A 61,103-nucleotide genomic window follows, 5' to 3' on the forward strand; every position below is an offset into this window, starting at 1 on the left:
GGAAAACGACCATTATTTGGATCCCAGAATTAGAAATCTCATCGTGTTAGATGACCTGATGTCTACGGCCAATAAAGATTCTCGCATCACGGACCTTTTTACAGAAGGGAGTCATCACAGAAACCTCTCCGTGATTGCCATCAATCAGAATCTCTATCAAAGTAAAGACCCGACGCAGAGAAGAAATTGTCATTACCTGGCGCTGTTCAACAATCCCATCGACAAGCAACATGTTCTGACATTGGCACGACAGATGTATCCAGAAAACACTCGTCATTTCATGAAATATTTCGAGGGAGCTACCCATAGGCCCTTTGGACACCTCATGGTGGACCTCAAACCTACCACGCCCGAAATGTTACGCCTTCGGCCTAACGGCCTAGAGACGGGAACCTGTGTGCCTGAACGATATAAAAGCGTAGACGCAACAGCGAACATCCCAGACGACTTGTCACTAGCATCGGGAAAACAGCTCTGCGAGTGCAGCTACTACAGTGGATCCAGAATCATGCAAAACGGTGCATTTAAGAGGAAATTACCAGGCATACCCGCCTACGAAAGTGCTGACGACGAAGACGATGATGTAGAGCCATTTTTGAAAAAGGTCAAGAAACTGCAGTCCTGCGATACGTGTGGGGTCGTCTTTAAAGACGGGAGAAACTTGCAGCGACACCTGCGCTTGAATACATGTGAAAATGACGAGGAGAAAGGAGAGACCTCTAATGATCTCGAAAACGAGGGCATACGTCAGATGATCGATCGTGAATACGATATAAATCGTGACTATTTTGAAGACAAGAAGCAACGTTTTCGAAATAGGAATATGTCTCAAGATGACATCGAAAAACGACTGAAGGCTCTAAAATGGAAATTGTTTAAAGAAACGTACTCTCGAGTTTTGACATACATGTATTACTTTGACAAAGGCATGAACTCGAGAAACATTCTACAGTCGGTGGATCCGAAGACAGATGTTAGACCACAAAATCGTTCCAGATTAAACAAATATCGTTCCTGGATCAGTGAATATCTGGACGAAGCAGACAGTGGCGACGACGATGATGATGAATGAATGAATGAATGAATGAATGTTTAACGACACCCCAGCACGAAAAATACATCGGCTATTGGGTGTCAAACTATGGTAATGCAAATAAATAAAGTGATGATCAACATCAATATAAAAATTCAAGGTTTAAACAAAAACAGTGTAAAGAACTGTGCAAAAATACAAATACAAATATCACAGAATTTTACGGACACCGAATTTTACTCTAAACTTCAATTTGTGCTGTATTGGCCATTCTCAAAGAGAATGTTACACCCCTGCACCACGGTGAGGTTACAGCACGCGCAGGGGATGATGATGATGCTACCAGTGGTGATGAGGACATTGATGATGACAATTATACTAAATAAACAGTAACTGTATTTTGCCGTACGACCTCTGAATGTGACCTTCTGTATATGCGTATTTTATGTCCACTGATTGTGAAATAATAAAATCAAGATATGACTCTTACCTTTCTTTTTATTTTTACTCATCCTCATGTGTGTTTGCTGATCGCCGCCTCCGCCACGACCCGCCCCCTCCGTCCCGCCCGCGCCATTGCGTCGTCCCCCTCCGTGCAGACGCCCCGTCCGTCCCGCCGCGACATCCCATCGGTCTTGCCGCGCGCCGCTTACCGCAGCCATCCCGCCGCGCCGCCGCCCCCGCCGCATACTTACAAACTATGGAGTCAGATTGCATTTGAAATGTTGGTGCCAAACATTGTACTAAGACGTGCTTCATTAACGGAATATATTATACATTTTCATATTACAAGTAATTCCAACTTGTTGGGAAATCATGGGGGAGATGTGTGTCTGTGTGTGTGTGTGTGTGTGTGTGTGTGTGTGTGTGTGAACAATATATTACTTCTGGTTTTTATATCGAAATAACCTGTTAAAACCCATACACTTATATTGTATCATAACAGAAACATACATGGACGTACAATGTAGCACACAGGGTCTTTGTTTTGTTTCGTTTTCTCCCCTTCAGAATTGCTTCTGGTTTTTATCACGTCTAGAGTTCAAACGTAAGTGTGCGTATCCGGTTTCAGTCACACTCTGTAAATCAGTTCTCAAATTCTTTAAGTGGTCAGATATTAGGGCCAGAGCATCAAGCAGTAATGACTATCATAAAACACGATCCATTCAGCTTATACAAACGTTGTATATTAGCACCCCCTCCATTACCGACCCTCTTGGAACGTTAGCACCATAATAATATGATCCCATTCAGAATCGGATGTTTCAATTGCATTTTTCTCTCTGTTAGCATAAGTGTATGCCATGTACTGTGATAAGCAGTGTATTAAGGAGTGGATTAAAAATGCATTACACGGATATACTTAAAGATGTATTGTATCTTCAAAAGTAAGTATATATTATATTAAGAAACAAAAATCATATTTCAAATAAATAAAATATATACGCCAGGGGCACACCGCTCTCACATCCTCCCCCTGCCCTATCCGCCCCCTTCCCCTACATCCAACACTGTGTATATATTTATATACATTATCGCCATCGAGATGTGTTTGTGGGGAGGGGAGTAAACAAAATTCAAGTGGGCACACACCTAGCTTAGATTACCAGGATGCAGATCAACGGAACGATTCACAGCTGACAGATATCACATTTCAATTTGACTCCCAGACTGTGGGGCCTTACATCGTATAAGATTAGTTGCTAAAATCATTCTCACAAGTAAGCATCTGTGTGGATTTTTCCTATGGATATTATTCTAATATAGGTGAGTATAACATTAGCAAGACTTCCGAACGTTCCAGCATTCAGTTCATTCAGGATTGCATCATACTGGTCGGTACCACACCCATTAATCATGTTGTTGTTTTCATTGACCGAGTATGTTACAGTTTTTTTGGAAATACTAAACAAGACGACATAGGAAGGGTTTTTTTCTGATAAATGTGTAATACAAATATCAATGTATCATTTATTAACGTTTCACATCCCAAAATTACTTTTTCTTCTTCTCTGGGATACTGGTATTCAATGTGGGGTGTGATGTCTTTAATAAGCTGCTATATAATAAAAAAAAGGGGTATTAATTAACATATGTCTTTTTTAGTAATCATTGTCTTCAAATACACATTTAGACAAAATACTGTATTGAACATTACATCGTTTCTTAAAATAAAAACTGGAATGTACACAGTAAGAGTGAAAAAATAATGGGTGGGGGATATTAATTAACATACGTCTTTTAAGTATTTGTCTTCAAATACACATTTGGACAAACTACTGTATTGATCATTATATCGGTACTTACAACAAAACCTGGAATGTACACTGTAAGAGCGACGTCAGTATTACACCAATTCTTAAAATAAATGTGCCCACACCCTTCTAGAGGCGGGGCCTAGTGACGTCAGTAAGGCATCATCCCCTTACTACGCAGATTGGCGGCCATCTTGGATGATGCAATAGTGAAATCGATATACCCCATAGTGGGGCCCTTACTACTCCCATAGTTGTGTAACGTGGGTCGACCCTGGCAATTCCCGAAGCTGCAGCAACCGAAGTGCTACCCTACTAGGTCCAATCGGAACACCTCGTCACATTCCGCTATGCTAGATGTAGGCTCGGACACAAGTTGTAGGAATACACCAAAATTTCATGTATTTGGTGACGCGGTTAGGGCGAAGTTCGTAACATAATGTAGTTCGATCAAATATGGCGGCTCCCTGTGAGACATTCAACGATGATTTGAACTTTTCTAAACTGAAATTAGGTATTAATTTTGATTTAAAAGAAAAGCAGTTGGAAGCACTGTTATCTATATATAGCGGTAATGACACCATAGCTTTGTTACCCACTGGATACGGGAAAAGTGTAATTTTTCAAGTTCTCCCGTGGTTGTTGCAAAGAAAATTCCATCAAGAGGAGCCGATGATCGTGATTATTTCAACACCGTTGAATTCATTATGAAAGATCAGGTTCAGTCGCTGTGTAGGAAAGGAGTGCCGGCATGTTTCATTGATGTTTCCTCTTTTAGAGGTGGTACCTACGATGAAGAGTAAGTTGCCTAAATTTATATTAATTTTAACTGGGTAATTTACCCAAAAAACCCCACACAAAAAAACAAACACCCATTACTGCATTAGGCTTAGCCATGAATATTGGGCAAAAATTAAGTATATTGGCCCTACTGCTACGGTTACAGAAGTTTACTGTAGTGCTACAAAATAAAATAATTACTACGACCATATTAATTTTCAGTTGTAGCTAGTGAATTATAAAAATAACTGATCCAATGCAGGGTTCACATGCATCCTGGAAAGTGCTTAAGGAGTCCTGCGATCTCGTTACCCGCATACTAAGGACCATAACATCCCCGCTCATAAACGTGGTATATGGATGGAACATTTAAATTGGTCATTCCGAGCACAGTCGAATGCAGCATAATGCAGAATTAAAGAGAATTAAAAAAACAGAACAATATTTTTTTTTTATCTAGATATTCTTTATTTTGTTTTTGTTGAAGATAAACGGGCAAAGCTCTCCCTGTCTCTTTCAACAAAAACAAACTTGTTCACATAGCACCTGGGGCACACCGACCAATGTACCGGCTCTGTACAGGACGCTCCTACACAGGGCGGTCTAGTATTCTCTATGATATATGGTGGAAAACCATTAACTGTTTCTAGCTAGTATAAATATGAATATACCAGTAACAGCATAAAAAGGTTTTTCTACTGGGTTTTTCATGTCGGGCTGCAAGTTATTAAATTAATTTGATATAAATATTTATTACCCATATGGGCTCAAATATACGGGGTAATATTTTTTCGATCTCTGCACAGTGTTCAGATTGCTTCTACAGTCACTGATTGGCTGGCTTTAAAAAGACAAGATTTGATTGGCAATTACATACTGCCGGGACTACTTTTTGTTCATTCATGATTCCATTCATCGGTCAAACTATTACTACGAACTTCAAATATTTTTTTACGATACGAACATTTACGGAATTAAAAATCAAAATATATGTACAAATGTTTAAAAATGTTTTTATTTTATTATTTTGACTGGTTTTTTTTGGAACTATTCTTTGGTGGATACTGTTGGGTGTGCACCGGTAACGGCGCGTATGAATATATTGTTATGGCTGGTACAGCTTGTTAGTTGTTACAGCAGCGAGAACGTAAACATACTTTTAAAATCGTTAAAGATTGACAATGGGTAATAAAGAGAATAACCAACTCACTACGAGGAATTACGGATTATCTGTCCCTCGTGAATTAATGCTGTAAAACCCTCGCCAGAGGCTCGGGTTTACAACATTAATTCACTCGGGACAGATAATCCGTAATTCCTCGTAGCTCGTTAGTTATTCTCTAAATAGGTATAGGTATAAATAAATTGATGGTGATCTCCATACTGATGTGAGCTTTAATCTAGCAATGTTAGTCAGTTCATTGAAATGTACGATAATACTGATAAATCTGTAGTACAGTAAAAGACATATAAATTGACAAAACACCACCAGTATCAAACATAATGAGCGTACTGGGCAGCGCGGTCCCTGGTAGCACTGACTGCAATGACCCATATACGTCACATGACCTATAGCCTAACACAGACCGTCCTGTGCAGAGCCGGCGCTACACAGGGCTGTAAGCTTTTTGATACGTATCCAATATTTATGCTTGGCTGTGCAGTGTTCTCCAACTTTTATGCGACCAGGTTGGCGGACATGTGGACGAAGTCCATGAGGGGGGGGGGGGGGGGGGGGGAGGGAGCCCCTCTCGCACAGGAAAATTTTGTAAATCTGAAGTCACAAAAGGTGCTTTTTTTCTGGCATTTAATAGTTGATTTAAATAAAGTTAACCATAATCTATCTCATGATCTGCCGCACCGGCACCGGTCACGCTGAAGTAGTAAAATGAATGAATGAATGAATGAATGAATGTTTAACGACACCCCAGCACGAAAAATACATCGGCTATTGGGTGTCAAACTATGGTAATGCAAATAAATAAAGTGATGATCAACATCAATATAAAAATTCAAGGTTTAAACAAAACAGTGTAAAGAACTGTGCAAAAATACAAATACAAATATCACAGAATTTTACGGACACCGAATTTTACTCCAAACTTCAATTTGTGCTGTATTGGCCATTCTCAAAGAGAATGTTACACCCCTGCACCACGGTGAGGTTACAGCACACGCAGGGGCTGAAGTAGTAGGGCCTAGATGATCATAGGCCTAAATGTGTGCGGCCAGTGGGCTAATCTCACCCGAACATTTTTTTAAATAAAAGCTCATATACCGTATAACCGGACATTTTTGTGGTCTCAATTTTTCATGGTTTGGGCCCCTGCGTGTGCTGTAACCTCACCGTAGTGCAGGGGTGTAACATTCTCTTTGAGAATGGCCAATACAGCACAAAATTAAGTTTTGAGTAAAATTCAGTATCCGTAAAATTCTGTGATATTTGTGTTTTTGCACAGTTCTTTACACTGTGTTTGTTTAGGTCTTGAATTTTTATATTGATGTTGATCATCGCTTTATTTATTTACATTACCATGGTTTGACACCCAATAGCCGATGTATTTTTCGTGCTGGGGTGTCGTTAAACATTCATTCATTCATTCATTCATTCATTCGAAAATAAAAGACCTCGAAATGTTTTTATCCCCCCAAACCATGAATGAATGAATGAATGAATGAATGTTTAACGACACCCCAGCACGAAAAATACATCGGCTATTGGGTGTCAAACTATGGTAATGCAAATAAATAAAGTGATGATCAACATCAATATAAAAATTCAAGGTTTAAACAAAAACAGTGTAAAGAACTGTGCAAAAATACAAATACAAATATCACAGAATTTTACGGACACCGAATTTTACTCTAAACTTCAATTTGTGCTGTATTGGCCATTCTCAAAGAGAATGTTACACCCCTGCACCACGGTGAGGTTACAGCACGCGCAGGGGTCATTATGATTTGATTTAATTGATTAGTTACATGTGGATATAGAGCACGATTGCATAAAGTTCAACTTGTATTACACTTACAGTAACTTTGAAGATGACGATCAGAGTGAAGATGACGATCAGAGTGAAGTGCCTGTAGCAACAACTGTGAAGTTGCAGGACATAAGAGATGGGAAGTTTAATTTAATCTACGCACATCCAGAGACATTACTTGACAACAAAGAAGTTGGGAGAATACTTAGGAGTGCACGATTTAAAAAATCTGTTTGTTGTACTTTTGTCGATGAAGTGCACATGATTTCTGAATGGTATGTTTATCTTTCATACAACCTTTTTAGGGTCTAATCTAGAAAAAAAATTATAGGGACCCTTTTGGTATATTGGGAGAAAAATAACCCCTAACATGAGGAAAAGGGGATTTTACCAGCTAACTAAAGCAGTTAAAAGTTTATATAAAATGCCACATTATTAAATTTGATTGCAATGGAGGATCTTTTAAAGAATCCAGTTCTAAGTGATTTTAACAACAGATTTAATTCTGAGCAATTTTGGGAATCTTAATTGGGATGTTGTTAAGACATAATTGGGAAAACATTTGGTAAGAATTGGGTATGAACTTTAACCGGCCCCAAAATACATGGTAGATTATACCCAGTTTTTATAAGTCATCCAAATTCATCTATTAGTATGTACACACAGTCATGCCTCGACCGTAACTGGGTTTTTTAGTGGTAGCCAGCAGGGGTAATAGTTTATAACATCTGGTAGCACTGAGTAAAAATTGGTTGCCATAATTTCAATAAAGCAAAAAAAAAAAAAAGACAACTGAACAAAATCTTAGTTTTTATTAAAACATCACTAACCATCGAATACTAACAGTATACTGTATTAAATAGGGCTATTCCACGGTAGGGGCCATTTCATGGTATTTTTGTGTGACGGATGTTTTCATGGAAACTTTAGTGAATGAATGAATGAATGAATGAATGAATGTTTGTTTAACGACACCCCAGCACAAAAATACATATCGGCTATTGGGTGTAGGAAACTTTAGTATACTTTAAAAAAAAAAAAAAAAAAAAATCTTAATAGAAACCATATAAGTGATGTTTACTTCACCCAAGAAACAAAATATTTTGTACTTATATTTTTGGATGAATTTATATTATTATGTCATGTTCGTCACAAACATTATTTGAATTCATTTTCGGTTTGCCTACATCCAATTTCATAAATATAGAACAATATCATGTGTCAAATTGAGTTCTGGCTTAAATACAGCACCTTCCAAAAATGTGTAAAAAAAACATTGATCCGTAAATTGTTTTGAGTAGTATATATAAATATATGTGTGTGTTCACCTTCTATCATTAAAATGTTGACCAATACACCTACACTGTGCATACACATACACACTATACAGTAATCATGACCTTATTGTTACATGTAATAATATGTATGTTTATTTCTATTTCAGGGGTGTGGATTTCAGAAAATCATTCAACAAACTTTGAGAACTGACATGCATTTATCCTGAAATTCCACATTTAGCTCTGACAGCAACTGCTACAGCTTCTTCTGTTCAGTCACTGTGTACAATTTTACAGTTTCGGAATATCACAAAGATTGCAGAGAATCCTGACAGACCAAATATTTATTTGGAGGTAAGGCAGCGATTACCAAACATCAGAAAATATGAAAAGTATGATGAAATTCTAAAACCTGTGTGTGCTGAATTGAAAGAAAAGTTGCTTGACTTTCCAGTTACAATTGTGTACTGTGACAGTTTAGAATCTGTTGGTTACAGTTACCAGTACATAGATTCAGAATTGGGTGAGCTACAGTATGTGTCAATAGATTCAGAATTGGGTGAGCTACAGTATGTGTCAATAGATTCAGAATTGGGTGAGCTACAGTATGTGTCAATAGAAGAGCAAATACCTGAAAACAGAATCTTTGGCCAGTACCACAAAGATTATACAGATAAAATGAAAAATCTTATAATATCTGAGCTGCAGAAAGTGAATCCTAAACTCTGGCTGATATTTGCAACAGTTGCTTTAGGTATGGGTTTGAATACCCCATCTGTCTCTAGAATTATTCATTTTTGGCCACCAACCACATTAGAAAAGTACCTACAAGAAATCGGAAGAGCTGGAAGAACTGGACAACAAGCAGAAGCAATAATGTACTTCAACAACAGTGATATTGCAGCTAACCGGAAAGGCCTGGATCCTGTAGTTAAAAAGTATGTTAACAATAGCACTTATTGCCTTCGTCTGCATTTAATGAACTATTTTGGCTTCAATGAAGTTGTGTATAGTGGACCAACTGAAAACTGCTGTGCAAACTGAAGAAAAGCTGGAAAGTCTACAATTGAATGCGATGTTGATAACAAAGCTAAATGTCAGTCATTAACATCAAGTGAAGAACACATCTGAAATACATATACTTGTTATTCACCTATGATGCTTACAATCACTGTGACCCTCTTATGTAAGCACTCAGAGACTTGAATCATTTGTTTCATCATTTATACATGCTGTGTCATCGTCACCATCATAATCATCATAATGTTGAGAAACATTCCTTTCCAGTCGGTGTACAATATTTTCAGCATCACTGGTGAAGACTTCCCTCAAGGGAGAAAGTTCTTCAAACACACTTTGTTTGATGTTTTTATAATGATTGAGTGCCCTTCCTGGGCAATATTTGATGGGTTTTATATGGTGAAACTCTACCAACAGTGCTTTCAAGTCCTCTTCATCACTCCTTTTTTTGTGAGATGTGTGAAAATCCTTCAATTCGATTTGTGTATCCAAGCATGATACAACATCATTTATAACTGGAGCAGCATTGCATACATTGATGATGGCATTCTCCGTTTTATTTGCTCCTGGTCCCTTGATAAGATCTTTCAGCTCCTTTACTTGATTTTCTTTCTGGAGATCCATGGGTTTGTTATTACCAATTCCACCCCTGGGATTAACAAGGGAATTGGTTCGTACTTCAAGAGCACTCCTCTGTGGTAACAGCATTTCTGTTTTCAGTATGTAGTCTAGACATTCCACCATATACTTTGACCTCGATGAATGTGCATAGAAGTAAGGTACCATCATCGTAAGTGCTACATTGATGCCAAAGATATCCCCCTCTGCAATTGCATCTTTAAAGAACAGAACAAGGAAATAATGTTACAGAAAATAAGACCAGTAATGATGTAGGTCATCATTCTTGGTCTGTGCAATTGTGATGGGTGAATCCATTCCTGATATATTTACTTCAATAGATTTTCCTTGCTGCAACGTTTTTGCAGGCATTTCCAGGTTGATTCTGTTGTCATCATGTATCACCGCAATGTGTGCTTTTCCCTTACGTATGGGCAAACAAATTACATTCTGCTTGACTGTAAGATACATGTTTGAATCAGCTGCCTGAAAAGAGACGTTAGTATATTATACTGGCATATGGACAAATCTGAGCAACCTGAAATTAGATATTTATTTTGATTTATTTAGATAATAAAAATTATATGTGCCAAAATTAGGTTAATATCTTGAAACTCAATTAAACAAAGTTTATTTAGCATTTATAAAACTCTGAAAGCATCATATATAAAGTACTTCAAATTTATTGTCATTTTGAAACATTTTTAGATTACTGAATAATGTGTAAGAGAAATCCAAAGTTTATCCCCACAAATGAGTTGGTCTGAATATGCAAGGTGTAACTAAGTATATATACTCCTCAAAAATTTTTAAGTATCAGTATTTACTTTGCACATAACATCTGAGCAAAAAAAAAGATAAAATGCTTCAATTTGGTTTCAACTATAGTTGATTATTCATGAATTGTTTTTGCATGTGGTTATCTGTATAAAATACGATTAAACAAACAATTTTGAGAAAAAAAACAGAAAACACGTACAAAATTCATACTGGTTTTCAAAATATGATCCATAACAATTTTTGAGTATAGATGAGTGTACAGACTTTAAGAGATTTATTGTTCTATAATTTTATTTTGCAATGTAACATATTGTATTTGTACTTAACTTTTCACAGTACACTGGCCTTATTAGGGGTACACTATATGAGGTTGCAATATGGAAACAACAGTTTCAATTTGGTTGTCATTTTATATTAGTTACACCATATCCAGGAAGTCATTTCAATTCTTTATTGTATGTAAAGCCATAAGCACATATATTCCATATTTCGGGGCCAGCTGTTCAAACATATAGCCAGATATTTGGAGAAAAAATGTTATAATTTCACATTACATATCATTACATATTCAAAATGTACTTTTCCCAAAAATATCAAGAAATAAATATTTATATAAGCCCAAGTTTGCTTAACTGATTTTTGGACAAATGGTCCCTGATGCAGGTGACAGTGTTTTCAAGTGCATGTACAACAGCATATACATACAACTATGTAAACATGCCATTATAAATCAGATATCTACTGTACACATAATAATTCAATTTAATGTCCCAATAATGCAAGTACCTCTTCTTTACACTTTAATGATTTTGCAATATAAATTCAAAATTAAAAAAAACCTTTGGTAGTCATAAAAGCACCCATTGGACACTTTTTGAAAACTGTTTATTTTCAATATTGGTAGTACTACACCAAATAGCATGTGATCGGGTCAAAGTTGGAGGTGCCCCGAACTTTAAACAGAACAGCAAACACCTCTTATTGGTGATATACATGACAGGACTTAGTGTCACAGAGTGTTGTTTTATGTGGCCAGTAAATTCATGTAATTCATTTGAACTAATACAAATGTACTAAGTCTTGTTATGAGATGGCCACGGTTATCTTGTTACTATTGTCATCTTATGGATTGGATTTGGTGTAGTACACCCTACAAAGTCACTAACTTAACTGTCACAAACTTAACTGTCAAATGCAATGCTTGTTGATTTGTGAAACACATTTTGTACTATACCAGTAATAAACCTGAAATTTTGTTGTCATTACATAATGAAAAGAAACATACTTTTGTTGTTTTTCTTTATTCTGTACATACAAAAACATATTTGTTATTGTGTACCTGTGGAAAATTTTGAGCTTGAATCATTGTTTTCATCATGTCTCCCATTAAAGCATCAAAAGCTGACAGTCTCTGACCTTTGTGCATCTTCCCAATGTTTTCTGGTGGGATATTCTTTTTTGGGACATCATCTAGACTTTCCATTCCAAAATGATCCATCACTGTGTGTAGAAGGTAAGCTCTGCCAGTCAGGAGGACAAAGTCCTCATGTTCCTTGATAAATAAGTATGGGTGACAATGATGTTAAAATGAGGAGTTTATTTTGTTGATATCGATCAATAAAAATTATCTACACATGCTTTCAGTCTGCCATATTTGACGATTTATTCTTGTTCTAGTATATACTTAAGTCATGCCCATGACCATGGAAACCTAAATGCAATAAATCAGGACTGACTTTTATTTAATAGCGATATATTTATAGAGTATCAAAGAAAGTTTTATAATTATGTTGATCATACACAATTGCAAAGACTATGGAACTTTTCAAAAGATAATTTAAAAACGTGTTGGTGTTAAGCAGTCATTTTAAGTTTGTTGATAAGAAATGCATAAGAATTACTAGTATCATATTGTCGTTGAAATTTCAATGTGCATGACTTTTTATTAACAAGACAAAGATTGAGTCTAATATGAACAAGTGAGATGTAGCATTTATCTTAAAGCGACTCTTAACGTTTCCATTCACATCATTTCTTTGAATGATTGTCTTGAGATGTCCTAGTGTCCCTACATCCCTTCCAGAGTTCTTCTTCATGAATCTCTTGATCAATTACTGTATTCATTAATAATTATATTTGTACATGTTTAAATGTTGTGTAAAATAATGACCTTAAAATATTTCTGATAAAAATGCAAATTATGAAGGCATATAATATACAATTTATAGTATGGGTCCTGATAGAGACATGAAACCATTTGTGAGGCCAAAAGGATTTTATTATTCCCTGTGTCAATGTCACAATATGTATTAATATACCAGTCAAACATGAATTGCTTACATATAAATATATATTTATAAAATAAAAGTTACAGTCGGTATGTGTTGGCTAATATTTCCCTAATGATTTCTCAGTTTTGCTGTCATTGATTTAATATGTCAAAATATGGCTGTATAAAAGCTATTAATATTTTGCTTCATGATAAAAGTTTACAATATTTAATTCATTCGTGTGTCAGAAACAAAAAATGTTGGAAACAATTATAGGTGTCTACCTACCTGGTATGTTACTGAAAGTGGCCATTTTCAATTTGGTTACCAAGAAGTACAACTGGTTAGTCAATAATAAGTGCAAACTGATGAATTTCCAGCTGGAAAATGAAATATATTAGTGATAATGCATGTAAAATAACAAAAAACAGTAGTAACAACAAAAAGATTAATTTAAAACATTATTTAGTATAAAACTGGAAAAATTAACTATATTAATCATCTTAAATTAATATAAACTAAAGCAGTAGTAAGAACAAAAGTATTAATTTGAAACATAATCACTGATATAAAAGTGGAAAAAGAAAATAAAGATAATAAAAATAACATGTTAAATAACAAAAACAGTAGTAAGAACAAAAACAAATATTAATTTCAAACATCATCATTGTGAAACATATTGAAAATCAAACATGCATACAACATAAAATTTATTAAATTTATGTATATAAACCTCAATGAAATCCATTAATACATGAAACAGTTCTACAATCATTGGTTGAAGGTTGCTGAATCGTTCAAGTGCAGTGTGGGCACCTAGTCTCAAACGTTTCGCACCTTCAAATCTCACTCTTGTCAGCTGGTCTCCACCCACAGGGACTGCTAATGTTTCTATTTCATCTCCTTTAACAATAATATTAAATGATTATAATGTAGGTTTGAATATAAAATGTTGCTGTAAGACACCAACCCTAGTACATGTACATTGTTTCACATACAACCCTAGTACATGTACATTGTTTCACATACAACCCTAGTACATGTACATTGTTTCACATAAAACCCTAGTACATGTACATTGTTTCACATACAACCCGTGCAATTAAGAAAATGTCTACGGCAAAAAACACATGCCATTGGAAAAAACACATGCCATTGGAAAAAACACATGCCATTGGAAAAAATCTGAATATAGCCAAGACCAAAAAGTGCTGTGGATGAATTAAAAACTCCACAGCATTGTTGATTGCCGTGGGCAATTGCCGGAGTGACACATAACTACATTTTAAACTATGTACTATAAATACATGTTCTACATTGTTTAAATGCAGGTCTTCAAACTGCAGAATAATAATGGATATGATTTTGTGATAATTTTATTTTTAAATTTACAAATGCAATAAGAAGAGAGGGGGACAAACTAGATACATGATCACATACTTTTGGTGTTTGTTAATAAGAAACAAATATATAATAATTAATAATAATAATTTAAATTACATATACCAGGTTTTAATTTGTTTTACTCATACATACCTCTGCCAGCCTTGTGGTACCACTTTGAAATCTGTGACACATAAGCATCAAGTATCTGTATACAGTCCTCATAACTAGCCTCATTCTTCAGAATTATAGGCATCAGGTAAGACACACTTTTACGTGACATTATGCTTGTCAAGTCATGTTCTATGTGTTTAGGTACAACCAAGTCCATCCATTTAAATGTCTTACAACATGTCATCATTTCACATGCAATAAGCACTTTAACAGCAGTCTGGAACCTGAGTACATCACTTTCAGAAGGGAAAACGTTTTGCATGATAACAGTACCATCATGGGGCTGGTTGATATGCTTTTGTAAGACACATTTGAGCTGAAATCTTCTTCAGTCAACCTGAATGGAGTCCAATCACTTGCAAAAAAGTGATAGTCCTTGTCAAGATTATCACCAATCTTTCCTCTTTTCCCAGCAATAACTTCTTTGATGATCTTTTGTTCAATGACACTACCAATTTTTTTTACTCTGTACTGACATAGTAATGTGCACTTTGTTCATCATTTGTAAAAGCTGCAATTTAAATTATGAACTTATAAACTTACAGATTACATGCATTTGAAATACTATACAATATAGGTACAGGAATATAATTATACTGTCGATTGATGAATATATTTCATAGTGAAGGTGACTGTTCTCACAAAAATGGTATGATCTTTTCATCAATATTTTAACTAATCATTTACATATGCTATATTGCAGTGAATGATGTTCATTTTGATATACGTGTCTGGAAAAAGAAAAGGTTAAAAAAAGATTTGTTTTGTTTAACGACACCACTGGAGCACATCGATTAATTAATCATCGGCTGTTGGATGTCAAACATATGGTAATTCTGACTCGTAGTCAACAGAGGAAACCTGCTACATTTTTTCTAATGCAGAAAGGGATCATTTATATGCATTTTCCCACAGACAGGAAAACACATACCACGGCCTTTGTCCAGTTGTGGTGCACTGGTTGGAACGAGAAAAACCTCAATCAGCTTAATGGATCCATCGAGGTGGTTCGATCCTGCGATGCAAGCACCTCAAGCGAGCACTCAACCGACCGAGCTAAATCCCGCTCCTTGGAAAAAGAAAAAGAAAGAAAGAAATGTTTTATTTAACGACGCACTCAACACATTTTATTTACGGTTATATGGCGTCAGACATGGTTAAGGACGACACAGATTTATAGAGGAAACCCGCTGTCGCCACTTCATGGACTTCTCTTTCCGATTAGCAGCAAGGGATCTTTAATTTGCACTTCCCACAGGCAGGATAGCACAAACCATGGCCTTTGTTGAACCAGTTATGGATCACTGGTCTGTGCAAGTGGGTTACACCTACCCATTGAGCCTTGCGGAGCACTCACTCAGGGTTTGGAGTCTGTATCTGGATTAAAAATCCCATGCCTCGACTGGGATCCGAACCCAGTACCTACCAGCCTGTTGACCGATGGCCTAACCACGATGCCACCAAGGCCGATATATATGTGTCTGGAAGGCTAGTATATTAAAATAAAAAAGTAGAACAAATTTCATGAATAGTTAGTAATATTAAATTACACAAGCCCTCTGTAACCTACTTTGTTATCAGCATGAAATTTAATGGCTGCTGCTGTCCAAATCCTCTGACTGGCTGATGCATAATCATGCTGTACATGGTTGCAATAGTGCTGATTTTTGATCCTCTATCCCCAACAACTCCATCGAGAAACTCGTACAGGAATGGTACATTATCCTGTATCTCACCAATTACCACCTTGAACAGTGTGTCATTTGATGATAACTGCTCAGGATCGTTATTGAATAGAATGCTAGATCCTTTTTTCTACAGTTTCGACAGTGATGCCTGAACATTGTTTATGAGCCTCTTGGCATAATCGTTATCATCAAGGGATTTCTTCAGTCTTTCAGCAACATTTTGTTTTGAATGAATGAATGAATGAATGAATATTTAACGACACCCCAGCACGAAAAATACATCGGCTATTGGGTGTCAAACTATAGTAATGCAAATAAATAAAGTGATGATCAACATCAATAATTCAAGGTTTAAACAAAAACAGTGTAAACAACTGTGCAAAAACACAAATATCACAGAATTTTACCGGATACTGAATTTTACTCAAAACTTCAATTTTGTGCTGTATTGGCCATTCTCAAAGAGAATGTTACACCCCTGCACCACGGTGAGGTTACAGCGCGCGCAGGGGTATTAAAGGGAGGGTCAACTCAAATATGAACCTGGTGTGTGGGAAAGATGCAAACCCGGACGACCAACACATACAGACAATTTAAGAAATGACAAACGCGTAATTTTACACTTAATAAAAAAAAAAAACCCCGTGATTATTCCTTCTAACTGGGGGCAGCCATTTTCTTTTGTTTCCGGTGCGTCAGGAATTCTGGCTTGGGGAAAAGTGACGTCAGCTCCATCCAACTCCAGTATGCACAGTGTAAACAAAGGCAGTCATTTACGACTAGGCGCTTCGCTTTATCAACCTGACTTGTAAAATAACATAAATGATTTGATAATATAATGAACTATTTAAGTAAATATATTTCAATTTGCATTAATAAAACGAAATGGGGTTATAGTATTTTTCTCTCTAAAAAAATCCCAAGAAAAATGCATATTATTAGGCCTATTGGTAGGGTACGTTGGAGTAAAAACTACCACTCACGATAATTTTATTTTCTTTGGGACTACGTAATTGGTCAGTTTTATGATTTTAGATGGGAAAGTGTACTTAATCAAGGGTTTTACAGAATTATTTACAGCAATAAAGCAGGATGGCTGATAATGTCCATTATCATTTTAGGGGTGGCCACGCGGCTACCCCACAATACCCTGTGATCTTTATGAAACGTGCTCGTATTTGTTTGTGACTAGACAACTTGACTGGCTGGTGACCATCCAAAATATACACCTGCCAATCAGGAACTACGGGTACTACAGGCCACGGGACCCCCCCCCCCCCCCCCCCCCAATTAACTGAGAAAACACTCCGATTATCAATTCGGTACATAGGTTAATGTAGTGACAAAACATAATACAGTTATTTCGACACTTTGACTATGATGGTTTATTTTGTGTTGAAAAATAATATATACTTATTGCTGGCTTACTGGGATAGATATTATTACAGAACATTGCGATGCATCCGCAAAAATCAGGTACGTTTTGTTTCTTCAGTTCTAAGACTACTTCCTGACGTGACACGCTAAGTATTACGTAACCACCAGCTCGTCAGAGGGCGTATTCACTGGGATGGCACAAAATGGCTGCGCCCGTTATATATATATATAACAGCCGTCACATTTAACCGTTTTATTAATTAACTATACGATTATACTTGTTGATATTAAGCAATAATGTGCATTATATATCGTTCAGTATGCATACCAGGCCAAATGCCTTAATTGTCCCTTCCTTTAACCATACTGTATTTTGTTATTCTAACCAAAATAATGTATACTTAAAAGAACGACTTAGACCGCATTGTGAACAGCCATCGAATTCGTCCTAGCAAAAATGAAAACGTTCCACATGGAAGACCTATGGTATTATATTCAATGCCCGAGGTGTTTTCGGTCAGAAACTACATGAGAGCAGTGAACCAAACAGACGTCGATATTTGCAGAACGGATTGCTTATTCCGAGATGAATTTACTTGTGATCAGGAAATGTTTGAACTACTGTTAATGTATATGTTGCAATATGGACTTGAACCACCAACAAACGCACAAGAATGAATGAATGAATGAATGAATGTTTAACGACACCCCAGCACGAAAAATACATCGGCTATTGGGTGTCAAACTATGGTAAAATGCAAGAAAAGTGTGATGATCATCATCAATATAAAAATTCAACAATTAAATAAAAACACAGTGTAAAGGACTGTGTAAAAGTACAAATATCACAGATAGATATAATTAAAATTTAGAATAAAATTCAGTATCTCGTAAAAATGAATGAATGAATGAATGAATGTTTAACGACTCCCCAGCACGAAAAATACATCGGCTATTGGGTGTCAAACTGTGGTAAAATGAAACAAGTGTGATGAGCATCATCAATATAAAAATCCAACAGTTAAATAAAAACACAGTGTAAAGGACTGTGTAAAAATTGCAAATATCAAGATATATATATATATATATATATATATATATATATAATATATATATATATATATATATATATATATATATATATATAATTAAAATTTTGAATAAAATTCAGTATCACGTAAAAATTGTAAAATAAGTTCTGGATGGAATCGAAAGGATTCCATCACAGTTCGTAGTCCAAATATATCTTTTCGAATTGCTTTCAGATGGGTACATTCCACCAAAATGTGTCGCACAGTCAGAAGACACTGACAGTGCTCACACTGAGGTGGAGGATCTTTCTTTAAGATAAATGAATGGGTTAAATATGTATGCCCGATGCGGGAACGACACAAAACTATTTCATCCTTCCTGCACCGTCTATAGGAGGACTGCCACTCTCCCAAGACTGGCTTGATAGCATGAAGCTTGTTCGCAACCTCACCGTCCCAATCACGTTGCCAAATCGAAAAGATAAATTTGTTAATACCATATTTAAAATCAGTATACGGTACACCAACCCTGGCATGAGGCAAATCCAAAGCAGACTTGGCAGCTAAATCTGCCTTTTCATTACCCCTGATGCCAACATGGCTGGGTACCCAACAAAATACAATGTCTTTATTACCAATAGATAAAAAGACACACTTTCGTATCACCATCCCAATTAAGGGATGGTCCAGCTTCATATTACGTAAAGCTTGGAGACAAGAAAGTGAGTCAGTAAAAATAATAAATTTGGATGCACTAGAATCCTTTATTTCTTCTAAGGCTTTAATGACTGCCCAAACTTCAGCACTAAAGATCGATGCTGAGTCAGGTAGTCGCATGGAAAGTATTGTGTCTGATGGAAAAACTGTAGCACAAGCCACAGAATTCCCATCCCGTGATCCATCTGTATACACAGGAATGTAATCACGGTACTTGTCCTGAATTTCCATGAACAATTGTTTATAAACTACAGCATCTGTACGATCTTTCTTCAGATGCGCCAGATGAAACACAATTTTAGGTGGTGTAATACACCATGGTGGTAAAACAAAATATGAAGGAGTTTCCAAAGTGTCAGTTAAATCAATGTTGGAAAGCGACAAAAAACGCTTAATGCGAAGACCAAATGTACGAATAGCATTTAGCCTTGCATCAAACAACTTCATATATTTGTTGTTAAACACAGCATCATGAGCTGGATGTGTTGGTAAAGATTTAATCTTGGCAGCATACTGCAGAGAAAGCTTTGCACGTCTAGCACCCAAACAAGGTTCATGTGCATCAACGTACAAGCTCTCTACAGGTGATGTTCTAAACGCACCAAGACAAAGCCCAAGTCCCTGACTGTGTATAGGATCTAGCATCTGCAAGTAAGACTTGCGTGCCGACCCATACACAATGCGTCCATAATCAAGTTTAGACCTCACAAGAGATCTATACAGACGGAGCATAACCTTGCGGTCTGCTCCCCATTCCGTATTACCAATAACTTTTAAAATATTGAGAGCTTTTAAGCCCTTCTTTTTAACATATTTAAGATGGGGCACAAAAGATAGCTTCCTGTCAAATATAACCCCCAGAAATTTAGTCTCCTCCACAACTGGAATTGGATTTTTGTCCAAAAACAACTGTGGATCTAAGTGAAGTCCTCTTTTCTGGCAGATATGCATACAAACCGTTTTTGCCTTTGAGAATCTAAAGCCATTGTCAGTTGCCCATTGATGAAGTTTATTCAAACAAAGCTGCAACTTACGTTCAATGATACTCATATTGGACGATCTATAGGAAATCTGAAAATCATCGACATATAACGAGCAATCGACACCAGGTGTTAAACACTGGGTGATGCTGTTAATTTTCACAGAAAATAGAGTTACAGACAGGATACTACCTTGAGGCACACCCATCTCCTGTGGGTGAATGTCGGACAAAGTCGACCCCACCCGGACTTTAAAAGATCTATATCTTAAAAACTGAGATATAAAAACTGGAAGTCGACCTCTTAGGCCCATGCCATGGAGGTCGTTTAAAATCCCATACTTCCACGTGGTGTCGTAAGCTTTCTCCAAATCAAAAAACACTGAAACCAAGTGCTGATTATGGATGAAAGCTTCCCTACAAAACGTTTCAAATCTAACAAGATGATCAACCGTGCTACGTCTAGCTCTGAACCCACATTGCACGTTAGTGAGCAAATTGTGAGATTCAAGATACCAGACAAGTCTACGATTGATCATGCGTTCCATGGTTTTACAAATGCAACTTGTCAAAGCGATAGGGCCATAGCTAGTAGGATTGGTTGGATCCTTACCAGGCTTGGGAATAGGAATGATAATAGCTTTCCTCCAATCAGAAGGAAAGTCAGCAGAAATCCAGATGTTATTAAAAATATTCAAAAGAACCATCAAAGATGATTCAGGTAAATGTTTTAACAACTGATAATGAATTTCATCTGGACCTACTGAAGTATCAAGGGCTATACGAAGAGCATCCTGCAATTCCTCCATAGAGAAACGCCTGTTGTACACTTCAGCATTTTCAGATGAAAAATTAATGGACTGCTTTTCAGCTGTAGTTAGCAATCTCTTGGAAGACACATATGTATTGGAGTTGCACCAGGCATGCTCAGACACGTGATCACAGGATACATTCATTCTTATTGTTAGTCATAGAGATACTATAAATGAAGGACACGAACGGGCATCATTGATGATGTCTATGATCTCAAACACTACGTTGATTATTAAACAAATTAATCAACATACAGATTGTTTGAAAAGAGGACGCTCGTATTAATACACTTTTCTTTTTGACAAAAACACCCTATATTCATCAATTTATTGAATGGTATTAATATTAGTTATGTTGGTGTGTATAGCTATTGTCTGGTCGATACTCTCACAAAATGTGATCTGGTTTGCGCAGTATGGAATTAAAACATGCATATTTAGATGTAATGGAATATATGTTTTTATTAGTGTTTAACCGAAAGGTCTCTGATGTGACATCACCTTCTGATCATATTAAATGCTCATTGGTGCAGATGCAAATTGAAACTCTTGTCTCGTTTAGTAAACAGTATATTTTATTAAATACGTATTCCTGTGGACATATGGAATAGTCATTTGGTGCTCTTTACTCAGACGTTTTCTTTCTCGCAGAAATTGAAGAAGCATCGGAGGAGCTTTCTTAATGATTCTGAAATATCTGAAAATTCAAATTATCCACGTAAAATCATATTTATCGACTTTTCACACCGGCCTCGGTGGCGTCGTGGTTAGGCCATCGGTCTACAGGCTGGTAGGTACTGGGTTCGGATCCCAGTCGAGGCATGGGATTTTTAATCCAGATACCGACTCCAAACCCTGAGTGAGTGCTCCGCAAGGCTCAATGGGTAGGTGTAAACCACTTGCACCGACCAGTGATCCATAACTGGTTCAACAAAGGCCATGGTTTTTGCTATCCTGCCTGTGGGAAGCGCAAATAAAAGATCCCTTGCTGCTAACTGGAAAGAGTAGCCCATGTAGTGGCGACAGCGGGTTTCCTCTCAACCTCTGTGTGGTCCTTATAACGCCATATAACCGTAAATAAAATGTGTTGAGTGCGTCGTTAAATAAAACATTTCTTTCTTTCGACTCTTCACTTGACATACATCGTGGATTGGTGCCACTAAGAAACTACATATTCATAGATACATTTGGATTTTAATTATGTCCAATCCCTTTGAATGAACTAATCAGTATTAAACAGAATGTATGATTAGAACATACAGGACCCTAAGACACCAGAGGCCAATTTCACCAAGTACAACGTTTAAAACGGGTCAAAAGTATGTTAAAGCAGGTCTAACTGTTGAATTAATTTCATCAAAAGTCTAAGTATCTTAAAGTGCGGTCTAAACATGATGAATTAATCATGTAATCTCTACCCACGTCTAAGTTCTCTGTTAAGATCACTTGTGACAAATACCATAGAGGATGCAGATGTGAGTGACATACACATGTCAAATTAACTTATGGTAGATGTTGAAACAAGAAGAATAGACATTTTTAAGAATCCTGGCTGTACAATGATAGAGCATTTTCAAACTGATTCAATTAGCAACATCAGCGCAAACACTATCATGGCTCATGTTTTCGAATAAAAAGAGCATTCACCACAGTTGATGAAACAGAAATCATGCCTAAAATAAAATTATATTTAAGAAGACTCGGTCTAAGCAGTTAGATGTGGTTAGCTTGAAATTAGCTGGTAAAATCGGCCAAAGGTGCTGAATATTACCCAAAACTATTATTTTTTGTCTGTCAAATATGTTCTGCCCTGGTTATCTTCTTTAATCTTCACAATCTTGTTTAACATGAAATATGGAAACTGTTTAAATCAACATTGATTCTAAGTATTATCCTACAAATCCTATCCTCCATCTTAGTGTGTTGGTTCTCCAGCCTTTTAAAAATGACAAAATTGACACTGAGAGGTGCCATGGAAGTGCATGATTTCCATACACACACATTGGGTTTAGCACACCCTTCAGTGTAATTTTCTGTAATTTTCACAAAAGCTACGGGATGATAGGTTCTCTAGTGAAATATGGTAGATATTCACAGTATTCAGTACAAGTTGCAAACTGTAACCACATGCGGAATTCGTTACCGATGGGGCTATAAGAACCTTTTTTGTTTTTAGGTCAGTTGATCAAAGGCCACTACCAGTTAATCATAAACTGCCTGGGTATTAACTTTAAGAAAAGAAATACAAGTGTATACACTTAATTAAGCACTTTATTATAAATGTTCCAAGAAAGACAGTCAATATTTTAGGGTAAAAAATCAAGATCAGAAAAAAATTATTCATGTTTGCACTTGAAAATGTTCAAAATGTACTATCGTTTGATAACTGGTACAGTGCTCCCAATGTGGACATTACTGGGATATATGACTGGAAAATGTTTAGTTCGTGTAGAATTTGCTTAGACATATTTATAAAAGATTTGAACATATGTTAAATGTTATACAGTATGTATAGATCTGTTAAATATTAAAATATCTTCACATACATGTGCCTAGTAAACTAACCCGAACATGGATTTGAAAATTATTAACACGAGCACACTGCTGGCAAAGTAAAACATGTTATTAGCAACATTACAATGTCCATGTGAACTGATAAATATAACTGAATATGACCCAACAAGGCTAAAATGAAACCTGCTGGCAGATTAAAAAAAAGCCCTTGCTGTCTTCAAGGTTAAGATATTAAATGAAAAAGGTTAATCGATGCAACAAATCTGTTACTTTGTTGGTGTATTGAGTACCTTTATGAGGACAGCACTGAACATCCACTTAAAATAAAATAGACATGACTATTATAAAATGACAAACTGAAATACATAATGCTCATGGCAATTTTAAAATGTCCACTTGCCCTGGCAATTAAAACTGAACATGTACTTGGCAATATTAAAATTACCCCTACCTGGTAAACTATTTAACAGTTCTCGAATAAAAAAATAGTATTTCTCCGACAGTAAGTTTCTTTAAATTGCCTACACTTCTGGCAAACTAAAATCAGCATCCACCTGGCATTGTTAAAATCGATCTATTACAACACTTTCAAAAATAACTTAAATATGTTTTAGCAACCTGTAAAAAAAAGCAGAGCAGTCTTGGACATTAAACAATGTCCATCTGCCAATATCTGTTCTTGAGCAATGCAAGGAAATCGGCTTTCAGTGAAACATATGGATCTTGTGCATAACTCTTTGGAATTTCTAAAACGCATCCACATGTGTGTGATGATGGGCAGCGCACATTGGCCGATATATCACTCGAGGTGAACCGGATATGTATAGCCTTGCTGGTCATGATATCAGATCCAGTGCAGAATCTAAGGAAGAGTCCCAAGTACTCTGGGTCATCCATTTCACGTACAAGTTTCTTTATATGTGAACTCAGCACTGTTTCATCTTGGCTCATCTGTTCTGGGAACATGAGTGATTTCAGCACTTTTCTTGGAGTTGGATACAGCTTGCAGTAGAGAAGGGATAAATCCTCCTGGGCTAGACTAGTGCTGTGAAGCACCTTATAGAAGCAGTCAGCAATAAATATTGGTGTTTGCACCAGTTCTTTGTGAGCTATTTCACATACAATGCGTTCAACATTGTCTGCATTTATCAGCTTTTTAGCTCCATGCTGTTCCATTATATCAAGAAGGTCATCCTCATCTACAAATGCAAAGTCCTTCAAAGCAGCTTGAAGAATGGTCTTGTCCATCTCGGGCACAAACTTCAGAAAGGACTCGAGCAAATCAGAAACATTGCATGTACCAAAGATGGCCTGCTGCATAAAAGGAGGTGCAAGTTTGATCGGATAGACTTCTTCCTGCATGAAACCAATCTTGATGACGGTTGCGACAGCCTTCCATTGTACCTCTGTCATATCATGGCGAAGAACTGAAACTTTATATGTGTTACCTTCTGTGAATTGCAGATAGAAGGTGTCCCAGAATTCAGCAAGAGCATCTCGCATGACGCCTCCATTATCCTCAGCCACTTCTGGTGTTCCGTCTTCCTTTAACATTTTGATTTCAAATGTCAAGTGGTTTGATTGGTTCTCTTTCTGTGAGAAGAATGTCGTAAAGTCACAACAGACATGCCCACGGTGCACTGTAATTTCACGCACAACAGGGAGAGTGTCATCCTGGTCTATACCATCCTGTGGTAGTGTGCCAAACTGTATCTCGCCAGAGTCATCAGCATCCACTAACAGATAGTTTTCGGCATCAAACTGTGTTGACACGTTTACAGGTTGTCTGGTACTGCTTGGGTCAGGCTCTGATGCTTTGCATTCCTGCATATTGGGCAGATCAGCAGCATCCTGTGCCAGAACAGGTGTGTATGTATCGAGGTTCATTAGATCTCTTTGGTCTATTGCCAGTGTAAATAATCCAGGAGCGGTCATATCATGAGAGCCATCATACTGCAGTGCTCCATCCACTGAATCATCATGCTTGACAAGGATCAATTCACTCTGGACCATTTGATCATCATGTGCTAATTCCTCATGTGGTTCAACTGCAGAAGCTTCCATGTTGTTACTATCGGAACAGTCATTTGATGTTCAATACTGTAAGACTTGAATGCTGTCCATAGTGTTTGCAATGGATTCAGTTGCCACAAAGTTTTTGGATACTGGTGTCATGGTTGAACCAACACTTTTTCTCTTCCTGTCATCACATTTAATCATTTCAGGTAGATTTTCATCACTGTCAGAATTGTCAAAGTTCCTTTTTTTACCCAAAAGATAACACCTGAGGTGTTTCACATGTAGCCTGTTGATGTCTTCCACTGATTCGCTTGTATGCATCAGCTGCGTCCCATGTACATCGCTGGATATGTCAAAGACAAATTCACTGACAGTGCCATAGCAGTTCTTTCCATCTGGAGAAGAAAGGCAATTTCTTGTGATTCTTCAGGTTGGATAGTGTGCTTTTCTCGTCATCCGAATCTGATGGGTATTTCGACTTGGATGCTAACTTCATGCGACTTCTTAGGTTTTCAATCAGGGATAATTTCCTCTTGTCGTTTTCAGTTTCAGATTGCTGTCTATTGACAAAAGCCTTGAGAGCTACCCTGTCACCCTTGCTAGGAAGGTATTCCTGGAGATCCAAATCACTCATTTCAATGATTACATCTATGTCAATCTGAAAAAAAAGAAATAATGTACCATTTTAACATTGCTAAAAATCATTCATCTGGTTTGCGAGAGGTAATTTTTGTAATCGCAGGAATTAAGAAAGCTCTCAAGAAGAAGAACAAGATTTTCATTTGACTCCAAATATCTCAAATGAAATTACACAATGTTTTATTTAGAAGTATATTGCATACTTTTTAGAAGTATATTATTGCATAACAAACCAGTAAAACAAAAACAGTAACAAATGGGCGAATTATTTACATCTACTATTGCAGTGCTTAGGTTTAAGACAAAATAAATAAAGTAAAGTTGTTGTTTTTAATGACACCACTAGAGCACATTGAATGCTTTTTAATCATCGGCTATTGGACATCAAACATATGGTCATTCTGACATTTTTTTAGAGGAAACTTGCTGCTGCCACATAGGCTACTCTTTCTGATAAGCAGCAAGGGGTCTTTTATATGCACTTTCCCACAGACAGAACAGCACATGTCACGGCCTTTGATGAACCAGTTGTGGACCACAGGTTGGAACGGAAAATAGCCCAAACTGCAAATGAGTCCATTGAAAAAGATTGATCTGACAATCGACCGTTTCACAGGCGGACACGCTACCGCTTGAGCTACATCCCACTCCTGCAGGTATAAAACAACACTGATTATCAAAAACAAGTTTCTATTCAGTAAAGTATGAAGATAACGGAATAATGATCTTTTTTTCTAAGATATTTGATATTGTTGGGATAAGAGAAATAGGATATAACTTTAAAATAATATGGGATCATCTTTCTTAAATATTGTAATTATTACTTTAGAATTTTTTATTTTATCAGGAAAAATCTAAGAATTTACCAGTTGGTTTATTAACAATGTTACTTAGTCAATTACCATTATTTCAGGTTATTTTTATTTTGTTTTTGCAAATTTGATGATACCTTCAAATCTACAACAAAGATTTATGGGTAGATTATGTACTAGTTTCTTCACTGTACATTCCTCTACGTTTACCCTCTGAATACTCGAATGCATGGCATCTTAAAAGGTTGACAAGGCAGAAGAATAATAAATGATGGTTGCCTGTGTATTTGGTTGCCAACATGGTATTACATCGTAGGCTTAGGCCAGTGTTCAAGATTAACGGTATCCCGATATCCCGGGGATACCAGAATTTAATTTTGGATACCAGACTTTAAGAACCCAGTATCCCACCGGGATACAATATAATACTAAATTCTCAGGTGGAATACCAGATTTTGAAATGTTAGTATCCCACTGGGATACTGGCCAAAATTGTTAATCTCAAACACTGCTATTAGGCCTTAGATTCTTCCTCATACGCACCTTATCTGCTTCCATTTTATTAACAGTTTCAGGTGGGATTCCCCTGCTTCTCAGGAAAGTCTGCAGAGACATTCTGGAATGTAAAATTTATAAATCACAGTAAATATAATATAGTAGAGAAAGCAGGATAGTCTTCAAACATCTTTGAGAAATGTGACATTTTATTAATAGACAGATGGATAAACTGACACGATGCACAGATGAAACGTGGACTGATCTTGACCATAAACATTGATTTAATAAAGACAATTAAAAAGTCAGTGTTCTAGCTAACAATAAATATAATGTAATGCGCCAGTCACGTTTTTGGCTACCTTGCCCCAATTTCATGTTACCCTGCCCTGAGGTTGTTCACAGTGTATTTCTCTGACAGCTGTCTATTTGAGGTCTATCACTTATGGGTGTATACTACCAAATCAAATCCCATAGACGACAATAGTAACATATGTGGCTAAAACTCCTACCTGCAGCGTGTCAATCAACATAAACACCATGGATATAAATACTACCACCAATCACACTTAAGTGAATCAGAAAAAATTGGGGGTCAAGCTGCTCGTTTCTGAGATAACGGGTAGTGTCTATGACTACCATAGTTCCACACAAAATTCGAGTACTTTTTTTTACAGGTATCCCATACATGTTTCAAGCACAAGGCTACTTGACACATTGGTACTAGATGAAATAAAATTGCATATATTTTTACCCAGATGAAACTATTATTTTTTACACCCAACACACTCACATTTATACCCAATCACAGGACTTGTGGTGTTCACTTCTCTATCAAAAGTTGGGTGCACCTCCAACTTTGACTCAGGCGGAAGTTATTTGGTTTAGTACTACCTTATGGGGTGCCAAGTATACAAATCAGTTATTTAAAGACGACGTATGCATCCCTTTGGAAAGATATCCTCATTAATTTTGCAATAACTAAACATATATGTATTTATATATGCGTTTGTGTGTTTATGTGTGTTTGTGTGTGTGTGCGGTTATGGTTATATGGCGTCGGGCATATGGTTAAGGACCACACAGATATTAAAAGAGGAAACCGCTGTCGCCACTTCATGGGCTACTCTTTCGATTAGCAGCAAGGGGTCTTTTATATGCACCATCCCACAGACAGGATAGCACATACCATGGCCTTTGATATACCAGTCGTGGTGCACTGGCTGGAACAAGAAATAGCCCAATGGGCCCACCAACGGGGATCGATCCTAGACCGACCGCGCATCAAGCGAACATTTTACCACTGGGCCCCTTCCAAATTAGCTGATTGGGGAGAAAATAAAGGTAACATTTGAAGACAAGTGGCTGCTTGATAAAACGTTTTATGTGAAACAGACACAACTTTTGCCTCACTCGCCCCCGGTTTTATTTCAATAGGGTTTTTTTCATTATTAATATTGTGTTAATTATGTTAGCCAATAACCAAGGATCCGAAAGGTACTAGTTTCGAAAAAAAAAAAAAAGAGTTGACTATAGCCTGAGAAATCAAGTGTTGACCACCTATCTTCCGGTCTCCAAGTGGGACTAGCCTTGTTTTCCAATTTCACAAACCAGGACATGCCGGACCCCCTGATGGAGAAACCTCTGTCTGAGCCGATTGGGGAAACTGTCAAAGTGTAATTGGGAAATCGGCAAATCTTAATTGGTAAAAAGCTCTATTCCTAATTGGGAATCCAGTTTAGGGGAATAGGACCGGTCACCGGCCCCAAATTACATGGTAGCTTAATCCCTGCAATGGGTTTCTCCAACTATTAACATTTCATGGATAATTTGGCAAATTTTTCCACTGACACCCGATATAACATTTTTCCGTTTGTTCGGAGGTGTCATAAAACATTTCATTGATTCATTCATTCCATTGACTTAGAAAGTCTCAGGCATGGCATACTTATATCACACTCTTGACTTAAAACTTACACTGCACAGATAACCTTGGTTTGATTGTGTTCAAAGTAAGCAGAACCATGGGCCTGACTTATCACTCCAGCTCGCAAAACTGAAATAAAAAATGTTTAAAGTCAGACAAATTTAACTGTTTGTAAATGTATGTTTATTAAAGTGACAGTGTCTATTTTCCTATCTTTTATTACCGGTATGTTTTACTAAATTGCAAAATACAAGCAAAACTGCAGTTTTAATAAAAATTAATCGTGTGTTGTTTTCTATCAACGAATATTATTCACTGCCAATATCCAACTCTCAAATCTCGACGACATTTTCTCTACGTTAAATGGCAAAAGTGGTCTGCTATTTACAAAGAGAAAATGGCATCAAAATCTGAGCATTGTGTGTTAACAGTGGACGATATCTGTTGATAGAACAGACACACAAGTTTATTAAAACTGAAGTTTTGCTTGTTTTTTTCATTAGTAAAAGATATTTAAAAATAGAAAAACAGACAATGCACCTTTAACTGTATGTTTATTAAATCGCAATGACCTTGTTTCAATAAAACATACTGTACCATCCAAGCATTTTAATGTACATGTATAAAGTATTGGTGTATGATACGAAACCATAGCTCTGCATAAGAAAGTGTTCAAAAGATGTTTTGATAATGATCTGATGGCATGAGTTCTAAAAATCAAGATATCCTTCTCAAAAAATTAAAAGTTCATTTGATAAAAGTCCAAAATTGGGAATTTAAAAAAAAATGAATTTTGAGAATGTTGTGTGAAGTAAAAGAATGTTTGAAGGAGAGTGGGGCCAATCACAGACCATCAGTGGCATTGCAGATTCATCCATGACTCGTTTAGTCATGGACATAGTAAATGTATTTGGCTAATGCGGTAATGGTTCATCAACTTCCCCCTGCCAAATATAATATGTTGTTACAGCGGGTCGTCCTTATCCCCCGTAACAGATTTTAAACATCTTTCCCAAGTTAAATACAATCTACCTACTGACTGACTGTTGTGTGTTCCCAAGTTGAATATAATCTACCTACTGACTGACTGTTGTGTGTTGTTTAAAAACACAACACATTTCTTTCCTTTAAAGGAAGTGACATTTAAGGCATTTGGCCTGGTATGCATATTCAACGATATATAATGCACATTATTGCTTAATATCAATAAGTATAATCATATTGTTAATTAATAAAATGGTTAAATGTGACGGCTATTATATATAACGGGCGCGGCCATTTTGTACCATCCCAGTGAATATGCCCTCTGGCGAGCTGGTGGTTATGTAATACCTAACGTGTCATGTCAGGAACTGAAGAAACAAACACACCTGATTTTTGCGGATGCATCGCAATGTTCTGTAATAATATCCATCTCAGTAAGCTGACAACAAGTATATATTATTTTTCAATACAAAATAAACCACCATTTTCAAAGTATTGAAATAACTGTATTATGTTTTGTACATAAATTAACCCAAATACTGAAATAATAATCGGAGTGTTTCCTTGGTTAATTGTTCTTTTCTTTCCGTGGCCTGTACCTGTGGTTCCTGATTGGCAGGTGTATACTTAGACGGTCCCCAGACACTATGTCTAGACACACTAAAAAGATGTGCCTCTTTTATTAAGATCACAAAGTTTTGTTTGATAGCCGCGCGGACACCCCTCAAGTCATAATGAACATTATCAGCCGTACTGCTTTATTACTGTAAGTAATTCTGTAAAACCCTTTAAGTAGACTTTCCCATCTAAAATCACAAAACTGACCAATTACGTTGTCCCAAAGAAAAGAAAATTATCACTTGGGTATCGTGAGTGGTCGTTTTTGGTCGAACGTACCCTACCAATAGCCCTAATAATAAACTCTTTTTTGGGGATTTTTTTTAAGGAGAAAAATACTATAACTCCATTTCGTTCTATTGATGCAAATTGAAGTATATGTAGTTAAATAGTTTATTATACTATCAAGTCATTTATGTTGTTTTACAAGTCAGGTTGATAAAAGTGAAGCACCTTGTCGTAAATTTGAGCGTTTGTTTACACTGTGCTTAGAGGATTTGGACGGAGCTGACGTCACTTCGCCCCAAGCTATACCACCAGACGTCACAAAAACGAAACAAAATTGCTGCCCCCAGTTAGCAGGAATAAACATGGTTTTTTATTAACTCTAAAATTACACATTTTTCATTTGTTAAAATGTCAGTATGTATTGGTGGTCTGGGTATGCATCTTTCCAACACATAAGGCTCTTGTTTGAGTTTACCCTCCCTTTAAAGGTTGAATTAGCAGACTACGAAATCGTTAAGAAACCACAAAAACTTACACACTCTTTTTCGACATCAACTTTACAAATGTGTATGGGTTCAGTGTAACTTCTGGACCTGTGATTCGTCTCGTATCAACCTGCATAAATGCTTAGAGTTTACTTAGTAAAAAGAAATAAATTTAACACGTTTTCAACAACGGGTGCAGACATTAATTTTCATCGTTTGTAAATCCCTTCTATTTACAGTGCGCACTGGTAACTGCTATTTTCGTCCAATCCGTAATAAATGATTTACATTGCACTTTTAGTTACAGAGGCCTTAGACCAAATATATGAAGAATCAGCTTGAAGTTGATGACACGTTGTTACTCTTTGGCAATTTTTCTAATATGCATAAATCCAAAATGGCTGCCACTCAATCATTGGATATTTTATTTTTACCATATTTCCACTTTAGATGGAATTTTATGAATGAATGAATGAATGTTTAACGACACCCCAGCACGAAAAATACATCGGCTATTGGGTGTCAAACTATGGTAATGCAAATAAATTGGAATTTTATAGTCTATGTTTTGGCTTTTAATCATGACAAACCCATTAACACAAAATTAGTTTTAATTTGACACACCCTTCAATTTCACTTCAATTTAAATACCTTTAAAAACGTAAAAACCACATAAGATCATTTTAGTTGCCATTTGACACTCCATTCATTTCCATAAATCCAAGATGGCCACTATTTGAAAATTAAAGATTCTATTCTCACTATATTTCCACTTCTAGATGGATGTTTTTATTAGTCTAAAATGCTATTTCAATTGGGTTTTTTTATAAAAATAATTTAGTATAATAAACCTAATTAAACAAATTTAGTTACAAGTTAATTGTTCATTTCCATAAATCCAAGATGGTGGCCCACCAAGCTTTTAACATACCATTTTCTCTATATCTCCACTTTTAGATAAAATTACTGATGTCTAAAATGCCATTTTAATAAGAATAATAAAATTAACTTTAGTTATAATTTGACAAATCCTTCTTGTGCATAATACAAGATCTACTTTTGTAGATTCAATGTATTTGACTAAGTAGATATTAAATACTTGTTTTTAAAACACAGTTTAGGAAATGAATTCCTGACCATTCATAGATGAATGAATGAATGAACGAATGAATGAATGTTTAACGACACCCCAGCACGAAAAATACATCGGCTATTGGGTGTCAAACTATGGTAATGGAAACAAATAAGGTGATGATCAACATCAACAGAAAAATTCAAGATATAGGGCATTTCTTGTGATGCATCATCAAATCGATGAGCGGTGTCTTGGGGTAAAGACCACCGACGAGGTCTTGCCAGTCTGTGCTCGAGATGCAGTTCAGTTTGGCCCAGGCAACACCGCCTCTCGGGATTTGTATGGTACCGACTTGAATGCTGAAAGATGTGTCCAGTGGCAAATCTTCGTTGCTCTGGAGTACTTTCTCGATGTGTCCCAAGATGACGTCAGCATTCAGTTCGGATAGCGGTTGTAGGGGTACGACGATCGGTGAATTCAGGGCATCGTGATGGACGATCACACGTCCAAGGTCGCTGCCTTGTAGATCGATGGTGGCTTGTTCCAAAACGTCCTGAAACATGCCATACAAATCGTGGTGCAAATCTTTAAGCTTTTTTCCTCTCCACTGCTCGTCAAACTTTATGTCGTAGGTCGTGTCGACTGCCGATGTTTTCTTGTGCGTCCTCGTACCTTTCTTTGTAAACGTGTAGGGAGTAGATGGTGTTTCAGTGGTTACTGGAGCGGTAGCAGCAGCAACAGGCCCGATCCCTCCCACTTGATTGATGGTACGCTGGCGTTTCAATGGCGGCTCTGACGATGTAGATGGCAGTGGCGGTGGTGGCGACGATGGTCTCTGTGCACACTGTAGTCTATGCTTCATTAGATCGGGCATTCTTCTGAACGTGGCATTGCAAAATGAACATGGCAGACCTTTTCCCTGTTTAACGTCGTCGGCTTCTTCAGAGGTAACCATAGGTTCTTCTTCTGGTTGCCATTCCCCGTCGTCAATACAAATCCTTGCCAGTTCGTCATAGGATGGATTCCAGTGTTCGTCACACAGTTTGATCAGTTCCTCGTATTCCTCAGGCGTTAAGGGAGACCATAAGTCTTCAACCTCGGGACCCGGAGGAGTCTCCAACGCAGTGGCTTCTTCTGATTGTTCCATCTCCATCGCAGCGGCTTCTTCAGATTGTTTAATTTCCTGACATAGTAGCTCTATGAGCTTTAAATTCACGTATTCGTCGTTTTCCAGCCCATATTGTTTAGCCCAGGCAAGCAAGTCGTCGCTGCTCGTGAAAGAATCCACCGTGGCGTTGATGACAAAGCGATCCATCTAAAAAAAACAAAATACAGGCCTATGGGAGAGGGGGGTACTTTTAGGTCAGTAGTGAGGGGCATTATTGAGCAAAGACCCCAGGAATTATTTTTGTAACATTTAAAAATAACCCATTGGCACCCCTACTGGCTCGTAGTGTGCAGAGATACGTTTTTAGATTAGGGCAAAGGTGTTGTCATACATCAGACCTAGTGTTGTTTCGCATAAAATAGTACATTACATTCATGCTATGAACAAAATGTATGATTGGCGAAAACATGCCAGATATACATGTTTATTTGTGTGACGAGCAATTCCTTTGAAATTTCCGATCACAAGGTTACTATTTATGTACGTGCTTATTTACATTGTCACCTGAACTATACGTGTGTGTTAACGTCATCGACATCAGTAATAATAATTTTAAATATTTCATATATTATACCTTAAAAAAACACTAGTCTTGAGTATATATTTTAAATTGATATTTTAAATTATTAATATTGCTCGTCATTCTTTTATTTCAATATCACAATCTACTGAATGTAAAACATTTTTTTTATATATGAACACTATGAAAGGGGATTGTTTCAATGAACTGTTACAAAGTATAACATGTGACACGCTTAGCACTGATAGCAGTCAGAGACGGATCCCTGGGGTGTGCAACCTGAGGGGTGCTGTCGAAGTACTGTCTCTTTTGGAGGGAGAGGCCCCTGGTCACAGGGACCATGGTTTACTCGAATTTATTATAATATTGTAGGGTATCACAGGAAGTTTTTATTTTATTTATAAATAATTTGTCCCCTCCTAGTTGCTGCTTGGAAAGTGTAATTATGAAGAAAACAATTCTCATTGGGTCAGGGAGATTCAAGGTTTCTAGGTCACTGACCTAGTTCTTCAGTAGGTTACTGGAACAGCGATGGGTATAAATTCAAACACATTTTTTGTTACAACAGATCAAGATGGACACCATCAATAATAATGCGTAAGTTTAAAAATTATTTATGATATATACATTTTGATAAACTAATATATAAAGAAATATTTACTGCTTTGATTCTTTATTTTTGGCAAAATTACAGATAAATCATGTACAATTTATCATTTTAAAATCAGTATTGTTTGGTTCCAAATTATTTTTTACACCAAAAGTTCACTTAAAAAAATCCCATTCACGATAAAACTAATAAATGTCTTTTCTCTTTTTCAGAATCGATCAGTTTGACCTGGAGGGGTTTCTGGACCGGTGGAGTTAAGATTTTTGTTATAGCTCACTATCGTCCTAGTTGATTTTTAAAAACATTCTACACCATGTTTTATGTTCCACACGGCGATGTTCGGTTATTGATACAATATACACGGCTTTCATCAATGCTTGTATTTTTATGTAATCTTTTTATATTTCCAGTGACGAATATTATAATAATGTGGCGGCCACCACCACCACCACCGCCTCCACCACCCTAACTGCCGCCGTCGCCACCACCCCAACTACCTCCACCACCCTCACTGCAGCAGCCACTACATACCCGGTACTGAGAGGTATGTTAAATCCCCCAAAAAACACTGATATGTAAGTATGTCTACTAAAACACACACTACCTTACTGTTCTTGTAAAATCGTGCTGGTTTGTTTTTTGTTGCTTTTTATATAATTAAGAAATTAATATCCAGTGGATGATATTTGTCAAAGGGACGTCCGAATTAATCTGAGTGGGTGAGGGGATGTTCTCTATACCACTACAATGTCTAGACATGATTTTATAAAATGGTATTAAACTGAGTATCGTGCAATTATTACATATACTCTTCAAAAAAAGAAACGCAAAAGGGTACAAATGGGTTATAACTCCGATTTTATGTTTCCTACCGGTTCATGCTTTGTGAATATAAGGTCATTGCATGTCCCAAACACATTCCCACGGTTACATTCGATAAAACGCAGCTACTGTACAATAAAGTTCCAAAATGTGAATATTCGCAAAAACGCAGCCACGTGCAAACCATGTCACCACTGCACGTGCGTTGTCTGCACGTGCAACATGAACACCGACAGTATAAAAGTGCAGGGTGTTCGCTTGCCTGGCCTCTGTATCTGGCCGACAGTTGACAATCCAGGACATGCCACGTCTCAGTGAACCGCAGAGAAACAATGCCATCGGCCGACTAGACGCAGGCGAATCCAGAACGGCCGTTGCCAGGGCATTCCATGTGTCCCCAAGCACCATCTCCAGACTGTGGGACCGTTACCAGCAACATGGATCAACACGTGACCTCCCTAGATCCGGTCGACCATGGGTCACTATCCCCGGGCAGGACCGCTACATCCGGGTACGCCACCTTCGGGAACGATTGACTACTGCCACCTCCACAGCCGCAGCAATACCAGGTTTGCGCAGGATATCCGACCAGACCGTACGGAACCGCCTACGTGAGGTAGGAATTCGTGCCAGACGTCCAGTTCGAGGTGTCATCTTAACACCACAACACCGTCGAATCCGACTGCAGTGGTGCCAGATTCATCGACAATGGCCTCAACTGCGATGGAGACAGGTGTGGTTCAGTGACGAGTCCCGATTTCTGCTCCGACGTCATGATGGAAGATGTCGCGTGTATAGGCGTAGTGGTGAACGTTATGCGGCAAACTGCGTGCAGGAAGTGGACAGATTCGGCGGGGGTAGTGTCATGGTGTGGGCAGCCATCTCACACACTGGCAGAACTGACCTGGTCCACATGCAGGGCAACCTGAATGCACAGGGCTACATTGACCAGATCCTCCGGCCACACATCGTTCCAGTTATGGCCAACGCCAACGCAGTGTTCCAACATGACAACGCCAGGCCTCACACAGCACGTCTCACACGTCTTTCCTACAGAACAACAACATTAATGTCCTTCCTTGGCCATCGATATCACCGGATTTGAACCCAATTGAGCATCTATGGGACGAGTTGGACCGACGCCTCTGTGGTGTTCTATTGTTAAAGGGAGACAACTAGAGTTGTCGGTTCGAGTTGTCTGTTCGTCGCACCAACCATGCCTGAAATACGAGAGTGTACAAGTTGTTCGAATAAATCCGTTGAGGATGAATACCGAGTATGTCATCGATTGCTAATACTACATGCTGATGATAAATAAGTACATACACTCGACTCTACTACTACAATTTGGCGACGAGGATTAACGATTACCATGGGGGACAACGAAAACGGTTCTTTGCAAACTTTTCTCATTTCGGCACCTGCGCCATTTATGCCTGTTCCGGGGAAACAAGTAATTCCGTGGACTCAGTGGAAACGTATGTTTCTGAATTACCTACTCGCTTCAGATGCAGAATCGGCTACACCAGAACGAAAAAAAGCCATATTGTTACATTCGCTCGGAGTTGAAGGCCAGCGTATTTTCTATTCATTACCGGTAACGGCCGAAGACGCCGATAACCCGTACATTCAGGCTATGAAAACATTGGATAAACATTTTTGTCCGAAGGTAAATGTGGTTCCTGAACGATACCGCTTTAGACAACGAGCACAGTTACCCGGTGAATCGGTTGATTCCTACATTTCAGCGCTACGAGAGTTAGCTACGACTTGTGCTTTCCGAGATTTTGAGAATGAAATGTACCGTGACCAGTTGGTTGAAAAAACCAATTCAACGCGAATTCGAGAGCGATTATTGTTGGAGTCTGACTTGGATATTGATAAAGCAATGGAAATCGCAAGACATATCGAGAATGCAGTTAAAGATGCAAAGTCTATGTCTGCACCGACGGGAAATGACAGTTACACATTTAAAGGTGCATGTTCCAAAATTAACACACAGAAGAGACAATACAGTAAACCAAAAACTCGGAACATTCAGTGTTTCAGATGCGGATCCAATCAACATTTGGCGAACAACCCAACATGCAAAGCCAAGAATATGAGATGTTCATCCTGCAAGAAAATGGGACATTTGCAAGTTGTTTGTAAAAGCAAAAGTGCAGTTCGACAGCTTGAGTGTGAACAACCAAGTGATACGAGGGACCCAGCTTCGAAGTGTTGGCAACTGACAAAGCAAGTGCAAACAAGAAAGTAGTTCAGTGTGACATTTCTGTTAATTCTGTGAACTTAAAACTTGTTGTTGATACAGCGTCTGATGTGTCTCTTATGTCACTGAAACTTTTTAAGAAACATTTTGACACAAATGCAATAGAACAGTGTAAGGCTAGCATTACTAGTTATTCCAACCACAAGGTAGGAGTAATAGGTAGCTTTCATGCAATGGTTTGCTTCAAGGGTCAGGTTTCACAAGGGTCAGGTTTCACAAGGCACATTTTACATTGTACAGTCAGGTACCAGTCTACTGGGTAAGGATATTATTCAGACACTAGACATAGGTATTCATGGGGGGTCTTTGACCTGCTTTGCGACCCGAGGCAATGCAAGCTCTGATGAACCTACATCAGATTCGGTGAGTATCCCTGACAGATTCCCACAGCTGTTTAGTGATAAGATTGGAAAGGTTAAGGGCTTTAAACACAAAATCAAAGTGCGTTCAGATGTTAAGCCTGTGCAACAAAAATTGCGCCGATTGCCATTTGCAGTGCGTAATGCTGTTTCTGCCGAGCTGAAGAAATTGGAAAATTCTGATATCATAGAACGTATTGATGCAAGTGAATGGATTTCTCCTATCGTGGTAGCATGGAAAAAAGATGGCTCAGTCCGTGTATGCGTAGATTTGAGAAAACCTAATGAAGCCATTATAGAGGATAGGTATCCACTTCCTAATATTGACGAAATGATAAGTGAAATGCATGGTGCAACCCATTTTTCAAAGCTTGATTTGAAATCCGCCTACCATCAACTTGAATTGGTGGAAAGCAGCCGAGATCTGACGGCATTCATTACACATGAAGGTCTGTTCCGTTTTAAGCGTGTTTGCTTCGGTCTTTCTTCTGCACCATCATGTTTTCAAAAAATGATGTCTACAATTTTGTGCAATGTTCCAGGTGTTCAGTGTTTCATTGACGACGTGATTGTTTACGGCCGAACTAAAGCTGAACATGATCGCAACTTGAACTTGGTACTCCAGCGGTTGACTGATGCTGGTTTGACGTTGAATGACAAGTGTGAGTTCAATGTTCCATCCCTTACAGTTTTGGGTCATGTGATCTCGAAGGACGGTGTGCGTCCAAACCCTGATTTAGTCAAAGCCATTTCTGATGCACCTGTACCGACTAATAAGGATCAGTTGAGGTCTGTTTTAGGGCTCTGCGGTTACTATTCCAAATTTGTGCCAAACTTTGCAGCGCGTGTACAACCAATGCGATGTATTCAAACTGCTGAGAAATTCAAATGGACTGAAGAAGCTAACAAAGCTTTCAAGGACATTAAGTCTGCTATAGTTAACAGCCCTGCTCTTGCTCTATTCGATCCATACCTTGATATCATTGTAACTACAGATGCTAGTGGATATGGTTTAGGTGCAACACTCACACAGGTGAAAAATGGTTCAGAAGTTATAGTTGCATGCGCATCTCGCAGTCTAACTGCATTAGAATTGAAATATTCTGTGGGAGAGCGTGAAGCTTTAGCATGCGTATGGGCAGTAGAAAAGTGGCATACATATTTGTGGGGTCGTAGATTCACTTTGCGTACAGATCACCAAGCACTTGTGACACTGTTGAGTTCAAAAGGGACGGGTCACAAACCAATGCGAATTGCGCGATGGGCAATGCGGTTGTTACACTACACATATGACATACAGTACAAACCCGGTGTTCAAAATAAAGTGCCGGATGCACTTTCTAGATTGCCATTGTCTACAAGTAAAGACAAAATCCAGGATGAGGATGAGGCTGAGGCTGTGTGCCAACTTTGGTTTGAACATGTAGAACATAACATTGCGATAACCAGAGAACGTTTACAGCGAGCAACGTCTGAGAGCTCGATTTGTACTCGTATTTCCCAATACATTCAGAATGGATGGCCTTGTACAAAAACAGAAATTATTAATGATCTGAAACCATTCTTTCAGGTGAAAGATGAGTTGTCTGTACATGACGGCATTATTTTCCGTGGGGAACGGGTGATAGTGCCAGATGAACTTTGTGCACATGTGTGGAACTTGGCACATGAAAGTCATCAAGGTATAGTGCGTACAAAACAGAGGCTGAGAGATTTGTATTGGTGGCCAAAGATGGATATTCAGGTTACTGAGCTGGTAAAGTCGTGCATTACTTGTCAGTTGAATGACAAATCTGCTGTTACGCGGACAGCACCTACGCAGCCAGTACCACTTCCGAATGCTGCATGGAAAAAACTTGGTCTCGATTTTGTCGGGCCAGACTATTCTGCACCGCCTGAACGGCGATATATTATTTCCATGATTGACTACAGGAGCAAATGGCCAGAGGTAGCATTCGCTTCGGATATAAGTACCAAAACAGTGCTGAAGTTTCTTGTTACAGTTTTCAGTCGAGAAGGTTATCCCGACGAAATTGTTACAGATAATGGGCCTCAAGTGGTGTCCCATGAATTTGAAGAATTTCTACGACACAGAAATATAAAACACAGGTTTTCTTCGGTTTATCATCCGGAAGGAAACAGTGAGGTTGAACGTTTAAACAAAATTCTGTCCGAAACCATTCAGTCTGCAAGAATTCAGAAAAAGGATGTGAAAAGCACAATGGTACAATTTCTTGGTGCATATAGAGCGACTAAGCATGCTACTACAGGCGAGTCTCCGTCTTTTATGCTGCATGGCCGACATATGCGTACAATGCTTGACATTAAAGGGGTAACGCTTTATCCCAATCCATCTACTAGTACTGAGGTTGAAAATAGAGTGGCAGCGAAACAAGCTAAGAGCAAGGCATATGCTGATAAGCGGAAAGGCACAAAAGCGAGATTTTTCAAACCTGGTGACTATGTTCGCATAAGAAAACCATGGCATGTCAAAAAGGGTGAGAGCAAATTCACTGCACCGATAAAGATTGTTTCTCAGATTAGTCCTTTTACTTACAAAATGGAAAATGGTTCAAATTGGAATGTTAAATTTCTTGCTCCTTTTTATGGTAAAGTACCTAACCAGTTTGATGAGGGGGAAGATGTGTGGTTTGAAACTCAGGTACACAATCACTTTGAACAAAACCATAATCCAAATATACCACAACGTGTTAGAGAACCCAGAGTTCGCAGATTACCTGCATGGACCAAAGACTATGTTATGAAGTGACATGGTTAGATTTGAAGGGTTGAATTGCAGGTAGACAAAAGGTTAATTGAAGTGTTCATTTAACTGAGGGCTTAAAGACTAGTTAGTTTTGAAAATGTTAACATTAATATGGTTTTGCTATTTTAATAGTCAGCTGTTAATAGTCCATAACACTGTCTACTGTTTTATTTCTTACTCAGAATTATCTATTGTTTGTAAGTTTAATTTCAGTTAGATATACCTTGTGAAAGCAATTTTCTTAAGAGAAGGGGAAATGTGGTGTTCTATTGTTAAAGAGTTGTCGGTTCGAGTTGTCTGTTCGTCGCACCAACCATGCCTGAAATACGAGAGTGTACAAGTTGTTCGAATAAATCCGTTGAGGATGAATACCGAGTATGTCATCGATTGCTAATACTACATGCTGATGATAAATAAGTACATACACTCGACTCTACTACTACAGCCTCCGACAGCGACAACCACAGCCCCAGACCCTGCCCGAGCTGGCAGCAGCCTTGCAGGCCGAGTGGGCCACCATCCCCCGGGACGTCATCCGTACTCTGGTTGCTTCAATGGGCAGGCGGTGCCAGGCAGTTGTCAACACACGCGGAGGCCACACCCGGTATTGACTCCAGATGACCTTGACCTTGGTGGTGTGTCCTATCACTTACTCACAATGGACTAGAGTGAATTGTGAACAATCCTGCAACATCTGGTAATTATCGGACTCACCATTCAATAATTAAATCAATTCTCCAAATGTTACGACAATGTGGTTTTGCGTTTCTTCTTTTGAAGAGTATATATATTAAGCTTTTCAGGAATATTAACTTTTTTGAGAGCATCACATTTGAAAAACTATTTCTTTTTTTCCAGGACTAAGATCAAAGAAGAATTGGATAATTTGATTTTAAAAATTCAAGAAAAGAAATAAAAAAAAAAGTATAAAAAAAAATAAAAAAATAACAGGTTTATGGGTATGATGCCTTGTCAATGACACTAATCGGGGCACATTCGCATATATTTGTTATTAACAATTCGACTGAACCAGCCTTTACGTGACCTACGATTCGCCCGCTATCCTGTCAACGCCAGGTGTATTATTTGCAAGGTCAACGCTCTAGATTAAACAAATATTTTTTTTCAGGAAATAAGTGTATTTATGATTTAAAAATATTTATTCAAATATAATACTCACTATATATGTATTGTAGTAATATCCATATTTTTAAAACTGTATTGATCTTAGTTTACGTTTTCAAATTTTAGCGCCCATATTTGCTTGCATGAAAAAACGATTGACGTGTGACCTCACATTTTTACTGACGTCACTCACTAATGCATAAAAATAAACATACAGACGACACTTCGATAGATATTTTGGGCATGATCGCCATAAATTACGAAAACTACAAATGTTTTAATTGTCATACGGGTCATGTGTTTTTGACCTATTTTGGTTCATGTGTAGAAAAAAAGCAATTTTTTAAGGTAACAAATAATTGGATATACATAAACATTTCTTAGCTATTTGACTGTCTACACATCTTACTGTGAGACTTAGAACGTAAACAAACGGTAGGTACTTTAAAAAGAGGTGAAATCCTAAATGACACGACTTAATAGAGACAACGACTCAACAAGGGTGAGAGTATAACACGTTTATAATGTTTGAATGACGTCAGTCTTTGAATGACTTTGAATGACGTTGCATACAAGAACAACTGCTTCCGTTTTTAGAACACTTTCAATGTCAATTTGTTATTTATTTGAAGAAAGAACGATTTTCAAAAAGTACCATTTGTTAAAACGTTGTCCACCACTGCAAACCCCTAGATCTTCAAACTAAATCAGTATAAGAAAATTAACTTACTATTTTCAAGTCTTGATCCAGTCGATTTCTAACAGTGACAAAATCTCTCAAAATTATCCAAACGAATCTTCTTCTAACAATGACGAAATATCTCAAACGAATCTCCTAACAATGACGTAGTAGATGTGGTCGTTTTCGGCCAGCGGATGACAATGAAACTGTATCTAGCCTTTTTATACTCTTCGTGCCACTCTAAGTAGGTCAGGGGCCGGTCTAAGTAGGTCAGGGGCCGGTCTAAGTAGGTCAGGGGCCGGTCTAAGTAGGACAGGGCCGGGTCAGTAGGACGTTGCACACGACACAGTAGTCCGTGACGTCAACAAGGTCAAGGCCAGTCTAAGTAGGTCAGGGCCAGTAGGACGAGGTCACGTGATGTCATCAAGGTCACGGAAAGTAGGTCATGGGGCTATACAGGCCTGGATACTACTAACAGCATCTGTACGATCTTTCTTTAGATGCGAAAGATGAAACACAATTTTAGGTGGAGTAATACACCAAGGTGGTAAAACAAAATATGAAGGAGTTTCCAAAGTGTCAGTTAAATCAATGTTGGAAAGCAACAAAAAACGCTTAATGCGAAGACCAAATGTACGAATAGCATTTAGCCTTGCATCAAACAACTTCATATATTTGTTGTCAAACACCGCATCATGTGTTGGATGTGTTGGTAACGATTTAATCTTGGCAGCATACTGCAGAGAAAGCTTGGCACGTCTAGCACCCAAACAAGGTTCGTGTGCATCAACGTACAAGCTCTCTACAGGAGATGTTCTAAATGCACCAAGACAAAGCCTAAGTCCCTGATTGTGTATAGGATCTAGCATCTGCAAGTAAGACTTGCGTGCCGACCCATACACAATGCATCCATAATCTAGTTTTGATCTGACTAAAGATCTATACAGACGGAGCATAACCTTTCGTTCTGCTCCCCATTCTGTATTACCAATAACTTTTAAAATATTAAGAGCTATTAAGAGCTTTTAAGCCCTTCTTTTTTACATATTTAAGATGGGGCACAAAAGATAGTTTCCTGTCAAATATCACCCCCAGAAATTTAGTCTCCTCCACAACTGGAATTGGATTTTTGTCCAAAAACAACTGTGGATCTAAGTGGAGACCTCTTTTCTGGCAGATATGCATACAAACCGTTTTTGCCTTTCAGAATCTAAAGCCATTCTCTGTTGCCCATTGATGAAGTTTATTCAAACAAAGCTGCAACTTACGTTCAATGATACTCATATTGGACGATCTGTAACAAATCTGAAAATCATCGACATAACGAGCTATCCACACCAGGTGTTAAACACTGGGAGATGCTGTTAATTTTCACAGAAAATAAAGTTACAGACAGGATACTACCTTGAGGCACACCCACCTCCTGTGGGTGAATGTCGGACAATGTCGACCACACCCGAACTTTAAAAGATCTATCTTTTAAAAATTATGAAATAAAAACTTGAAGTCGACCTCTCAGGCCCATACCATGGAGGTCGTTTAAAATCCCATACTTCCACGTGGTATCGTAAGCTTTCTCCAAATCAAAAAACACTGAAACCAAGTGCTGATTATGGATGAAAGCTTCCCTACAAAACGTTTCAAATCTAACAAGATGATCAACCGTGCTACGTCTAGATCTGAACCCACATTGCACGTTAGTAAGCAATTTGTGGGATTCAAGATACCAGACAAGTCTACGATTGATCATTCGTTCCATGGTTTTACAAATGCAACTTGTCAAAGCGATAGGGCGATAACTAGTAGGATTGGTTGGATCCTTACCAGGCTTGGGAATAGGAATAATAATAGCTTTCCTCCAATCAGAAGGAAAGTCTCCAGAAATCCAGATGTTATTAAAAGTATTCAACAGAACCATCAAAGATGATTCAGGTAAATGTTTCAATAACTGATAATGAATTTCATCCGGTCCTACTGAAGTATCATGGGCTCGACGAAGAGCATCCTGCAATTCCTCCATAGAGAAATGCCTGTTGTATACTTCAGCATTTTCGGATGAAAAATTAATGGACTGCTTTTCAGCTTTAGTTCGGACAGATGTAAAAGCATCTGTACTGAAAGCAGAAGATGAATTATGAGAAAAGTTATCTGCCAATGCATTGGCAATGTCACGATGAGACGTGACATCCGTGTCATTGACAGACAAATGATGAACTGTATTACTGGATTCTTTAGGGTGTACACTACCAAATGAAATCCCATAGACGACAATAGTAACATATACGGCTAAAACTCCTACCTGCAACGTATCAACCGACATAAACGCCACGGATATAAATACTACCACCCCTTACACTTAAAGTGAATCAGAAAAAAATGGGGGTCAAGCTGCTCGTTTCTGAGATAACGGGTAGCGTCTATGACTACCCTAGTTTCGCACAAAATTTGAGTACTTTTTTTACAGGTACCCCATACATGTTTCAAGCACAAGGCTACTTGAGACATTGGTACTAGATGAAATAAAATTGCACATTTATTTTACCCAGATGAAACTATTATTTTTTACAACCAACACACTCACATTTATAACCAATCACAGGACTTGTGGTGTTCACTTCTCTATCAAAAGTTCGGTGCACCTCGAACTTTGACCCAGCCGGAAGTTATTTGGTATTGTACTACCTATACTGATAACATACATTTTTCAAAAAGTGTCCAGCTATGTGTCTTTATGACAACCAGGATCTGGTGTATTCTGACATAAACTGACAACCTCACTGAAACTGTTGTTTCTACAGTGCAACCTAATATAATGTACCCCTCAAAAAGCATATATATTGCATATAGTTTTGTACAAATGCAATATGTCATATTAAACAACAAAATGTTTTAAAATAAAACTGCTGAAGATATTTACTTTCAGTTGGGTGTGTGTACTCAGGTATATATGTAGAGACAACAAAGATAGTCAGAGTACGTCTACTCCTTTAAAGAATTCCATTAAAACACATGCACTTGATTGACCCCTAGATTATGAAGACCTTAACAGGCACATCAAAGAAATATCAGTATTAAAAAAATACACTGTCTGAGGAAGGAAACACAAACATGACTGTACCTGTATGAAGTAATGACTTAATGTCCTGAACATTAGTGTTGGGAGGAAATCCTGTATGCTGGGTGTGGGTGTCTTCAAGTTACCAGGTGTGGGAATTTCAAATCCATCGGCCATGCTGATTTTCATAATGAACCATCAAAACCAATGGCAGCCACCAATATTCCTGACTATATTTTATTTATAGCCTACTGTAGTTGGAGGTTTTAATAGTTGTGATATCTGGAATAATCATGCAGCTTTAACACATTTATTTTTGATTAATTACCGAAAAAAACTATTTTTAAATGACAAAATTACCCGAACATCTATTTTCTTGCATTATTTTCTAATCCGGATGAATACAATATGTACATTAGATGTATTCCTACAATCTGTAATCCAGCATTTTATTTAGCTAGTAACATTAGGTAATACAGCTTTAACAATAAAATAAATTATCAACTTAATCCAAGGCAGATAATCAAATCTGAAAAAATTGGTTCTGAATCTAGTATAAACTCAAAATGCTTTTCATGAGAGCTAACTAAGTGATTATTAAGAAACAAAAATGATCTGGAGATCTAAGTATATGTTTAACAACCTTATTGTTATGTACAAATAAGAACAGAAAGCACAATAGTGACAACAAATTTAATTATGTTTTTGGTAAAGTTTTCCTTCAAATTTACTTTAAATTTTGCATAAAACTACAAATTTGTCTAAAATATAACTTAGCTGCCTATAAATATGTCAAAATTACAATAAAAATCAACTTCTTTACAAATTTGAGTTTTCAGAATTTCATACATAAAAAATTAACAATGTTAATGGAAACTAAAGACATTAACCAACTATTGGCACATGCTATTTTTAATATAAAAATAAATTGCTATTAAAATCTTAGTTCAGGTTGCCTATATATAATACCATATTTAAGAGCAGTTGTATATGGCAAGTCAAATACCATGTAAAAAGAAATTATTGAAATCTTTACAGTATGAATTATAGGCCAAAACCAACTTTTCTTCAGTGCTAACTTTGATTCAAACTCCATTCAGAGCCATGTACAGAGATTATTGTCAAGGTCAAGGTCATTGTGAACTTGCATGATCGAGTGATGGCTAATTAATCAACCAGTATAGTTTAATTAAATAAAATGACAAAATCATAATATTTTTTATTATGCACTGAATATGTGCTATAGGGTGTACACTACCAAATCAAATCCCATAGACGACAATAGTAACATATACGGCTAAAACTCCTACCTGCAACGTATCAACCGACATAAACGCCACGGATATAAATACTACCACCCCTTACACTTAAAGTGAATCAGAAAAAAATGGGGGTCAAGCTGCTCGTTTCTGAGATAACGGGTAGCGTCTATGACTACCCTAGTTTCGCACAAAATTTGAGTACTTTTTTTTACAGGTACCCCATACATGTTTCAAGCACAAGGCTACTTGACACATTGGTACTAGATGAAATAAAATTGCACATTTATTTTACCCAGATGAAACTATTATTTTTTACAACCAACACACTCACATTTATAACCAATCACAGGACTTGTGGTGTTCACTTCTCTATCAAAAGTTCGGTGCACCTCGAACTTTGACCCAGCCGGAAGTTATTTGGTATTGTACTACCTATACCTTTGATTTTACGGATCCTATTCCAGACAGATTTTACTGATGTTTGTGAATTCAACTTGGAGACAAAAGTTCTCCAAGATGATTTCTTACTCTGTCTAATCTCTCTGCGAGCCTTAGCCCTAGCAATACGAAATGTATCCAGGTTCTCTGCTGTAGATTCACGTTTGAACCGCTCAAGCAACCTGTTTTGCTCTTTGAATGCATCTTTGCACGTATCATTAAACCATGGTTTATTGAAACGCTTTGGCACTGCCGAAGTCTTAGGAATAGTTTCATCTGCAATGTCCTTCAAAATGGAAGTGAACAAAGACATGGGATCATCAGCATCAGTAATGGCAAATTGTTGCAGACAAGTGCTGCACAGATGCTGAAACTGACCCCAATTTGCCTTCGCCAACTTCCATCTTTGAACCCTTTCAAGTGATGGTGGTCCATCATTCTCCAAAATAATGGGAAAGTGGTGACTACCACAAGGTCTGAACCAACTTTCCAGGAGAAATCAAGAAAAAGTGATGGACTACAAAGAGTTAAATCTATGGAAGTGAAAGATCCACTTGCAGAATGAAAATATGTACGACTTTTATCATTGAATAAAAGTAAGTCGTTTTTGAGAATTAAGTCTTCTAATTGTTTTCCTCTAATATTAACATCCTCGCATCCCCACAAAGTGTGGTGACCATTAAAATCTCCCATAATAATAAAGGGAGTAGGGAGCTGATCAAGAAGACCTTGAAGATCCCTAGGATTAAAATTAAAATGATTACGAGGTGGCAAGTAAAGTGAGCACAGAGTAACAGTTTTATGAGCCGTGACTTTGACAGCCACAGCTTGTAAATTGGTATTTAATGTTACTGAACTCTGAGGAATGTTTTCATTAACAATAATGGAAACACCCCCAGATGCTGTATTTTCAGTTTCTTGAAACTTATGATAGAACGAATGAATGTTTAACGACACCCCAGCACGAAAAATACATCGGCTATTGGGTGTCAAACTATGGTAATGCAAATAAATAAAGTGATGATCAACATCAATATAAAAATTCAAGACAAACAAAAACAGTGTAAAGAACTCTGCAAAAACACAAATATCACAGAATTTTACGGACACTGAACTTTACTCAAAACTTCAATTTTGTGCTGTATTGGCCATTCTCAAAGAGAATGTTACACCCCTGCACCACGGTGAGGTTACAGCACACGCAGGGGAAACTTATGATAGAGATTAAATCCTCTCATGGTAATATGATCAGTATGCTTCAAGAAAGTTTCTTGAAGACACACTGCAAGAGGATTATGTTTTTGAATTAAAAGACTTAATTCATCAAAATTGGGCCTAAACCCACGGCAGTTCCACTGAATGATTGAATTAGTCATTTGGGGGAAGTACGGGAGTTAGCGTTACTTTTTCCTTTGATGTTGATCGTGAACGACGTTGAGATGAAACATCCATCTCGTCAGTCATATCTTGTTGATATGACTGACGAGATGCAAGGCATCAAAGGAATTGCTAACTGGAACAGGTCGCAGTTCAATTTTTTTCAGCCGCCCCGAAGAGCGATCTTTTCGAGATGATACTTTGTCTTTTCCTGGCTGAGAAAGACTGCGAGGACCTGGCACCACGGCAGTCGATCTACCTGAAGGATTCTGCGAATCCAAAGACAAGTCAGTCATTGTGGTAGATGTTTTGTGTTTTGTAACAACTTCTTTATGTTTTTTTAGCTGCTTTATCTGCTTGTTTTGTAGCTTTTTCTACATCTAAAAGCTTTTTGTATTTTGCTTCATCATATCGCCACGTTAGGTCAGTATTGATAGCAACACTTCGGGTGGAGACCTTGACTGCCGCAGCATAGGATTTCCCTACTACGACTGATACTTCTGTCTCCACCAATTTCCTAGCTTCAGGAAATGACAAGTGTTTCTCAACTTTAACCTGCTTTACCTTTTTTTCCAATTTCCATTTTGCACATTCTCGCGAATATGCAAAATGGTTTCCCTTACAGTTTACACATACAATGTCATTGTTACATGTCTTACTGTCGTGGTCAAATTCACCACAACGAGCACATGTCAATTTGTTTCGACACGTAGTTTGGCCATGACCAAACTTTTGACATTTGTAACATCGTAATGGATTTGGTATAAAAGGAACAACAGGTATAGAGAGATATCCAGCCTTTATAGACTCTGGAAGGGTAGGTTTGTCAAATGTTAAAATCAAAGTATTCGTCGGAATTAGTTCATTATTCCGACGAATCTTGATTCTTTTCACTAATGTCACGCCCTGTGGTGACAAGTTTTCAATGATTTCATCTTCACAAACTCCTTCTAAATCTTTTGACCTAATGACCTTACAAGAGTTTAAGGAAGAATGTGGCGACACAATGATTGGTACATTACACAGAACTTTCGACTGAAGAAGACACTGAGAGTGAGTCCAAGTCGAACATTCTACCAACAATGAACCATTTTTCTATTTCTTAACACTCTTTGGCTCACCAGACAAGCCGACAAGCCCCTTCTGAACAGCAAACGGTGACAGTTTGCTCAAGGCTCCGTCATTAGATGAATTAATGATCAGAAACCTTGGCCAGGATTCAGAAGTTATAACTTTTTTTATTTTTTTATTTCCACTAGTCCTGGATTCCTCATCGGATGATGAGGAATCCGCAACCTCGGTGTGGACCCTTTTAAGGGTCCCATCAAGAGTTTGACAATGGTTTGTAGCCATAATGTAGAGAAAATAATTCATCAACCATGCTCCCCACCCACCACGGAGTCCAACAAGGGGACACGAAGCTGCGGATAACCAGCAGACACTCATGCATGGTTGATATACTCAGGCAAGAATAAAATTATTACCCGATTGACCCTAGCCACCGCCCCAAGAGCAACAAATACAAACGGTAAATCAAACACCGTTTGTTCTTGGCAATATAAACAAAACAAAGACCGTTTGCTCTTGAGCTTGGCGTGACCAGCCGATTGATCAGGTCGGATCATTCCTGACCTCCCGTCTACATGAACTCCGGGCCAAAGTGGTGCATTGTCAATGGCAATATACTCAGTTGCAGACATTAACCACGACTCAACCACCAGGATACCAGGATCCCATCATCCACTTCACGAGTCGCACCTCACGGCAAACAAGGTGCCTCATACGAGGAGTTGTGCATTTATTGGCCATTCTATAAAAGAATGTTCACCCCTGCACCACGGTGAGGTTAATGCACACGCAGGGGCAAAGGTGAGGAAAATAATGGGAATTAAAAGCAATACATTACCTCTTGATCACCAAAATGTGATAATACTATTTACAAAAGATATCTGCCAGGTAATGAATATTTAAGAATACATACATGTATATAATAAAATAAATGTTCGATACACATGAAAACAAAACCCAAATGCATCATATTTACATCAAATCCATCATTTTAAACTGTAATAAATTATAGTTGAAATGTTCATTGACAAATTAACAAATGAAACAGCTCAACCATGACAATTTTGAGCACTTTAAAGAAAAAAATATACTTTTGCTGTGCTGCAAACAAAGATGACTGAAATGTTATTTGTAGTCAGGGTTTGAAATTCGCCAAAAAATAATAATGCATGTTGGATATAATAATAAATAAAAAAATCACCAAACGAAATGGCCGTAGTCTCTAATTTGAGGCCTGGTGATATAATGAGGATGATGCTAATTTGTTGATTGTACATTTTGTCCAGTGATTAAATTTTAAAATGTTTTTCCTCCTTAGAATAATTTTATTTAATTTTCTTGCTAAGGCCAGGTAAAAAGACTGGTCAGCATCCCTGCCCGATTTATGAAAAAACCCAAACCTTAAAGGGGAAGTAAACTCAAACATGACATTTTAAGAAATAAAAAAAGAAAGATTATTTCTGCTAACTGGGGGCAGCCATTTTGTTTAGTTTCCAGGGCGTTCGGAGAAGTGACGTCAACTCCTACCAACTTCTGTATGCACAGTGTAAACAAACAACAGTAATTTATGATAATGAATGAATGAATGAATGAATGAATGTTTAACGACACCCCAGCACGAAAAATACATCGGCTATTGGGTGTCAAACTATGGTAATGCAAATAAATAAAGTGATGATCAACATCAATATAAAAATTCAAGGTTTAAACAAAAACAGTGTAAAGAACTGTGCAAAAATACAAATACAAATATCACAGAATTTTACGGACACCGAATTTTACTCTAAACTTCAATTTGTGCTGTATTGGCCATTCTCAAAGAGAATGTTACACCCCTGCACCACGGTGAGGTTACAGCACGCGCAGGAGTAATTTATGATAAAGCACTTCTCTTTTATTACCTGACTTGTAAAACAACATAAATGACTTGATAGTATAATAAACTATTGACCTAAATATTATGTAACCACCGGTTCACCAGAGGGCATATTCACTGGGATGGTACAAAATGGCTGCCCCCATTATATATATATATATAAATAGCTGTCACACAGAATGTCAAAGTATAGATGAATATATTTCTGGAAATGTTTGCATTCAAGCGGGCACTTTGTTCGCTGTTTAGAACTAGGCATTTGTTTACGAAAACTATATAAATAGCAAACATGAATTAATATTTTAGATTGTAAACAAACGTTTGGATTTTAAGATGATTTTAAAACAAATTTAATGTATTTTATACTGTTTATTGTAGGAAACAGTCATGGTAAATTCATAAACATATAGTTTAATAAATATATGGTGTTTTTAAAACACTATACCTGTACTTTCATTCGGAAACCGAAATCAATCAAATGGAGCAATATACTCGTAAATGTTTGGCCGATGACATGATATTAAGAGTAGAGGCATTATTCGAGCATGCGCATGAATGAGGTCGCCATTACTAATAGCATGGTTCATTGTTATGTTTTGTTGGGACAGTGTAACAGTCATTGAAAACAGTAGCCTTGCATTTAAACCGACACAAGCATCGTTTAAGAATACATTACTTGGTTATCTAATGTTAAAATTATACATTCATTTAAGAAAAAAAAGAAGAAAAAAAACTTTTTTTAAAAGTGAATGGATGACAAGTTTATGGACAAGTTAGATTAAATGTACCGTGAACAAACTGTCTAGAAAGTGTGTAATGGTGGTGTGATGCAGACACTCTGTGACACTTTTAGTGTCTCACAAAAGGAACATCAGAAGCAACCATGTTTATGAAAACACCAACAATGCCAGTTGGAGCAATTAAGCTATTCCTTTCCACATGCACAACCATTCCAGTTACTAGGTGTTAAAAACTATACAGCTGTGTTCACACCTATGTAAAATTTATAACACTGTGACAGATACACATTAATCTGACATGGTACATGTACACATATAGACCACTAATGTATTATATGGTCATCCAGTCAGGTGTGACACAAATAACATTGAATATATAGTTTGAACCTTTATCTTGACTTTTGTGATTGGTACAACAAATTACAAATATTATTGTAATTATACTGAAAGTAAAAAATATATATATTTACTGGTTAATTACAATTACTTTTATAAACTGAGACTACAACATCAAGTTCGATACAGATGGTAGAATAAAAGACAAATAGTATACTTACTGGTCCATAGATTTGTTTCGGCTGTGCAGAAACTGTAGAATATTTATGAGTTCTTTCGCCCCAAATCTTTTCTTTTAATGCATCTTTCATCTCCTACATAAGAAGCAAAAGCCACACTTATTATTTGTTATAGGTAATCAAAATATTGGAAACTCAAATACAATGCAATAAAATGAAACTTGTACATCTTTGTTTTCTTTTTATAAATCAGTTTGGTTATAATAATTAACAACATTATAAAACAGGGATTTAGAATGCACCAAAGTCAATGCAATAAATGTTGTACCCAAAATATGTATGTCCAATATAAGCTCCAAATTAAGTAAAAATATACCAACCTTGACGTTTAAAAATTTGATTTTAAAAATAAAATAACCTAAATGCATTTCTGAATATCCACAACATAACATGTCAATACTAAAAAAACCTTGCTGTGCTCAGAACAGATAAAAATACAATTGTTGCACTCAAATTATTAAAATCGGGCAAATGTGAACCCCCCCCCCCCCCCCCCCCCCACCACCAATTTGTCCTAGTGCTTGGTCAACTCATCGCATAAAAATTGACCTGCATTTGCGAGATCTAAAGTCCTGATAAACCACATATAACTTAATCACTCCACAAAATCAACCAGATTTTAACTGACAGTTGATTACAATAAATACACAAATTTTTTTTTTAACAACACTAGTAGAGCCGTGGGATATTTCTTGCTCTAGCCAGAGCACCACGACTGGAATACCAAAGGCTGTGGTATGTCCTATCATGTCTGTGTGTTGGTGCATATAAAAGATCCCTTGCTACTAATGGATTTTTTGCAGGTTTTTTCTCTAAGAGTAAGACTCAGTGTTTGAAATAAGCACTTGACCGTTTGTCCTGACAAGTGAAAATCTGCTTGGACAAGCAAAATGTACCTTGGCGGTTATCCGGTGGACAAATAAAAATGTTCAATGCAGTTTCATTTTGAGGAATCAGGAACATTGAATAAAACAAATCATTTACTTGGACATGTGAAATTATAGGTGGACAAGTAGATATCTATTTGTCTGGTGGACTAGTGAAATGTTCTGCTGATTTCCATCACTGAGACTATATGTAAACAATTACCAAATGTTTGACATCCAATGATTAATAAATCAATGTGCTCTACTGTGAAATGAAGTTAATTATCACCATTTAAAATTTATATACATTTATATTTTAAAACATTCTTGAAATTATATTCCTTTTTTCTTTTTCTCTACCCCCCATCCACATCTCATCTGATACATGTGTATATAAAATGTGAGAACAAAGATGATTAATAAATTAAAGAATAGTAGCACCTCGGTTATTAGTCACTAGCGCTGACACCCAACTCCACCATTGCCAACCACCACTGTCACTGTGACAGTTAGTCAACATTTCATACTATCATGTATTGATGTAACTATGGAATTTACTACAAGTTATTTATTTTCGAGCAATTGTTTTCTAAATTGTACACATAATTAGTATTTTTTGTTATTTTCAAAACACATTAATTTTCTTCTTACGTCAAACCAACTGTAATTATATCTATTTACAAAAAAAAAAAAAAAAAAAACCCACGTCAGTATGTGTTCATTATATCAGCATTAAATTTATGAATCGTAAATTATTATTTTGTTGGTTTAAAAAAAACCCAACAGAAACAAACAACCCGTTATGCTTACTGACCAAAACGTAACTTTGACATTAGTTTTTCCAAATTTAATTTTAATTTAAAAAAATCGCTTTCGATCCACATGACAACATACCTTGTTTTTGTCTTGGTCATCCCGTCTTTTTATCCGGCGCACTGTGTTAGTTCTTGGTCGTTTTTTTTAAATGAGGAAATACAGTCGGAATGGCCTCTTTTTTTCAGTTTTTTGTTTTTGTTCTTGAGTTCGGGGATGTGTAGGTAGTCAGCGAGCAATGCCGTATCGTCATAACAATCTGCTGTAAAATGTTCTGAACATAAAACGTGATAATTTGTTGGATAAAAATCCCGTTTCATGTTTTTCAACCATTTCGCTAATAATGGTTTGTCACGTATCGGAAACCGATGTAAGCTTAACCCAGGTTTACTGGATCTGGTGTTCTCGCAGAAAACGGCGGAAAAACGTTCCGGCATGTTTATTTGGTGACACCGTCCGTTGGCACCAAGTCTCAAAACAGGCAATCCTCATAAGGCTATTATGCTTCAGCATTCACCAATTCCTGACGTGACGCGATTTTAACCACGCGACTACGTGGTCACCAGGGGGCGTATTTGCAGCTTGGAACAAAAATGGCTGCGCCCATTATAAACAATAGCCGGCACATTTTTATCGTTGTATTAATTAAATATACAAATGTACTTATTGAAATTAAGCAATAATGTACATTAAATATAGTTAAATATGCCTACCAGGCCAAATGCCTTGGTTGTCCTCTCCTTTAATAAATTTATCTTTTCGATTTGGCAACGTGATTGGGACGGTGAGGTTGCGAACAAGCTTCATGCTATCAAGCCAGTCTTGGGAGAGTGGCAGTCCTCCTATAGACAGTGCAGGAAGGTTGAAATAGTCTTGTGTCGTTACCGCATCGGGCATACATATTTAACCCATTCATTTATCTGAAAGAAAGATCCTCCACCTCAGTGTGAGCACTGTCAGTGTCTTCTGACTGTGCGCCACATTTTGGTGGAGTGTCAGTTTCTGAAAGAAACGCAAAAAGATTTATTTGGACAAAGAAATGTGATGGAATCATTTCGATTCCATCCAGAAATTATTTAACAATTTTCATGTGACACTGAGTTTGATTCTAAATTTTAATTATAGCTATCTGTGATATTTGTATTTTTATAGTCCTTTACACTGTGTTTTTATTGACCTGTTGAATTTTTATATTGATGATGAGCATCACACTTTTCTTGCATTTTACCATAGTTTGACACACAATAGCCGATGTATTTTTCGTGCTGGGGTGTCGTTAAACATTCATTCATTCATCACATTGGGTTGCAGTAACCATTGCTTGACACCCAATAGCCGATGTATTTTTCGTGCTGGGGTGTCATTAAACATTCATTCATTCCGATAAAAGCGGCTCTGACACAGATCACACAAAAATATTCTGCATGTTGTGTGAGAATACATTTTGAAGTACTGTTTATTCTTGTTTCGATTAATTATAAACTATTTATTGCTAATTGCATATATTAATGATTACATTTTAAACTACATTCTTGATTACATATTTTAACTGGCTATTCTGGATTAACATATTAAACTATCTACTTTGATTACATTGTTTTAAAACTTTGATCACATTTTATGTTAACATGTTGCATATGAACACTTTCAGTGCCCTGCAAATAAATGAAAAACCTTTTAACTAAGCTGTTTAGTATGATTAGTGAATAAAACATTAGTAAGTCATATTTTCAAGTTATAACAATTACACTATTTTAACTCAAAATTTCACTTCATTTATTTTGTATGTTAAACGTCTTAACAAACGTATAGAAGCTAAGTGGTTGCTTTAAAATAGGATAAGTTTGTCGCTATGAAAAGTATATCTAAAACACATACCTTCAATATAAATTCAGAAGCAAGAGATTTGTTGGTAGAATTCCCAAGTAAGTAGCACTCACAAGCAAGAGTGTCTGTGACTGACCGATGTAATGGTTTTTAAAGGAAAGATAATTTTTTTGTCTTTTCCGTCAACCGCTTTATTAACCAATCATAAACTGTTTAATTATAACAGTGGGGTCAAATAACTTTTAAAAATGACTACATTGTACACAGTAACCCCATTACAAAATCGGTTTATACAACTTATAAACTGTCAATCATTAACTGTTTAATTAATGTAGTGAGTTTTCTAGTATAACAAGAGTTAACTCCCTTGTAGTCCAGTTAGCGTATGAAAATAATATAAACGGTTCAGTAATCTAAACCGTTGGTATTTAAAGGTTGTAGTTGCTGGGTTCGCATCCCGGTACCGGCTCTCACCATGAGGAGTTTTGAGGAGTTTTGAGGTCTCAATGTGTAGGTGTTAAATTCTGTTAAAGAAATACATGGATTTCACTACAAAAGTAGTAGTAGTAACAGAACATTAAAGGTGTAACAATCACCCATACATTCATGCTAAATGGTGTTAATGAAGGAAGACCAACAATGTTAATAATAATAATTCTTAATGATTATAATAATTAAACTGTTTTCATTGTTTTGAGGGAGCTTTCAAGAAGAGCAGGAACAAGGAGTCCCAATCAACAAATGTGGCTCTGGGGCTGGGGCAGGGACGAGGAGGAGCTCCCAGTAACAACAACTTACTGGGACAAGGACGAGGAGTTCCATTTGGAAGAGGGCGAGGATTATTCCTCGCACTTCAACATCAACAGCGGCAACAACAACAGCAACAATATGCAAGCAGCAGCAGATACCAAAACATTTCGCCGCCAACAGTAATAGAATGAAGACAACATTTAGTCGTTTTATTATTATTATTATGATAGTTCATTAGCTATATATATACACAGTAACCCCATTACAAAACCGGTTTATACAACTTATAAACTGTCAATCATTAACTGTTTAATTAATGTAGTGATGTTACTGAACTTTTATAGTGCATTCCAACGTCGATTACCCCTGCGCGTGCTGTAACCTCACCGTGGTGCAGGGGTGTAACATTCTCTTTGAGAATGGCCAATACAGCACAAATTGAAGTTTAGAGTAAAATTCGGTGTCCGTAAAATTCTGTGATATTTATATTTGTATTTTTGCACAGTTCTTTACACTGTTTTTGTTTAGACCTTGAATTTTTATATTGATGTTGATCATCACTTTATTTATTTGCATTACCATAGTTTGACACCCAATAGCCGATGTATTTTTCGTGCTGGGGTGTCGTTAAACATTCATTCATTTCATTCACATTCATTCATTCATTCATTCATTCATTCATTCATTCCAACGTCGATTATTTTATTTTATCAAAGTGGTTGAACAGATATTAAAAGATCCAAATTAATAAAATAAAGCTACAGTCTAACTAATATTGAAATTATACCTTTAAGATGTACATATATGTCAACATTAAATAACAACCAACTCACAGAGTAAAAATACATACAACAGATCAATAAGTAGAGCTCTCGATAATGTCGGTTTTAATATAGATTGGGTCATTAACTATTCTTTAATTTATATATAACATTAATTTATATATAACATTAATATATGTTTTTGTTTGTTTTTAAATAATCGCTTGCAAAACAAATATGTTTAATAAATTATGGATGTAGGGTTATGTAATCAACGTTTATAGGTTAACACTTTTGTATTTATTCTTTTAAGTAGAGAATAATAAATATAACAAAACATCGTTTGTACATAATAAAGAAAATAGTCTCACTTGGTGTACTCAACATAATACGTTTTATATTTAATGTATAAGCACTGTCCAGTGTGTATTTGTGAAAATACTTAGGAATAACCTATTTTCAAAAATATACCCATCATTCAAATTTATTAATGCTTCGAAGCAAACTATTAGTACACGAAACACCTGTTATTTCTATTGATGAATAGAAGTTTAAAATCAAAGGCGGGGCCCCAAAGCCCGGTGGTTCAATGGTAACATATTAAAATAGGCTTCGATGATTGAAGAACCAGAATATCTTAACAATTTGACAATTATGTATTTAACCTAAAGGTACTTTCTGAAAAGACATAGGAATGTACATTTTTCAAAATATACCCCCATCATTGAAATTTAAAGATGTGACAGACAACTATGATTTTCTATAGTAAACAGAAACTTTGTCAAGACAAACAATTTTTAAAGTCGGTTAATAGCTTGCTATTTTCTAGACAGTAGGAGGAAAAATTGTAAGTCACTAATCGTGGGAAACGGGTTACAGATGTTCTATTGGTTAATAGCTACATACCAATCGTTTTAGAGTTTTTACTCTATTGTTACACGGTACTATAAAACTTTGAAACACCACAGTTTGTATCATTCTGCCGTGAACATTCATTGTCAACATTTTTAAACCACAATTTAAATTGTAATATTTGAAAAAAAAAAATAAAAAAAAAAATGAATCAATCTAAAAAAATAAACTTTTGGTATAAAGATCACGTTGTAGTAAAAGAGTGGGAGGGCAACTCACAGGCGTACGTGCATTTTAACAAGCTGACGAAGTCGGGAACAAAGTCCCTGACATTGTGTGGTGATGCAATCCGAGCGCTACTGAATAACAAGGAAGAAATAGTGTCAGCGATTGACGCGGTTGAAAGGGAGTTCCAAGAAGAGCGCGAGATGCTCGCCCTTGCTGCTCCAGATGAACTGGAAGAAACACAATTAATCCAAAGAGCGCCGCTGAACACCTCACGGCGGTTTCAGCCGTATGGTGAGTTTTATAGTATAACAAGAGTTAACTCCCTTGTAGTCCAGTTAGCGTATGCAAATCATATAAACGGTTCAGTGATCTAAACCGTTGGTATTTATAGGTTGTAGTTGCTGGGTTCGCATCCCGCTACCGGCTCTCACCATGAGGAGTTTTAAGGTCTCAATGTGTAGGTGTAAGCGCACTACACTCTCACTAACAATTAACCACTGTCTTGCACAAACAGCGTATATGGATTAGGTGTGTTCATGCCAGAGTGCTCTAACCTTTATTGTATATATAAGCAGAAAAATAAAGTTGAAATGAAAATCATATAGAACTCTAATACTAAACTCCAAAATTAAAAAAAAAAAGTTTTCTTAAAGAACATAGTCACTATATTTATTATAGTTATGTATGCAAGCGCACAAATTTAAATGAGAAGAAACCAGTTTCCACCGGTTATATAATAATATACTTTCCACATAAACAGCACAGTACAGTACATACTAGTGTATATTGGATTAATTCTGTTAAAGAAATACATGGATTTCACTACAAAAGTAGTAGTAGTAACAGAACATTAAAGGTGTAACAATCACCCATACATTCATACTAAATGGTGTTAATGAAGGAAGACCAACAAGTAGTATGGGGGCCTGTTGAGGGCCATGGCCTACTTTCCGTGACCTTGACCTTGGTGTGATTCATAGGTGTGACGTCAGTCTGACCTTGGGGTGTGTATGGCATACTTGGTGTATGACTCACCATGACCGACTTAGAGAGCAGTGACTGGCATAACTGGGCAGGTGTGCGACCTTGGTGTAAGTCATAGCCTTGACGTACTTGGTGTGTGACTCATCACCTAGCCTTGACCTATTTAGAGGGCAGTGAGTGGCATATCTGGTGTAGGTAAGCAGCCGTGACTCATATTTTAGCCTTGGCATACTTGGGCCGGCACTGACGTCCTTGGGCTGGCCTTGACCTGGTTCTGACGTCCTTGGACTGCTAATTTTAGAATATAAAAAAGGGTAGTTTTGTTATACTTACCT

At 37.1% G+C, this 61,103-nt stretch overlaps 4 protein-coding genes across 4 annotated transcripts; 2 read left to right on the top strand and 2 right to left on the bottom strand.

Annotated features, from left to right (window-relative positions):
* Positions 1-3,744: 3,744 nt before the first annotated feature.
* On the top strand, positions 3,745-9,461 carry LOC121377153 (Werner syndrome ATP-dependent helicase-like). Its single transcript, XM_041505053.1, is given in 5 exon segments — positions 3,745-3,991; positions 3,994-4,087; positions 7,103-7,327; positions 8,497-8,888; positions 8,952-9,461. Coding segments are annotated over 5 exon segments (1,380 nt in total). The 3' UTR covers positions 9,374-9,461.
* Positions 9,462-9,523: 62 nt separating this feature from the next.
* On the bottom strand, positions 9,524-14,698 carry LOC121377154. Its single transcript, XM_041505054.1, is given in 5 exon segments — positions 9,524-10,453; positions 12,087-12,299; positions 12,739-12,861; positions 13,751-13,920; positions 14,554-14,698. Coding segments are annotated over 5 exon segments (1,566 nt in total). The 5' UTR covers positions 14,684-14,698.
* Positions 14,699-26,011: 11,313 nt separating this feature from the next.
* On the bottom strand, positions 26,012-29,849 carry LOC121377798. The gene is made up of 3 exons (XM_041505896.1): positions 29,635-29,849; positions 27,706-27,778; positions 26,012-26,369 (listed from the first exon to the last, which is right to left on the bottom strand). The coding sequence occupies exons 2-3, from the start codon at positions 27,775-27,777 to the stop codon at positions 26,076-26,078; spliced, it is 366 nt and encodes a 121-aa protein (XP_041361830.1). The 5' UTR covers position 27,778; positions 29,635-29,849; the 3' UTR covers positions 26,012-26,075.
* Positions 29,850-38,531: 8,682 nt separating this feature from the next.
* On the top strand, positions 38,532-41,492 carry LOC121377156 (uncharacterized protein K02A2.6-like). The gene has a single exon (XM_041505059.1). It carries the CDS (start codon positions 38,532-38,534, stop codon positions 41,490-41,492), a length of 2,961 nt encoding a protein of 986 aa, XP_041360993.1.
* The last annotated feature ends 19,611 nt before the right edge of the window (positions 41,493-61,103 follow it).

Source organism: Gigantopelta aegis, chromosome 7 (genome assembly GCF_016097555.1).
Source record: "Gigantopelta aegis isolate Gae_Host chromosome 7, Gae_host_genome, whole genome shotgun sequence".
NCBI classification, from domain to species: Eukaryota; Metazoa; Mollusca; class Gastropoda; order Neomphalida; family Peltospiridae; genus Gigantopelta; species Gigantopelta aegis.

What these genes read in the sequence shown, in the direction of transcription:
- LOC121377798 (XM_041505896.1), bottom strand. Translation starts at nt 27,777, where the DNA reads ATGTCTCTGCAGACTTTCCTGAGAAGCAGGGGAATCCCACCTGAAACT. An exon ending in ATAAAATGGAAGCAGATAAG is followed by an intron (nt 26,370 to 27,705) that starts GTGCGTATGAGG and finishes CTTTTTTTTCAG; the next exon opens with ATTGACATAGATGTAATCAT.
- LOC121377156 (XM_041505059.1), top strand. Translation starts at nt 38,532, where the DNA reads ATGCAATGGTTTGCTTCAAGGGTCAGGTTTCACAAGGGTCAGGTTTCA.